Source organism: Medicago truncatula, chromosome 4 (assembly GCF_003473485.1).
Source record: "Medicago truncatula cultivar Jemalong A17 chromosome 4, MtrunA17r5.0-ANR, whole genome shotgun sequence".
Lineage (NCBI taxonomy): Eukaryota > Viridiplantae > Streptophyta > Magnoliopsida > Fabales > Fabaceae > Medicago > Medicago truncatula.
This window is the reverse complement of record NC_053045.1, coordinates 428,663-499,234: the sequence shown is the minus strand read 5'-3', so window position 1 is coordinate 499,234 and position 70,572 is coordinate 428,663. Positions and strand designations below refer to the sequence as shown.

Genomic DNA, 70,572 nt, shown 5'->3' with positions numbered 1-70,572 from the left:
TGCAATCTGCAATAATATGAAAACCAAAAAATGCTTAGATTGTTTTTTATTTTTTTTCCGTGGAAATTGTGCAATGGGAAACAATGAAACAAAAATACTTTACCTTAGAGGTTATGATCGCTGGAAGGCACAAACGAAAGAGTTGCATCGGACCGGAATGCCATCGATGTTGTTGTTTCTTATAAGCTTCATATGATTCAGGAAGCTCACAAAGCACCTGAAAATAATGTTCTTAATGTTTAGACCAAAACTGCAACTCAAATTTAATATTTTCACAGTTTTTTCATTCCAAAAATTAGTGAAACATAGCTTTTAATCACTTCGGATAATTACTTCACTCAGATTAAGTTCATTCTAAAGTGATTCTGAAGACTCGTTTGATATTGTTATTGGGTGGTTCTCAATAAGAATTGATTTTGTCCACAAATGTGATTTTCTACACTTAACAGTCAAATTTATTGCTCAAGTCACCTTCAAGTGAATGTAACCAAACATAAATCGTTTTACTTGAAACTTGCTTTAACTAAAATCGTTTTTCGTCACCGTAGATCCAAACATACAGAATCGGAATATACTAAAACTGACATTGTTTGCTGAAGATAAATTAAAGATCAATATATTGAGACCAGAAAAGGTTACCTTTACATCATTGAGATAGATAAACTTCCAACCATTGAGATGGGCTCGGACGGCTATATCCATGTCTTCGACAGTTGTTCGCTCAAGCCAGCCACCAGATTCTTCAAGTGCCTTTATTCTCCAAACACCAGCAGTTCCATTAAAACCAAAAAAGTTAAGGAAGATTCCATTAACTTGTTGTTCAACTTCAAAGTGGAAGCACAAATTAATATTTTGAAGTCTTGTGAGTAAGTTCTCTTCCTTGTTCACAAAAGTCCACCTAGCTTGAACCAATGCCAACTCAGGATTTCCCTGCAAACCAAAACTTGAAAATGAAAATCTAAAACTGATGGATAGATATATTATGATGAAATACCAAGAAACAAAAAGCAAATTTAGTTACCTTAAAATGAGGAACAGTTTGCTTGAGGAAATCAGGACACGGTTGGAAATCGGCATCGAAAATTGCAACAAACTCATAATCCTTCACATAATCACAGTTCATCGCAGACTTGAGGTTTCCTGCTTTATAACCAGTTCTATACTTCCTATGACGGTAGATGATATTGACACCTTTCTGACTCCACTTCGTGACTTCTGCTTTGATCAACCACTGTATGCTCTCATCATCAGAGTCGTCAAGAACTTGAACGAGCAACCGATCTTTTGGCCAATCAAGTTGACAGACTGCAGATATAGATTGTTCATATACCTACATTGAATACCAAACTCATCATCATCATCCTTAATTACTGCCAGCAAAGATTACTTATCCATAAAATCAAATGTTTAAGTAGCAAAAAGTACTAATCAATAAATTCAAAACAGTAGCATCATGTAGTCAACTATACTCCACTAGTTACTTCCTTTGAAATCACTAACGGATAGCATATACCAAGGGGAAAAAAAAAACAGTTTAGTTCCACTTCTGGAGTAGGTAAATTTGATTCTAGAAGTGTAGAATTGATTTTTGACATGTTTGAATGTTGTCGAGTAGAATTGATTTTACCTCTGCAACTGATTCTAACTTGACGCCAAAAATTGAAGCTTTTTTGACTCGACAATTAATTTTTACCCTCAAATTTACCGTTCAACCAACTTTTACGAAACATAAATCATTTTACATTAAACTCGTGTTTACCCTGAATCAATTAATTCAAAAACAACTTTTGAAGCAGCACAACAAAACAAACATTAAGTGGCCTTACTTGATGATTGACTAGTTTTGAAATAAGGTCGCCACCGACAATTTTGTTTTCCCTTTTTCTTTTTAAAATAAAAATACAAATAAAAATCAGAAGGTAAGTACTAACCAAGTACAGAAAAACCATGAATAAGAGAAAAGTGTCACCTCTTTCTCATTGCACATAGGAATCTGAACAAGTACCAGAGGAAAGCCATGGTTGGAACCTTCCAAATCATCTTCAACATTTCCATCAGCAATCAAAGGTTTAATCTTTTTGTACTTGATCCAAAAGCAACCAAGACACAAAACCATTCTATCCACAGACTGAATCAAGAACAAAACTATGCAGAAATTTGAAAGATATTGAATTGTTGATGCAATATAATCAACTCTAAACCTCAACCAACTAACATAAACCTCATGAAACAACCCTTTAATCTCCCAATTTTGTGGAATGTGCAAATTATGATTATGAAAATAGTACAACCCTTTGAAATGAGCAACAAGTTCAAACAAAAGAAATGCTAAAGCCATAACCAAAAATGTAGCAATCACTCTAAAAAGCAACTTTGCTTTCATAGATTTATCACTCTCATTTTCACTTTCCACAGCATCAAAAAATACTCTTTTTTTAACAGAACTTAACAATGAACAAACACAATTTCCAAACCAAGCAATGAAACCAATAGCTTTATGAGCTTTGAGAAGTAAAACCCATGTGAATTGTTTAGCATTTCTGGTTCTATCTTTCTCAACTGGTTGAAATGCTGAATCAGGACCATTTATTTGAAGCACTGAGTAATTTGGATTTCCCATAGTAACAACAACAGGGTTACCACCTTTCTTTGAAGTTGAAGTTGAATTTGAAGAATTTTTAACCCAACCCCAGTTGGAAAAATCAAAACTTGGAGACATTTTGTGAAAGAAAAGAGTTGAAAAAGATTAATACTGAAAAGGGGTGGAAGAATTGATGAACATTGAAGAGTGTCAGATCCTTAGGGTTGTTTTGAGTGAAGAAGTAAAAGCCATTTTTTTTTCTTTCTCCCTAGAATGTAGCAAGGTAGGGAATACTATAGAGAGAAGCACTAATGTGTGTATGTGTGAGTGTGAGAGTGTGTGTGAGGTTCTTTTATTGGTTTCTTTGTATATAGCTTTGAGTAGAGAGAGAGAGAGAGAGAGAGAGAGAGAGAGAGAGAGAGAGAAGCAAATATTATTGAGATTACCAACATGGGTTAGTCTACTTTCCATATGTTTGCAAGACGTAATCCATGTGCCCATGATTACTCAACAAGCTTTTCTTTTTTTAAATCAACTACCCCATTTTTAGAGGATCAAAATTAATTTAGAAAACTCAAAATTGATTCAGACATGTTTGTTTATCAATAGAAGAAAAGTGATGTCAATGTGAGCTTAGCTCAGTTGATAAAGATAATGTATAATATATGTAAAGTATGAGGTTCGAATTCTAGACACCACAAAAAAAAAGTGATGTGGAAGTTCTCTTTTTAACATTATCTTTAACATTTAATCCTTCCCTAAAAAAAAAAAAAAAAACTTTCTTTTAGGATGTGTTTGGTTTGAAAGAGAAGTTGTGAAGAGAGAAATACGTGAGAGAGAAAGAAGTGAGAAATAGAATAGATTTGATGTATTGTTTGGTATAAGAGAATGAGAAGAGAAATAGGTGAGAGAGAAGCATATTAATGTTTTGAAAGTACAAGAATACCCTTAAATTAAAAAATTACCATCAATTTTGTTTTTATCTTAATTCAATTAATTAATCAATTTCATAAATAATAGCAAACGCCATGTGTCCTCCTCAACAAAATCTTATTTTTATCTGCAACCAGCATGTAAAAAAAAATAGCCAACCCATTTGTTTTCTTAAGCAAAATACATTGTAATATTAATATGAAAAACACGTTAAAAAAATAGGAGAAAAAAGAGGGTAAAACTGGAATTTTGAGAAAAAGTGTGTTGTGCTTCCACTTTCTTCGCAGGCAAAGGAGAAACAAAAAGTAAGTGGGCCCCATCTGTTTTTATCTCTCTCCCCTGTTTCTATGCTACACCAAACAGGGTAACATGGCTATTTCTCCTCTCTTTCTCTCTCTCCTATTTCTCTCTTTGCAATTTCTCTTCTACCAAACAGACTTAACATTCACTCTTAACAAGTGAAATCTATGCGGGTACCATTCATTACAAATCAATCTTACATAAAATGGTGTGAATCACATGTGTTTCACATAATAGGAGAGTGAGTGCTAGAAAGATAGAGTTTTCCCATCATTTCTCTTGATAAAATTGATTTTACCTTTAAAATTAATTCAATTTGAAATTAAAATTTGTAGCTTTTAACGGCATAGGTAATTTTTACACATAAATTAATTTTTATCATCTTATTTTTTGTGTTAACCTCCCGTTTCTAGAGAAATGGGTCCTATCGGCTGGATGGATGTAAGTAAATTTTGACCAAGAATTATATAAAGAACTCGAGTGTTACAAATAAATAAGATAAAATACTCATGAAGTAATTTTGCCTACTTAAATATCATATTTAATATTTTAAATAGTGAGAGATATCTAGCAACACATCATTAATATCTAAGTACCGAGAATATCACATGATCTGACAAACCTTTCCATGAAAATGATTAGTTCATAATATAGCATTTTGCCTCCATGTCTATATTGAACACAATACATAATGTGTCACCTTTCTTCAATTCAATATTGAACCCTTATACATTTCTCATGTTACATAGGAGGAGAAATTTTTATCTAGGTCATTAATGTCACTCATCATGATTATGGAGTACCCATCAATGAACTTTATGGTTGTTCAGTTAGGGACGACGTTTGAACGACAACAAAATACTTGACTCCTACTTACACATAGTGGTTTCATGTCGAAGGATGATATTCTCCTCATATTTATATCTATATGAAGAAGACTTGATTGTTCTTCATCCATTATTCTTTATATGTGATCATCAATCTACCCACATGATATTCTCTATACTTTAATTTTATCTCAATTCACGAGCAATTCTTACCTAGTCACAATCCCAAATCAAAAATATTTGGGCATACATACATAAATAGAGAGAATTAAAAGAAAAATAAATTAGTCACATCATTATTTACTTTTATCTTTAAATTTTTCTTATCTATGTGTGCGTGTCTAAATGATTTTTATTTGTGTTTGTGACCAACTTAGACTTTCTCCTCAATTCACAATAAAACTTATTACCTCCGTTCCTAATTATAAGACCCTTTTGAGAAATTTTTTTGTCCCTTTTTAAAAGACCCCTTTTCTATTTCCAACTACATTAATTATTTCTTTACATACATGCCCCTATTTATTATACATCTTTACATACACGCCGCATAATCAAAATTGCACAGTCAGCATGCCACATCAACTCGCCACGTCAGCAATTATGCACAGTCACATAAGTCAGGGGCTAAAATCAAAGAATCTTATTTTTCAGGGTTGGAATCTAAACTTTTTTTTTACAGGGGGGTAAACCGGAACTCGCCTAAATTACAGGGGGGTAAATACCTATTAACCTTACAAATATTCACTATCTTAATTCCCGTTATTTTAAAAAGGCATTATAATTAGGGACGGAGATACTACTATTTATGTTTTAAAAATAACGTCAGCAATGCTCTAATTATAAATACCAAGACTTTACCAAAACCTGAAAGGCGTAAGCAATTTTTTGTCATCACAGTCACAGTCGGTCAATTTGTGACCACAGTCGGTCAATTTGTAACATCCGAAATTTTCCTCCGTATAAAATATGTGTCATTTTGTAAAGTTAGAGTGTGTTTGGATGGAGAATGTTTTGATGGAATGTAATGTTTTGAGGAATTCAACCACTTTGAAGTGAATTCAAACAATACCTCAAGACTTTTTTTAAATTGCAAATAATCTTAATTGAATACGACAAAACTTTTTCATAATTAAAAAATCTTTTAAAATTCCTAAGAATCATAATCCAATACATCGCTAAGATGATTCAGTTTGGTTTTATTAAAAAAAACCTAAACATGCCAATGTTATATAAATAGTATTGCCATTTGAATTTGAATGATACATACACTGATCTAGGGTTTTGGAGTTGAGCTTCATTCAAACTGATCATATCATGTCAAACAACAGCCGCGAAGCACCAGAGCTGACGGCAGCTTCTGGAGATGGTGGTGGTCTGTCGGAGAAGCTTCTAAACCTTAGAAGACTCCAATCGAAAATGGAGCGGAGCCCGTATGACTACATGTCGGAGCTTTTTGATATTCAGTCTGAGTTCAATTCTTCCCTCCAACTCTTTTATCAACATGCTGCCATCAAAATCCTTCCCATCGATCGTGACCTAGTAAACGTCGCGTCAGATCCAATCTCCCTAGCTGAAAACCTAGCAGAGACTGCATCGTTCCTCGGACGAGTTGCCATTTACTACCCTGAACGTTTTGCCCTCAATGATTTCCCTTCAAGACTCTTCCATTTACTCTGTAACTCCTGTCGCCAGATTCCTTCCAATCCCCGCTTCAAACTCGCACATGCTCTCACTCTAGTCTTTAGGGTTTTGCTCCGTCTCTCAGCTTTTTTGTTGCTTTTTTAGTCCAAATTATATACATACATACTGACTATGTAAATTGTGCAGAGTGTCTGTATTGATCAATCGCTGTCGTTGTTCATGGAATTACAAACTTTAGGCGATGAAAAGCTTACAAAATTGGCATCAAATCACATTTTTCAGAGCATATGGGATATACGTCCTAATCAACATAGGACCCGAAAACTTCAGACTCTCATGTTTAACATGCTACTGGTTTGTGAATTCCTACTTTGTTTTCCTCAACTCATGGACTAATTTTACACGTCTTTACACATTTAGGCTCTGTTTGCCAAAGAATAGCTGATAAACTAGTCTATAGAGGCGAGCTTACATCGAATAGCTTATATGTTAGATAAGCTAGTTGATTGAATTTGAAGTGTTTTTGTAAATTTAGTGGTTGAACTTGCTTATAAATATGAAATAAAAAAGATATGTTGAATTAATATTTCATTTTTTTCAATTAAGATGACTAGGGTATAATCGAGAGAAAAAATGATAAGCTATAAGCTAATTGGATTAGCTTATCAAGTTCAGCTATAAAGCTAGTAAAAATAAGCTATAGGCTTGTGAAAAAAAAAATGTTCCCATATGATAGGTTTTTTCTGATAGGCGCTGCCGTTGCGGGTTGAGCATCTTCAAACCTTAGCCCATCTATACTATAGTAAGAGGCCTTTTCTTGCTCATTAGTGCAGCACCCATTCGCTTTGTGTGTGGGAAAGCTATGAAGTACGGTTCATGAGACCGTGGCAGAGTGGAGTAGCCGCGACACAAAGTTCCTTACCTTAGCTGGATCTCGCTGGGGCCACCTAAGCGGTAAATAGGTGACGAATGTGTGACAGTTGGAGTTGTTGTTCATGCAACTGTCCCCAATGAAAGAATAAGTGATCTGTTCCCCTGAGGATCATGGCCTTACCACTCGGTCCCTGATGGCCTGCGGGGGATTCGGTATAGCAGCTTACGTTTTTTGCGCTGCGCGTTCCTGCTGGACTGGACACGTGTTAGCTGTAGGAAGGATGCTTCTGAAAGTGACTTCGGTTCACAAATTCAGGCTCAACTCCTTGCTTTAAGTTAGCAGACCTACACTACAGCTCGGGCTAGGGCTCTACGCTCTTTCACATAAACACTCTTGGGTGGGCTGGGCCATTCCATCAAATCTTTGAGAAGGGGCTCAATCTCGTATTTTATGGTCGGTGTGGCGATAGGCTTCACTTCTACGACTGCCTACCCAGCCGTTGCAAAGACTGAGCGAGAACGATAAGGGGTGCACAAAGAAAACCAGCGCTTCTTTTAATATCCCAACCATAAAGAAAGTAGGGGGCTTCAAAGCTTGACTAATAAGCGAGAAAGTTTACTTTGAGACAGTTGGTCCCTCTCCAAGAGGATACTTGAACTTCCAAGCCTAGTGCGCTTTACCAAGGCTTTATCTGATTGGGGCTGCCGTTGCGAGTCAAGCATCTTCAAACCTTAGCCTATCTATACTATAGTGAGAAGCCTTTTTTTGTCCAATGAGCTTTTAAGCTATAAACTCAAAATTTGGCATTTCCAAACAGAGCCTTAAGGACCGAAACAATGGTTTTTTTTTATTTTTTATTATAAGTTGATCCAAACACACATGTTCTTCCTTACATGGTTGGATTTCTTCTAACTGGTTAATTCAATTCATGTGTTTTTGAATAGGAAGCGAAAGATGCAGTTGCCATGAGAGTGCTTGTGATTCTGTGGAAGCTTTACAAGAGGGAAGTGTGGTTTGATGAAAAAACAGCAAATGCAATTTGCACCGCCTCTTTCCATGAAACATTGGGGTATAATTTCTTTCATTTGTTTCTTTTGCTGGATAAATGTTTTAAAGTCTTGCCCTAAATATTATGATTATGTATTTGTATCTCTAAGGATCATGACAGTGGCATTATCATCTCTGCTCAAGAATAAGGAGCCGATGATTGAGAATGACAAAGATCATTATGATTCAGACAGCGGTGTTGATTCACCACTAAACCATCTGACAGATAAACAGGTTTGTGATCGTTACCGTAGTTTCATTTTGGTTTTGGATTTTGGTTTTGGATCATCAACATTCAATCCCATATGGTCTGCAGAGTTTTGCAGAGAGGCTGTTCTCTCGTCTTCAGCACTTTAAAGAAGGATCTGAGGTGAATTATTACTCAATATCAAATAAGCATTTCTGTATAATGTTATAAAAGAAGACTTGCAATTCTTTTCATATCTGCTCATGGTTATTCAATATTACATATTTACTAGTTTATGCAATTACCATGTGTATATTTTAGGTTAAGATGATGATGTTGAAATTGATTGCTCGAGTAATTGGACTTCACCAGTTAACGCTGTTGGACTTTTACCCTTTTGTTCGGAAATATATCCAGGTATTTTAATTGATAAAATAGGTGAAATTCGGTATTCTGCATAATAACTTAAGTCTGACCATTTGTGATGTATGCATTATACTATGCTATCAGCCGCATCAACCAGACATTATAAATTTGCTTCCAGCAGTGGTTCAAGCTTGCCATGATAAGGTATAGTGTGTTTGTGGTTCATCTTCATTAAAGCCTGTTTTTATGATTCCTAGTTTTTTCCTTCAAATATTGATTTTTCAATAGATTTATAGAAGTCTGTTCTCTTTCCTTTTTGTATCCTAGCTCATTCAAGCTTTTATTTGGATGCAGGTTCCTTGTGATGTTGTCAAGCCCTTGCTCATACAAATAGTAAATCAGTTTGTAAATGACCGCTCACGTCCAGAGGTAAACAAAATTCTCCTGTCATATTAACATTCTATATTGCTATAATTTTTTTCCCATGATAGTAGCATTCAACTTTGATACGTTGATGAGTTTGGTTGATATTTTTAGGCCATCACTATTGGACTAAACGCTGTCCGGGAGATATGCATCCGCATGCCAATGGTAACTACTGCAATCTACTATTCATTTTGAAATATCTGCATTTAATGATTCATGTTTTGATAAAATATATCCGGGCATCAAACAACATTAAGTATCTGTGTTTATTTCCTACTAGTGGTTCTTAATTGGTAGGTAGGTTGGTCATCTTTATGTACCTTGTCCTTGTTTAGGTGGCTTCTGGTATGCCCCAATTTTGGAATGGGACTACTTCCCTTCCTCATTAACTCATATTCCCTTTCCTTGGAACTATTTGATTATTTGATTTTGGTATGTAGTTAATGAATGATGACTTGCTACAAGACCTTGACCTATACGAGAAATCACATGAGAAGGCAAATTCAGTAGCCGTTCGATCTCTGATTACCTTATTCCAAGAGGTGATTACCCTGGCACTTTGAGTCGGTGTGCGCGCACGCGTGTACTAAGCACAGTTGCAAACTCATGAGTCATACCCATTCTCCACAACATCTAATTATTGTTGTTCATTTTGCAGTTTTGTCCTTTTGACAGTAAGGCAAAGGCAACACCAAAGGCCTATGAAGGAGTCGATTTTGCAACTGATGTTCTTGGGGATGAGTTGTTAACCGACCATGACGAGGAAGATGATAATGACCAGGAAGATGATCAGATGACTATCGATGATGAAAGTTTGGGTACAGAAAGCTAAACAGAAGACTCAATAAAAAAGAGGAAGTTTAGTCATTTTAGTGGTAAACCTACGTACGGCTGATAATAAAGCACGTTTTTTTGCAATGGTTTTTTGTAATCTAACTCTGAAATGCTATGGAGTTTTACTCATATTCAAGATCTCTGCATTCTTTGGCATCTTATAGCTGTTTGATTCTTCAAATTGATTTTTAATTCCATAACAAACATGGAGATCTTCCAAAAAAGGTTAAGGTCCACGTTGATCCACTAATTGTAAAAGACTGTCATAACATTTTTTAATGTAAATATCATATCATACCATTTTGGTACTCGTCTTCCAGCTGATATTTTCACCACAAATGCTAACCTTGTCAGAAACTTTTCATCATACTAAGAACAAAAGCAAGAGATAAAAAACATATATAGTGAGGAATGAGGTTATCAAAAACTCTAATTTCATCTAAGAAATTCAATTATTTTTATCACCCTTCACTATATTGAAACAGTAGTATAGTATAGACATGAAGGAGTTACTATCATGCCAAGTAGGAACAACATATAAATTTAAGTTTTTTCAAAAAAATAAAGTATAAAAACACTTTGAAGTCATTCAACTTCTTATTTGTTTATTTATTTTGAAGGTGGAGGAACAATATGAAGAGATCACCTTCCGATGCAAAACTTCCTACGACGATTGATGATATTGACAGCTTTATAACCTAAAGTTCATCGCAGGTTTAGATTTCCCGCTTAATAACTCATGATTTCTCCCTTGATTAACCATTGTATGCTCTCATCATCAGAGTCGAGTCGTCAAACATCTAGCAACTGATCTTTTGGCCAATCAACTTGGCAGACTGCATCTGCATACATAGATTGTTCGTATACATATATAGAGAATACCAAATTCACCATTATGACTTTACGGAAACAAAGAATATTAATCCAAAAAATCAAATGGTAAGTAATAGAGTATGATCCATAAATTCAAAACAATTTTATCATTTTTCAACTATACCTACAAGTTACTTCATTTGAGATCGCTAATGGATGCAATGCAGCATAGCATATTTCATTACGAAGCCAATGGAAAAAAAATACTGTTTGGTTTCACTTCTGGAGTAGGTAAATTTGATTCTAGAAGTGCATAATTGAGTTTCTGACATGTTTAAATGTCCTCGAGTAGAATTAATTATACATCTAGCACCGATTCAAACTTGAAGCTAAAATTTAAAGCTTCCAACTCTACAACTGTTTTTTTTAGCATCAAAGTCACTATTCAACCAACTTTTAAATGATTTTACAAAATATATAATTAAATTGCATGTGTTTTTTGCGTGTGCGTCCAAATAATTTTTATTTAAAGTTACGACCAACCAAGTATTTCTCATTTTTACTAAAAAAAAAAAAACTTTCTTTTTGATATACGACCGATGTAAATACTTAGGTGGTCACAAAACCAACACATAATCCCTCCGTCTCGAAATAATAGTAATTTAAGATTTGTGCATAATTTTTAAGAAAATGATTAATTGTATTGATTTCAATGGTAAAAGTAATATTATTTACTAAAATATCCTTATTAATTGTAATTAGCGGAGTAGTTAAGTTGAATAAAATTCAACAAATAAGGGTATAATAATGGAACAAAGCCTACTAAAGCTAATTTGGTTCAAAGACGGGTGCTTGACTTAGAAGCTTCTTTGTGTGTTTCAGATTGTGGCATGAGTGAAACATGTTGGAACAAAATGTGTTTCACAATGAACCTTATTAAGTTTTGATGATAACAAGGTATTAAAAATTGTCACTTGGTTATTACTAATAATTGTTCAAGTGTACAGGACCAAAGGCTACTCAAGTTATTTCAATAGGTCTTGGAAGAACAATGGAATGTAAAAGAAATTCTGAGCATCTGAAGAAAACTGCTCCTGAAGCTGAAGTGCTTCTGAAGTAATGACGTCATCAGAAGCAGAAGGTCTTCAGAAGCAAAAGTTTTCATCAGAAGCAATATCTTCACCAGAAGCTACGTTTGATCCTTTAATCAAACTGAAGATTCAAAGTAGCTGATTCTCAATTCAGTCTTATCCAAGAAGAACGAAGAATTGAAAGGGAGGTATCAACGGATATATGGATAGCACTGAGCACTTGTCTCTCGTTAATAGAGTTGACAAAGTACAAGTGTACAACCACTACCTCCACTACTCTGTTTTCTGTCTACGCTACAAGACAAAACAACAGCCATGCCTGCAGAATTTGTACACTCAAGATGGGAATGAATTTGAAGCTTATTCTTCAAAGGACTACACCCAAATCAGGCAAAGGATCACTGGTGGATAATCAAAGGATTTCAAACGACTCTTTAGACGTGCTGATTATCTCAACGTCTCTTTCACGCCTCTATATAAAGGAGTGAAGACTTGAAGATTAAATAGAGAGATACATAAGTTCAAAAGCGCCAAAACTCTGTCAATTTGATTATACAAAGCACACTGAATTTCTGCACTGATTTGATACATCTTAGAAATTCAAAGTCTAGAGTCTTTTCTGTATTGTATTGTGAACACCACTGATTGTATATCAAGTGTTCAATTCAAACTCAATTCTCTGTATTTTTGTTTGATTAGAATTCTCTTGCCTGCGTGCTTGAGCATTAGAAGTCTCTTGCTTAGTGCTTGAGCATTGGAAGACTCTTGCGTGTGTGCTTGAGCATTTTTGTGAAGTCTCATACTTAGAAAGTATTGAGCAGTAGTAATCTTTGTGATTATAGTGAAATCTCCTTGGAAGTGCAAGGGGGACTGGACTACTTCCGTGTTGTGGAAGGAACCAGGATAACTGCTTGTGTCTTTGTCTTTCTTTTCTCTGCTCTGTTCTTTTCCGCTGCAATCTGACTCTGATTATTTCATCAGAAGCAATCAAACTGCTTCTGAAGTTTTATCAGAAGAAGTATTTTTTAAGAGAAAAAGAAAACACAATTCAACCCCCCTTCTTGTGTTTTTCACCTTCAATTGGTATCAGAGCTTGCTCTGTTATCACAGCACTTAACCGTGTTACAGTTCAAGATCTATTAGAAAAACATGTATGGAGATGAGGAATCAGTTACTACAAAATACACAAGTGTCAAGCATGACTATGATACTGCTGACAAGAAAACAGACTCTGGAAAAGCTCCAAAGTTTAATGGAGATCCAGAAGAGTTTTCATGGTGGAAAACTAATATGTACAGCTTTATCATGGGATTGGATGAAGAGTTATGGGACATACTGGAAGATGGAGTTGATGATCTGGATTTGGATGAAGAAGGAGCTGCTATAGACAGAAGAATACATACTCCTGCTCAGAAGAAGCTTTATAAGAAACACCACAAGGTAAGAGGAATCATTGTGGCTTCTATACCTCGCACCGAATACATGAAGATGAGTGACAAATCTACTGCGAAGGCTATGTTTGCTTCTCTATGTGCAAACTTTGAAGGCAGCAAGAAAGTAAAAGAGGCTAAAGCTTTGATGCTAGTTCATCAGTATGAACTTTTCAGAATGAAGGATGATGAGAGTATAGAAGAAATGTACTCAAGATTTCAAACTTTAGTTTCTGGATTGCAAATACTGAAGAAAAGCTATGTTGCTTCTAATCATGTTAGTAAGATTTTGAGAAGCTTACCTTCAAGATGGAGACCCAAAGTAACTGCTATTGAGGAAGCTAAGGATCTAAATACTTTAAGTGTTGAAGATCTTGTTAGCTCACTCAAAGTGCATGAAATGAGTTTAAATGAGCATGAAACCTCTAAGAAGAGTAAATCCATTGCTTTACCATCTAAAGGAAAGACCTCAAAATCTTCCAAAGCCTACAAAGCCAGTGAATCTGAAGAAGAATCACCTGATGGAGATTCTGATGAAGATCAATCTGTAAAGATGGCTATGCTGTCCAACAAGCTTGAGTATCTGGCAAGGAAGCAGAAGAAATTTTTGAGCAAGAGAGGTAGTTACAAGAACTCCAAGAAAGAAGATCAGAAGGGATGCTTCAATTGTAAGAAGCCTGGTCATTTCATTGCTGATTGCCCTGATCTTCAGAAGGAGAAGTTTAAAGGCAAATCTAAGAAATCAAGCTTCAACTCCAGTAAATTCAGAAAGCAAATCAAAAAGAGCTTGATGGCGACCTGGGAAGATTTGGATAGTGAATCTGGTTCTGATAAAGAAGAAGCTGATGATGATGCTAAGGCAGCCACGGGGTTAGTGGCAACAGTATCATCAGAAGCAGTATCAGAAGCTGAATCAGATTCAGAAGATGAAAATGAGGTATATTCCAAAATCCCTAGACAAGAACTTGTTGATTCTCTAAAAGAACTTTTATCACTGTTTGAACACAGAACCAATGAGTTGACAGATTTAAAAGAAAAATATGTTGATTTGATGAAACAACAAAAGTCAACTCTATTGGAACTGAAAGCTTCTGAAGAAGAACTCAAAGGGTTTAACCTCATATCAACAACATATGAAGATAGACTCAAGAGTCTTTGTCAGAAGCTACAAGAAAAATGTGATAAATGTTCAGGCAATAAACATGAGATTGCCTTGGATGATTTTATTATGGCTGGAATAGACAGAAGCAAAGTTGCTTCTATGATCTACAGCACATACAAGAACAAAGGCAAAGGGATTGGATATTCTGAGGAGAAATCCAAAGAATACAGTCTCAAGAGCTACTGTGATTGTATCAAGGATGGATTGAAATCCACCTTTGTGCCTGAAGGTACAAATGCTGTAACTGCTGTTCAGTCAAAACCTGAAGCTTCTAGTTCACAGGCTAAGATCACATCAAAGCCAGAAAACCTTAAGATCAAGGTGATGACAAAATCTGATCCTAAAAGTCAAAAGATTAAAATTCTGAAAAGATCAGAACCTGTTCATCAGAATCTGATTAAACCAGAATCTAAAATCCCAAAACAAAAGGATCAGAAGAACAAAGCAGCTACTGCTTCTGAGAAAATAATACCAAAAGGTGTCAAACCTAAAGTATTGAATGATCAGAAGCCACTCAGCATTCACCCTAAGGTACAAGCGAGGAAAAGTAAAACCTCCAAAACTAACCCAAAAGGATCCATGAAGATATGGGTACCTAAATCTGAATTGGCCAAAAATGCAGGTGTGCTTAAGGGCAAGAGAGAAACAAAGGTCATGGTACCTAGACAGCGGATGTTCAAGGCACATGACTGGAGAGAAAGCTTTGTTCCTTACCCTTACAATGAAAGATGGAGGAGAAGTGAAGTTTGGTGGCAACCAAACTGGAAAGATCATTGGTACATGTACTATTGGTAATTCCTCCATCTCAATTAATAATGTGTGGCTAGTAGATGGTCTGAAGCATAACCTATTGAGCATTAGTCAATTTTGTGACAATGGGTATGATGTAACGTTCAGTAAGACCAACTGCACACTAGTCAACAAGGATGACAAATCCATTACATTCAAGGGAAAGAGAGTTGAGAATGTCTATAAAATAAATTTCTCTGATCTAGCTGATCAGAAGGTAGTTTGCCTACTGTCAATGAATGATAAAAAATGGGTATGGCATAAAAGGTTGGGACATGCTAATTGGAGATTAATTTCTAAAATCAGCAAGTTACAACTGGTCAAAGGATTGCCTAACATTGATTATCATTCAGATGCACTTTGTGGTGCATGTCAGAAAGGGAAAATTGTGAAAAGTTCTTTCAAATCTAAAGACATTGTATCAACCTCCAGACCCTTAGAATTACTCCATATTGATCTTTTTGGTCCAATTAACACTGCATCTTTATATGGAAGTAAATATGGATTAGTCATTGTTGATGATTACAGCAGATGGACTTGGGTAAAATTCATTAAAAGTAAAGACTATGCATGTGAAGTGTTTAGCAGGTTCTGCACTCAAATACAATCTGAAAAAGAATTGAAAATTTTGAAAGTCAGAAGTGATCATGGTGGAGAATTTGAAAATGAGCCATTTGAACTTTTTTGTGAAAAACATGGGATTCTCCATGAGTTTTCTTCTCCTAGAACTCCACAACAAAATGGGGTTGTAGAGAGAAAGAACAGAACCTTACAAGAAATGGCCAGAACCATGATCCATGAAAACAACTTAGCTAAACATTTTTGGGCAGAAGCAGTCAATACTTCATGTTATATTCAAAATAGGATCTATATCAGACCTATGTTGGAGAAAACAGCATATGAACTCTTTAAAGGAAGAAGACCCAATATCTCTTACTTTCATCAGTTTGGATGTACTTGTTACATCTTAAACACTAAAGACTATCTGAAGAAATTTGATGTCAAGGCTCAAAGAGGAATCTTTTTAGGTTACTCTGAAAGGTCAAAGGCATACAGAGTGTATAATCCAGAAACACAATGTGTTGAAGAATCTATGCATGTAAAATTTGATGATAGAGAGCCTGGAAGTAAAACTTCAGAGCAAAGTGAAAGTAATGCAGGTACAACTGATTCTGAAGATGCATCAGAATCTGATCAACCTTCTGATTCTGAAAAGTATACAAAATTTGAATCTAGTCCAGAAGCTGAAATCACTCCAGAAGCCGAGTCTAATTCAGAAGCAGAATCTAGCCCAATAGTACAGAATGAAAGTGCTTCTGAGGACTTTCAAGATAACACTCAGCAGGTTATTCAACCTAAATTCAAGCACAAATCTTCACATCCTGAGGAGCTAATCATTCGAAGCAAAGATAGTCCTAGAAGAACAAGATCACATTTTAGACAAGAAGAGTCATTAATAGGACTGCTTTCAATAATTGAGCCTAAAACTGTTGAAGAAGCTCTCTCAGATGATGGATGGATATTAGCTATGCAAGAAGAGCTAAATCAATTCCAAAGGAATGATGTGTGGGATCTGGTACCCAAACCCTTTCAGAAGAACATTATTGGAACAAAATGGGTATTCAGAAACAAGCTGAATGAACAAGGAGAAGTAACCGGAAACAAAGCCAGACTTGTTGCTCAAGGCTACAGTCAACAAGAAGGCATTGATTACACTGAAACATTTGCTCCAGTTGCAAGATTGGAAGCAATCAGGTTACTTCTATCCTACGCAATTAATCATGGCATAATATTATATCAAATGGATGTCAAAAGTGCCTTTCTTAATGGTGTCATTGAAGAAGAAGTGTACGTTAAACAACCTCCTGGGTTTGAGGATCTTAAGCATCCTGACCATGTTTATAAACTTAAGAAATCACTATATGGCTTGAAACAAGCTCCCAGAGCTTGGTATGATAGACTAAGTAATTTCTTAATTAAAAATGATTTTGAAAGAGGACAAGTTGACACAACACTCTTCAGAAGGACTCTTAAGAAAGATATTTTGATTGTGCAAATATATGTTGATGATATAATATTTGGTTCTACTAATGCATCTCTTTGCAAAGAATTTTCTAAGTTAATGCAGGATGAATTTGAAATGAGTATGATGGGAGAATTGAAATTCTTTCTTGGAATTCAAATCAACAAAAGTAAAGAAGGAGTATATGTTCATCAAACAAAATATACAAAGGAGCTTCTGAAGAAGTTCAAGCTAGAAGATTGTAAAGTGATGAACACTCCAATGCATCCAACCTGCACCTTAAGCAAAGAAGATACTGGAACAGTAGTAGACCAGAAGCTATACAGAGGTATGATTGGTTCTCTGTTATACCTCACTGCATCTAGACCTGATATTTTATTCAGTGTATGCTTGTGTGCAAGATTTCAATCAGATCCTAGAGAATCTCATTTAACTGCAGTTAAGAGAATCTTCAGGTATCTGAAAGGAACAACTAATCTTGGACTCCTGTATAGGAAATCCCTAGATTATAAGTTGATTGGATTCTGTGATGCTGATTATGCTGGTGATAGGATTGAAAGAAAATCAACCAGTGGAAATTGTCAATTCCTGGGAGAAAATCTGATATCCTGGGCAAGCAAAAGACAAGCAACTATTGCTATGTCTACAGCAGAAGCAGAATACATTTCAGCTGCAAGTTGTTGGACACAACTACTTTGGATGAAACATCAGTTGGAAGACTATCAGATTAATGCTAACAGTATTCCCATTTATTGTGATAATACTGCTGCTATTTGTTTGTCAAAGAATCCAATTCTACATTCAAGAGCCAAACATATTGAAATCAAACACCATTTTATCAGAGACTATGTTCAAAAAGAGATTTTAGATATACAATTCATTGATACTGAACATCAATGGGCTGATATATTTACAAAACCTTTATCTGTTGAAAGATTTGATTTTATTAAGAAAAATTTGAACATGCATTTTGTGTCTGATTGAAAAATTGCTTGCCTCTGAATAAGAAGTTTGGTTCTGAAGTTTATTCAGAAGCATTTGGTTCATCAGAAGCTCTTAACTGAGGTTCTGAGGAAAATGTGCTTCTGAAGATGACGTCAGCACTAAAACTTCAGAAGTGGTATTCTTTGCTTCTGAATAGCATGGTTAGTGGGAATGTTGGTAGTTACTTTATGTAACAGCTGTCCCATTACCCAAAAGGTAGTTTTCTGAAGAGTCTCTGATGTGGTCTATTTGTATTGGAGTATAACAAAAAGGGCAATGATGTTTTATTTGCTTTTTAACATACTTACACGCGCCCCCAATTTGTCATTAATGCTGTGTTTGTGTGTCCCTTCTGAATTGCAAACGTTTTAATAAAAACACTAAGTCAATTCACACACTTCTCACTTCACAACAAACACTTTCTATTTTCTTCTCAACCCTCTGCGAAAGTAAGCGCATTCACTCAACCTCTCAAAACACCTTAGAACCCTAAAACTACTTCAAATCAATGGCATCTTCAAGTTCTGCTGGTGGTTCGTCATCAAATATGGATATAGATACTCCAGCATATGAGATCAAAGGAAGAACTATGTCTATTGAGGAATGGGAGTTAATCATTCAAGCGGAAAATCCAGTGGATTTCGCTTCTCTAACTCACCATGGGTGCGACTTGGTAAAGTTCTACAAGAAGCAGAAGCTGATGAGTTACTTCAGTCTTCTCAATGGTCCTACTTACGAAGTGCTGGTCAGACAATTCTGGGTAAGAGCTTCAATTTTTGACAAAGTTGCTGCTAAACAAGAAGAAGCTCAGTTGATTCTGGTTGATCCTACTTTGGAAGGAAAAACAAGAGAAGAAATGGGTCTACTCGCCTTCACTGGGACTGAGATTAGATCAAACGTCATGGGGATTCCTGTAACAATCAATGAGCAAGTGATTGCTCAAGCCATGAGAAGGGATGCTGCTGGGACATACGATGGAGAAGAGATTCCTAACCCCAGAACAAACCCTTGGAAGGAAATTGTAAACGACACTATTTACGGATCAAAGGATGCTAAGCCTTACAGCACCTTAAGCATGGAAAAGAAAATGCTGCTGAAGATCCAGAATGAGAACATCTTTCCCAAAGGTGGAGGAAATGATCAACCTTCACTTGGTCACAAAGTCTTTCTGCATTACACCATCTCTCAGGAAACAACAATGAACGTTCCCAAGTATATGTTTAAATATATGATCAAGGAACTTAAGAAGAGTCAGATGGAGAACAGGAAGTACGTTCCCTATGGAAGGCTGCTCTCCATAATCTTTCAAGAAGGAGGACTCCTAAGTGCCCTGAAAGATGTGGGCATTTATGATAATCAGAAGCTGGGAGCAGTCACAGGAAAAATAATCAATGGGGCAACTCTGGTCAAGATGAGGCTGACTTCAACTTGCAAGAAACTAGATACAGATATGCATGAATCTGATGTCATATCTGATCTAGTCACTCATCACATCCCCATCTGCAAGAAAGATCCCCTGGATGTGCAAAGGGCCTACATCTTGGACTTCTACAAAAGCTACAACAAGAAGATCAGCTTGAAAGATATCCCTGAAGAGATGTATGGTGGTGATCTGCCTGTGGCCAAAGGCAGAAAATCTAAGAAGAAGCAGATCACCAAGGAAGAATACCTTGCTGAAGATGCTGCTGAGAAGGGTGCTCAGAAGCATCAGAAAGCTAAGAAAGAAAAATCTGCAATGTCCACCATTCAGGAAGAAGTGGAGGATTTGGATGATGTCCCTCTTATCACAAAAAGGACAAGGAATGCTCAAGAAACAGCAGAACAGCCTGCTTCTGAACAAACAGGTTCTGAGCAAGCTGCTTCTGAAGAGCCTCTAAGTCCCAAGAAGAAAAGAGAAGCTGCTCTTCAGACCATCAAAAGGAAGAGGTCTAATTTAACAAGAAATCTGAAGACAGCTGAAGGACGAAGGGCAGAAATGTTGGAAGAATTGGAAGAAAACTGGGATGAAGACTCAAGCCCCAAGAAGGCAAAAAGGACTATAACTTCTGAGACTATAGTCATGCCCAGTTTTGAAATGTCTGAAGAATTAAAGCAGTATGTTAGGGAGTATTATGAATCCAAGATAGCAGAAAGGAAAAGGATGAAGGAATTGTATGAGAAAGAAAGGGATGAGCGTCTCAAAGCTGCAGGGTATGTGCCTACTCCTGTCGTTGCTGCTTTAGCTTCTGAGTTAGAGCAAGAAACTATTCAGCATGGAGTAACTCTGCTTTCTCAAGCCCTGAAGAATAAGCAAGCTTCAGGAGCCACATCATCAGATCCTTCTACAAAAGCTCCAGAAGCACCTCAGTCAGAACCTCTTTCTTCAGGTAATCCATCCAAAGCTCCAACTTATACTCAGTTTCCTACTCTACCCTCTTCACCCTCTTCATCATCCACAGAATCAGATGACCAACCCCTTAGCCAACACATAGACAAACTTCTAAAAACCAAACCTACCAAACTAACAGAATTTGGAACACTTGACTATGAGAGAACTCAAATAGAATTTTCCAAAAATAGGATTAAATTGTGTGAGAAATTCAATTTGCCTACTACTCATCCACTATATCCAGATATTCCAGAACCTGTTAGTATACAACAACCTGAACCTAACCAAAAACCTACCCAAACAAACTCACCAAATAACCAAACTCCACAAAAAGCCTCTGAAGTAGTTTCAGAAGCAACTACTTCAGAAACCCCCCAACAACAAGAAAACTCAACCTTTCACAACTTAGAAAAACATCTAGGTGGTGAAATGCAACCAACACCCACAAAGGCCTCTAAGACAGTCCCTGGAAAGACTGTGTTAGAAAACCAACAAACAGAAACCATCCCTGAGCAAACTGTTCCTGAACAAGATGCTTCTGAACAAGTTACTTCTGAACAAGTTGCTCCTGACCAGCAAACAACTTCTGACCAACATATAGCCTCTGACCAAACAACAGAACCAGAACAACAACCAGAGCCACCAATAATAGACTTAACCTCTGACCAACCTTCCACATCAAATACAACTCAATCTGAACCTTCAACCATCCCTGACAGTATCCTTGAGACTGAGTATATAGAGGAACAACTGATTAGACTTAGTGATGAGATTCAGGCACTGATTCTTCGCAGAACAGTTCCTGTACCTCTTATTCACTATTATGATCAGTGGATGGATCTGGAGAAGAGCTTTGTTGATCTGATGAGTCAGCTCAGAACAAAATGTGTGTCATCTCACTCTGCTATGCTGAAGAAGCTATTGGATGATATGCATGAAGCAGCTAAGGAGAAAGAGCTGAATTTTGTGCCTCTGCTGGACATCTCTCCTTACTATCCAGAAGAAGAGTACATCACAAGGGCTGCAAGAATTCATGCTGGGCATAAAAGGAAATTAAGGGAAAAGGATGAGCTACTTCAGAAGAAAGATGATCAGATCAAGTATCTCTTAGAACAGTTGTATAAGCAAGCCCAACCTTAGTTGCACACCCAACACTAGCTTGTTTTTTACTTTTGTTCTTAGTAGCTTTGTCTTTGTATCTTAACCTTTCTTTATATATATTATCATTGTTTCTGGATCTTGTGCTTTTTCACCTTCAATATGTTTTGCTCTGAAATACTATTTTTTTTAAGGTTTATATGTTTATATGCTCTGCTACTCTTTCTTTTGTTTTTATTCTTTTTGTTGATGACAAAAGGGGGAGTAAATGTATAGTATTTTTAAGGCACTGAGCCCCACTATAACCACTTCTAATTTTTTTTTTAAATACTTCTGATCTGATTTTTATGAGTATTTTATTGAAATTTAATTAATAAGAATAGAACTCAGGGGGAGCTTACAAACCTCACCTTAAAGATCTATTAGACTCAGGGGGAGCTTACAAACCTCTATCCCAGTGGTCAACTTATTAATTAGATCAACAACAATTGAACATTTTAAATACTATTGTTTGTCATCATCAAAAAGGGGGAGATTGTTGGAACAAAATGTGTTTCACAATGAACCTTATTAAGTTTTGATGATAACAAGGTATTAAAAATTGTCAATTGGTTATTACTAATAATTGTTCAAGTGTACAGGACTAAAGGCTACTCAAGTTATTTCAATAGGTCTTGGAAGAACAATGGAATGTAAAAGAAATTCTGAGCATCTGAAGAAAATTGCTCCTGAAGCTGAAGTGCTTCTGAAGTAATGACGTCATCAGAAGCAGAAGGTCTTCAGAAGCAAAAGTTTTCATCAGAAGCAATATCTTCACCAGAAGCTACGTTTGATCCTTTAATCAAACTGAAGATTCAAAGTAGCTGATTCTCAATTCAGTCTTATCCAAGAAGAACGAAGAATTGAAAGGGAGGTATCAACGGATATATGGATAGCACTGAGCACTTATCTCTCGTTAATAGAGTTGACAAAGTACAAGTGTACAACCACTACCTCCACTACTCTGTTTTCTGTCTACGCTACAAGACAAAACAACAGCCATGCCTGCAGAATTTGTACACTCAAGATGGGAATGAATTTGAAGCTTATTCTTCAAAGGACTACACCCAAATCAGGCAAAGGATCACTGGTGGATAATCAAAGGATTTCAAACGACTCTTTAGACGTGCTGATTATCTCAACGTCTCTTTCACGCCTCTATATAAAGGAGTGAAGACTTGAAGATTAAATAGAGAGATACATAAGTTCAAAAGCGCCAAAACTCTGTCAATTTGATTCTACAAAGCACACTGAATTTCTGCACTGATTTGATACATCTTAGAAATTCAAAGTCTAGAGTCTTTTCTGTATTGTATTGTGAACACCACTGATTGTATATCAAGTGTTCAATTCAAACTCAATTCTCTGTATTTTTGTTTGATTAGAAGTCTCTTGCCTGCGTGCTTGAGCATTAGAAGTCTCTTGCTTAGTGCTTGAGCATTGGAAGACTCTTGCGTGTGTGCTTGAGCATTTTTGTGAAGTCTCATACTTAGAAAGTATTGAGCAGTTGTAATCTTTGTGATTATAGTGAAATCTCCTTGGAAGTGCAAGGGGGACTGGACTACTTCCGTGTTGTGGAAGGAACCAGGATAACTGCTTGTGTCTTTGTCTTTCTTTTCTCTGCTCTGTTCTTTTCCGCTGCAATCTGACTCTGATCATTTCATCAGAAGCAATCAAACTGCTTCTGAAGTTTTATCAGAAGAAGTATTTTTTAAGAGAAAAAGAAAACACAATTCAACCCCCCCTTCTTGTGTTTTTCACCTTCAAAACAGCGCAACATTTGTTTCTATCTTGTGACGCTTTTTCTTCTTTATGGCCTATGGTGCGCAATTGGCTGGGTATTCTTGGTGTTGATACCAATGTTCTTCTTGATCATTTTCTTCAGTTTGTGAACTTGACAGGTGGAGGTAAAGCTATTAGAGATTTTCTTCAACTTATTTGGCTCTTGTGCGTTTAGGTATTATGGAACGAACATAATAACAGGCTTTTCAATAATGTTGTAACTTCTATTCCCAGTTTGTTAGATAAAGTTAAATATATATCTTTAGCCTGGTTGAAAGCCAATAAGGTTATTTTTAGGTTTGGTTCAGATATGTGGTGTTCAAGTCCCTTACAATGCTTGGGCATCACGTAATGGTTTGTTTTGGTTGTTTGTATGACTCTAAGTTTGTAGAGTAGCTCTTTTGGCACATCTTATGCTGGAAGAGTTGCTTTTCGTGATTAATATAATTCCATTTTTTATTGTTCAAAAAAAAATAATGGAACAAAAATAATAAATATTGCATTGGTATTATTAAGACAAAGAAAAAATATTAAAGAGACAATTATTTTGAGAGGGAGGAAATAATATTTAAACACAATCAATTACAAATTCACGTGTTATAAAACGAAAAGGACACAATTTGATGGTGAGTTTTTTGTCACACCATTTGACCTCAAATGTTTACTACGATAATGAGTTGGATCACTTTGTTTATCTTTTCTCAATTTACATTGTTTTTGGTGCTTTATTTATTCTTGTATCTCTGTCGTGGTTACTATGTTGTTGCATTAGAATTAAGAATGTAGTCTTGACCAAAAAAAAAAAAGAAAGAATTAAGAATGTAGAGACTTGTTTTGGGGATTGAATTGCTAGATGATGAATTTCTTTTTTATTTGATGTCTTAGGGGAGGGGGTGGTGATATAATGTTGACTCTAGGCTAGATCATTAAAATCTTATAGAACCAAAAAATATGTAATGATATATATACTTGAAAGAATTAAAATGTAATAATATATCTGAAAGAATTAAAAAAAATATAAGGCATATGAAAATTTCATAGAATATCAAGACATTCAACCACGTAAAAATAAATATTAGAGTTAACAATAAATAAACAAGAAATAAGTTACAAAGAATTGAATCGTAATCGTGCGTTAGAATGAGATTGGTTTATGTTAAGGTGGTGAAGTTGCAGACACAACCATGAATAACATTTGTGGATTCATGAGTTGTAACGACATAGTTTCACACACCTATTTTAATGTTTTCTTCTTTCATTTTCACTAAATGTTATCACAAACACACGCAAAAAGCTCACTCAACAAACTTGAAATAAGGATAAACACACCTCAATAGAATCGTGAAAGAAATAAAGAATCGGAGTTTTGTTTAAAAGTAGCATGGTTCATAGAAAGAGAGAAAGGTTGACAATTAACAAAACTGATAGTTAAAATGATTGGAGTTAACATTTAATTAACTCATGTTGAGTTAACATATAAATAAGAGTTGGAATGTTGTAAAAGGATAAAATGTTCAACAATCTTATTGTAATCAATAAAGAAAATTTAATTTAACTATATTATTATCTTAATAAGAAAATTCATTATAAATAACTAGGAAAAAAATTACTTATGGGATCAAGATTCAACTATTTTATGGTTAAAATCATATCTTGGACAAAAAAAATATCGATTAGGATCAAACATGAACAAATTTGAAAGATTAAGATACCAAAAAGTTTAATTTTAAAAAAAGAGATTTATTTTGGAAAAACTAAAAAAAAAAAAAAAAAAAAAGTGCAATCAACTCTTATTTTCAAATTACAACTTTTCGTAGAAAAACAACCTCTTGTTGAAATTTATATTGGTAAAACAAATTTTAACTTGACATTCTTTGTAGTGGCCTAATATGTCACTATATACTTATCTAGGGAAAGTTTATTTCACTTTTTCATATGAAAATTTTCATATTTATTGAGGGTATGAAATTCTAATTATTCTTACATGATGCAAGACCAAATATTAAATTTTTAGGCACACTCACAAACTGTTAATTATATCTTTTAATCTTTTGGTTATTTTAAAAATAGTTAAAAAAATTAATTAAATATTTTACATTTATATAAGTGTGTCTAAAACTAGTGTCCATAATTTGTGACTATGGAAGACTTCTCATGATCATAACCATTGCACCAAATGCTTAGAAAAGTCAATTTCTCATTTCAATTTTATGTACAACATTTTACCTATTGGATTATATTATTATTTACGGCCAAAGGTAGATTAATAACTTTATGAATTGAGAGTTAGGAAGTATATTATCATATTTTATATAATAATAATAATAGTAATAATAATAATAATAATAATAATAATAATAATAATAATAATAATAATAAGATTTTGATATGAAACGGTCATGAAACAAAAATATCAAACACACATAAAAGAGACTAAATAGCAAGAATTTCTACTTAAAATGAGTAGAGATTTCACGTATATTTGAAGTGTTTGATTACTGGAGAGTTTGATGTCTCCTTTAAATTAAGAATCAACTATCATTTCAAAAGAATGTCATATGTATTTTTGAGGATTTACGATGATTTTACTTCTCTTTTTGTTTTTTTAGGATTATGATGCTTTTCCTCCGTAAATGTTACTAATATTTCACTCCATACGAATTTAATGTGGCTGCTGATTGGGTGCTAAAGAGAGGTAGATCAAATATTATATGAAGCTGATCATTCACCTCATTCTCTTTTGATTAAGTTATTTACAAATCAACAAAATCTCAAAGGTTAATATTTTTTACATCTAAACTTCCACACATAAATGTCTAGTTAGTGACACCAAGGATCGAAAACCCACTAATATTTATCACGTCTAGTAGGCTATATTGCTTAAAGGAGTAAGCAATTATTTTTGTCCTTAAATATTGGGTTAGGCTCTATCACTATAATTCATAAATGCATAAGAAGTATAAAAACATTCTAATCGTAAGTTATGTACATTTTTGAAGATCAAACGAGATACATTTGATACTCAGGTTGATCAATGAAGTCGATGCAACACTATTCCATTTGCATCCTAACTCGCCACTTGAAATCTCAAGTAGCTCAAATCCAAAATCTTCAAACATTGGCACACATTCATACCTGAAACTTCAACATTCATCAATCAACACTTGTCTAGTCTGTCAATAACATTCAATCTCTCGGCAATGACCTGAAGTTTCCTTGTTAAACAACTTCGAAATTTCAAACCTTGATTCACGACATTGTTTTGTAGATCAATGTGCAATGAAACCAAAGGAATAACGTAGAATTTACAAGGAGATGTTTGATGAAAGTTATGTCTAGTTTGTCAAGGGAAATACTGAGAATTCCTCCATCGGAGGTGTGAACTGTCCTCTATGCAAGTCTTCATTCATTAACTACATTCCGAAATCAAACGATCAAATAGCATCAAGGAAAGGAAATAAAATTTAAGGAGGAAGGGAGGTGGTGTCATTCCAAAATTGGGCCATTCCACAAGCCTCCTAGACGTAGATGGATCGCCTATTGTAACTGTGTGAGCAGTTGCACAGTTGCAGCTCTCAACTGTTCGAACCAAATCAATGGTTAAGGTTTTATTAAATTAATATACTGATTGGGTATTTGAACTTTCCGGTCTAAAATCAATGATCGAGATCCATTACTGCATATAACTGCTCCTAGATAAGGTACTAAAAATGACCCACATACCTACTAATGAAGAACCACTAATAGGAATTGAACACAAACACATGATGTTGTTTGATCCTACTAGTTAAGCTTATCTTCATAGGAGACACATGATATATTTTGTCTAAACATAAATCATTAAATGGAGATATTTTCGAAGGAATAGGAGATTGCAGTAGTTACCAATGGCATGCGAATGCATATCTCCCTGACTGCATTTAGTCCAGCAGTGAAGACCTAAAAATATCACTCAAACTCATCAACCTATTAAAGTCGAATGCTCCTATCATGGAATTAAATTATGAAATCTCATTATGATATCGAATGTTAATGCGACAGGTGACAAACAAAATTTACCTCTGGTTGTGAGCATGCAAGTACAAACTGATTTACAATTTGTTTGAACAAGGACTTAACAGCATAAGGGGGAACGTACATTCAAATAAAAGCTTGATTGAGCTGGAATGCACTATTTGTTATAATATATTGAAGAATCAAAATTTGAAGGAAAATGCTATGAGTTATAAAAATTGATCTGGCAAAAATTCACAAACATACTCTACCTCATCATGACATGCTTCAACTACTGCCGCAAGCAAATTTACAACGTCTTGTTGATGTGGCTGATAGCATATATCACAATGGTCATACTTCAGTTATATATAGAATACCAAATTCCACGTAATATATCAAATAAGATACATGGATATATTTCTGAACAAAAGGGTAAAATTCCAACAACGCTAACTTGTGACGACCAACTATTCGAGCAATAAATTTCAGCATCATCATCTTAACCTAAAATTTACACATGGTAATTGCATAAACCAGTGAATATGTAATCTTGAATACCCATGAGCCGATATGAAAAGGAATTGCACGTATTTTTTTATAACATTGCATAGAAATGCTTATTTGATAATGAGTAATGCACCTCAGATTCTTCATTATATGTCTGAAGGCAGGAGAACAGCTTCTCAGCAAAACCCTGCAGACCATATGGTATTGAATGTTGTTGATCCAAGAGCAAAATCCAAGTCCAAAATGAAACTACAATGGTGATCACAAACCTGTCTATCTATCATATGGTTTAGTGGTGAATAGTAATCGTTGTTGATTCTTTCAGCTAATGGTTTTTGCAGACTTTTCCTGTTGTAAGGCAGTCTGTTTCCTAATTTCCTTAGCTGATACATTGTTAAATCTCGGTGGTTTTCCTGGGATTTGTTAAGGGACACCATCAATTACAGACAACTTAATATGAAAGCCACTAATCTTAACAAAAAAACAACATCGATTCAAATACTATGATTTAATCACACCTTCAAATGAGGCAACTCATCATCGCTGTCTGAATCATCACAATCCTTTTCAACCACCTGCAACGAATGATAAAGCCGCAGTCTTGATGCTGAGAGATGCCGATACAAAATCATAATATTTAGGCTGAACACGACCTAAGGAATTTTTATAAAACATTTATCGAACAAAAAAAGAAAGGATACCTCAATGCTGGATGAAAAGAAGCTGTGCAAATAGCATTTGCTGTTTTTTCATCAAACCACACTTTCCTCTGGTAAAGCCGCCACAGAATCACAAGCACTCTTTTGGCAACTGCTTCATTCTCTTCCTATTGAAACATACATTCATTGAATTAAAAACTCGGGAAAACTAATATTATAATTTCCTTGATCTAAAGGCCAAATGATATGGGAAAATATAGTAATAATTCACAAACCTGTAGCATCTTAAACATGACACTCTGAAGTTTTTGGGTCTTGATTACAGCCGGTCTTTTTAGGCGCCTTATGTTGACAACAAGGTGCTGAGATACAAATCTGGTAAGCTTTTTATCGCCTAAGGTTTGTAGTTCCATTAACAACGGCAATGTTTCATCAATAGCCACAGTCTGCACAATTCACATAAAATCACTAATTATTATTCTGCAATATAATGGAATGATAATGTGTATATTGTTCAGAAACAAAACCTGTCTATTAACGAGTAGAATAAGAGCGTGTGCGAGTTTGAAACGAGACATGGAAGGAATAAACTGTGCGAAACTATGGAGCAAATAAACAAGTCTTATAGGGAAATCGGCGAGGAAGAAAAGTGTAGGGTAGGAAGGGGCAACAAGTGTGAGGAACATGGCCCTCTCAGCCAGGTCTTCAGCGACAGTTGGATCAGAAGCAACAGTTGTTAGGTCAGAATCGATGATTCCGTTGACGGAAATGAAGTTCATGGCCGCTTGTTGAAATAGTTGGAGGGAGGAATTGAATTGAGAGTGAATAAGGAGAACCTCCAATATGTAGCCTATTGGGTCGCGTTCAACTTTGGATTGGAGTGTTTGAAGGTTTAGCTTCTCCGACCTCCCACCCAAAGCCTCCGCCACCATTAGTTTGCCGTCGCATGACATGAAATTGGTTGAGCTTAGTTTCTCCGACTGCATGCCAAGAATGAAGCTATCACTGTCTAAATAAAAAAAAAGACTTTCATGCAAAGCTTTATTATTCAATCTCACCTTATCAAGGATGATAGCCTGAGGTGACTCTGTTGGTTCATCATCACTGTCTGAATCATCAATTTCTATAATCTGCTTCTTGTTCTCAAGTAGAAAAGATAAAGCTTCTGTCTTGATCCTAAGAAATAAAAATACATAATCATAATTAGGCTTAAACTACCTAAGGTAAGATTTTAAAACATGCATGTAACCAAACAAAGAAAACGAATGATACCCCATAGCGGTGCAAATTGCATTTGCTGTTTTTTCATCAAACCACACTTTCCTCTGGTAAAGCTCCCACAGAGTCACAAGCACTCTCTTGGCAAATTGTATTGACTTAACCATAAGTTTGGTCCCTAAATATGTAAGGACCCATAACATTAGTCCCTGAATCTGCAAGCATCAATCATATTAGTGTCTGAATCTAGAGACCAATTGACTAATCACTAATGAATGATAAATTTAGGGATTGTTATATATGATATGAGTATATGACTAGTGCTTAAAAACTCAGAAACCAAAATTATAGTTTCCTTAAATTGGGTACTTAGCACGACATACACACAAGTTACTCTCTAATGCAATTGAGAAAACTCAAACACAATCTGAACAACAACATCAACAAGAATGTTCCCCTAGACCACAAAGTTGAACCTGAGAGAGTGACAAAAACAAGGAACTACCGAAGGCAGAAGCTTCATTTGAGAATAATAATAATGAATGAATTCTACACAGATGGCAGAAACATCCTGCTATGAATTCTACACAGAAGAAGTTCCAATAATAAAAGCAAATGAAGTTCTATAGTTTCATGTGTTCCTTCATCTTCATCAACCACAACATAAAATTCTCCCTGATTTTGATTGGTCTCATAATTATAGTACTAATAATAATAACAAATAATATTGGTGACAGAAAGCTAGTGTTTGATGTTCCTCATAATCAGTATCCTTCTCTAAAATTTTATTCAAGATTTAAGCTAAACCAATGATGCACCTTAGGATGTACCAAATGATGGAAAAGTTCAGTAATTGACAAACCTGTAGCATCTTAAACATAACACTCTGAAGCTACAATAATAAATATATATTATTGAGAAGAAAAACCTGTGTATTAACGAGTAGAATGAGAGGTCGTGCAAGTTTTAAGCAAAGAATGGAAGGAAAGCAACAAAGAAGATAGACAAGAGGGTGCAACGTGTGCGAGGAGCATGGCATTATTGCCTAGGTCTTTTGCGACGGTTGGATCAAAAGTGAAGTGGGTGATGGAATCAGAGTTCATCATGGCTGCTTGTTGTTGAATTGAGAGTAAATAAGGAGAACTTCTGATATGGTGGCTTTTGGATATGAGTGTTTCGAGGTATTTTAGCTTCTCCGATAGTCCATTGGAAGCTGACGTCGTCGTTGGTAGTTCCCCGCAGTGCGACATAAGATTGGGTGTTGAGTTTCGTTTCTCCAGCTGCATGCCGAGAGACTGAAGAGAAGACTTACGTTATTCTTAAATCTTAAACCCTTAACTATTTTCCAAATCTTAAATCCTAGAACCAAACTATCTTGTGATCCAAGGATAATTTTTGAGTATAGTAGTTATTTACTTAAATATTTTATCCCGAACACTCCATTTCTCCACAGTTTAATTATGTGAGCTTTAGCCACTAGACTACTTGACAAAAAAAAAATAAAAATTAATCAAAGAATATTTTATTATTCTTTTTTTTTTTCTTCAATTTATTTAGTGCGATTAAATGCTTTAAATTTAGACCTGTGGCCACACAAATAATGCTTATGATGCAATTAAGTTTCATTGGTTTGAGTTTCGTGTGAACTCGTATTTTTGACGTCAAATTAAAACCAACCTAATTCGATGATCGGATTGGTTTTGATCGGTTGATCAAGTTTGTGGGAAATATTTTTTTGAACATATTAAATAATGTTTTAAGAAATTAAATAATATTATTATTCATAGAAAATTCAACGCTTATACTAAATTCTACGATTTGAACTTGAACATTTATTACCCAAAAACGAAAACATTTCAGATTTGAACAAGTTGAGTTCAGTTGGACCCGATCTCGAATAAATTGAAATAAAATAGAAGTTAGCTTCATTTGGATTATCGAATCAGATTGAATGGGTCACCTGTACCCTAAAACATCTTTAATTGAGAAGTCTTTTTCAAAATTTAGATTTTGGTATAAAGGTAACACACAACTCATGTTTAGTTGTGTTCATGGGTGTGGATCGGCATACAAACCTAGTGAGTCAACCCGACTCAACCCACATTGCCTAAGCCTAATTATTTATGGATCTATCTCGAGTTAATTTGTAGATACTAGTTTGATAGTAAGTGATAACTTTGTCATTTAGTTAACTTGTAGAGACTAATATTTTTTTTTTTAAAATAGACATCGAGTAAAAGGCAATTTTGTAATTTTAGGGGGCCTAAAGAGATATGAGGGGCTCTAAAAAGAAATCTTCTTGTTACTATTTATATTGAGGCCCAAGACTAATAGTCCTTTCTCCCTTTTTAATTTGTTTTTGCAGTAACGAAAACAAAAGTATAATCGATCAATGGCGATTTGGAGAGCAGCAGGGATGACATACACAACATATTCGAACTTAACAGCGAATATTATTAGGAATTGCCTTAAGGAACCTCACAAAACTCAAGTTCTCTCTCTTTCTAGCGAGAACGTTCAGTACTTGCTTCCCAGATGGATCGACAGTACTTCTGGAAAACTCAGTAAGAACCCCCTCTTTCTATTCTTATTATTGGTGGGCTAGTACATATTTTTTAGATTGAAGGTGTATAATATGTGTTGTTATCACGGGTTTCCAAGTGTTATTTATCATCTTGTCTATATCGGTACTGCTTCATAGATAGGAATGGATTTTCTCATTTAATTACCTAACTTGTGGCACCAGAAATTTTAGTACTTATCGCTACAATCTTTAGGTCTGTCTATATCCCTTTTCTCCATAAAGCTCAAAACATCCTTTTCTGTATTATTTCTGATCAATGCGTTCAATTGTTCTTTTATCAGCCATTCATACAGACATCCCAGAGGCTTCAACACGTTTCAGGAAACCCCCCCGTGCTCATGGGCATGCTTGATGGAAGCTAATTGTTGTTATTTGGAACCTTTCCGGAGTTTTAGATTTATTCTGTTTTCTTTCTTTTTTGGCCTTCATGTGTGTGGCAGATGCACTGAATTACGGTTTAACTCTGAATTACCAAAGGCCTCCTTCATATAGGTTAACACAAAAGAAAGTATGTAAAATGGGAAGCTGTGGAGTTATGATGTAGTTGAAAATCAAGTTATACTTTCATGAAATCACAGCTTTCCCTACCCTAAAAAATTTACCCTTTCACCTCATTAGAATATCATACTACTGCTGTCAATAAGATTACAAAATGATATAGCATGTGTTTGGAATACCGGTGGAAAGCTCAAAAAAGCACTTTTAGGCAAAAGCTGGAATTTCCAGCTTCATAAAATCACAGTAAAAGTGATATTGGGTAGCGTGCACCGTGAAAAAAACGTACACTGCTATAAAGCAGGTCATTATCATTATTAGTTTCTGAATGGAAAAATGTTTTTCCCTTTAAATTGAATGAATTGGAGAATCTTTAGGTTCATAATCTGTGTGAGGGGGGGGTAGAAGATAAGGAAATTTGTATAAAATAAAAGAGAGTAGGAGCTAGAACCAGCTAGATTTTCTTAAATAATGAAATGTCTATGATGTTTTCAGGAGTCTTATGCATGTGCTTTATCCTTCTATTATTTTTGTAAGACTTAAAAATATACGTAGATTTTTTTTAGGTAAAATATATATGTATGTATAGTTGTCAACTAATCATATAGCCATAATTTCACTATTTAATTCCTGTCTCATACATGCGGCGTTTGATGGAGATTTTATTCTATCAATCAAAATATCTAATTGGCATTCCATCAAATGAACAACAACAACCATCTTCTACTCTTCTCAATAAGTTTTTTTCTTTTTTTCTTTTTTTCTAATGAAACTTGAAACTAGCACAGCTTACCATGCTTTTATAAAAATAAAATTGATATTTTTTCAATCATAAAATTTGAAGGAGTCATCTCTGTGTCTGTTTCAAAATGATATTGAGTAGTAGTACTAGTAATTACTGTAATAATTATATGAAATTTTCAACCCTGTTTATTACTTCAGCTAAGAATTGTTTCTATAGATTGTAATAATACCTAAAATAGAAAAGAATGAAAAGATTTTGTCACAAAAAGAAAAGAATAAAAAGTTTCTTTTTATATGTGATAGAAAAACATACGAAATCTCAGCCATCCAGATCACTTTAATGGGGTAAATCAAATTTCACATAAAAATCTTACTAAATGTTTTTTCCCTTCCTTCAGACATCCTGCAATCACATGTCTACGTTTATCAATCGATTTCATTTACAAATGAGAAATAATATTTGAACATCCATTTAATGACAATTTTCGCAACAATTTTCTCTCTCATACTCACATTAGTTTTTACTTTATTTCCCTATTGCTATGATTTCCATACAAATACCACTTTTTTCTTTGTAAAATATGGTTGTCAAATAAATTATCACCAAATTAGTTGTTCAAATAACACTTCTCTTTTCAAATACGTAAAAAAAGTAAAAAGAGTGTATGATTACCAAATTTCTAATTAACATATCTAGGAAAACACAATAATCACAGTCTATAAATCCTAATTCATCCGACAAAGATGTTAAAATTAAAATGCCAAATATTAAATAAGTAAATGAGTTTAAATGATTAATTTGTTACATCAAATGGTGAATTGTTCAAAATATTTGAAATCGATTTTGAATAGAGCAATTTTTTTGTCAAAACTTTTTTACCTACCAATTGAACTTCAATTTACTATAGTCCTATGATTCGGAAGGTTAGCACATAAAAATTGAACTTCTAATAACTATTGTTACTTCGTTTATGTTCAAGTTAAGATTAAAAGTTGAACCTGCAATTATACAAATGAATTCTTATCGATTAAATCGAAGTGATGACAAACAAAAGCTAACTTATTATTTATTTTATTTTTTGAAGATTATTAAATCCCTAGCCATTTTTACCAAACAAAAAGCCAAGATAGATTTGATTATTATGCTATCAACAACTACTTTTGGTGTAGTGGTTATGTCATTTGTAGGTAAACAAGTAAGAAAATTCGAGTCTACTACAAGCAAAAGTTCTTTACTATTAGTTGAGAAGTTATACCCAAAATAAATATATATTTTTTTTATTAAAAATTATTATAAAACGTCCCGTGAGCATAGCTCAGTTGGTAGAACAAATGCATTATTATATGCAGGGGCCGGAATTCAAATCCTCAACATTACACTTATTTACTTTATAAAGTGAATTCTAGCCACTAGGCGGACTATCTAACAAAAAAAATTATTGAAAAACAAATAAGAATTAAAAACTAAAAAAAAAAAAAAAAAAAACGGTTGAAGAAAAAGTGTGCGCTGGCGTATAACTAAGCAAAGTTTTCATATTACCGTCACCGCTTGGTTAGGGATCATAGAAAGAGAAATCAAAATAAATAACCAAACACACAGTGCGCGTGACGTGACCGTGTCTTCTCTCTTTCTTCAATTCAATTCAATGTTCTTCATTTTCTAGCTAGATTGGCGCGTGTGTGCGTGGATCTTTCTCTTTTGAATTTTCATTTTCATTTTCAACCCTAAAGTTAGTTAGTTACTCTCCTCCGTGATCTTGTTATGGCGGCGACGATGATGAAGTCATCGTCACGGTCAAGGGCAACGGCGGCGAGTGTTAAAGAAAATGGAGTTAAGCTTGAAGAAGGTCTTAATCCTTTCAAGTCTGATAGATTTGATGCTGAGTTCTATGTTCAGTCCACCTCTTCTCTCAATGATAAGGTTCCTTTCCCGTTTCATTTTGCTATATCGATTTTCTTTGATCCATTGTTTATTGTTTCGTTTACGTGCTTTCATTTTCCATTCATGAGGTTTTTAATTTTTATTTTGTTGCTCCGTGATTACTTCATAATTTAATTTAATCTGTTATGTAGTAAAATTTAGTTGATTAGTTTTAGGATATACAATTTGTTAGTAAAATACTGTTTATCGACTAATCCAGAAGCTTAATTATATATTTAGGTCTGTTTGGATAAAAAACTTATTTTAAGGTTATAGTACAAGCGTTTAATATGCTTATGTATAAGCTATTTTTTATAGCAAAAGATAAAATAAAGTTAAATTGTGTTCATATAAGTTTTAAGTTGTTTTCATAAGCTATTTTAGAGGCCTTATGAAAATAAGCTGAGAATAGGCTATAAACAATGGGGCTGTTTGGATAAACGACTTATTTGCAGCTTATAATACAAGCTTTTATCATGATAAGTGTTTTTGCGTAAGCTATTTTTATAGAAAAATATTAAAGTTAAATTATTTTTGCATGTGTTATGAGCTGTTTTTATAAACTATATTGGAGAATTTATGAAAATAAGCTGAGAAAAGCTTGGGAAAATTGTTATAAGATATTTTTGTAAGTTCAAAAAACTTATGTTAGTAGATAAACTCAAATCCCAATCCAAACAAACAGACCCAGTGTCATAAGTTGTTTTCATAAGTTTTCCCAAATAGTCTCACAAAAGTTATGCTACTAGATATGCTCAAATAAACCAATCCAAACATGTGTCACATGTATAATACGTACATTTTTTATCATCGAAGGCGTGTCTGGTGTCCGACACGTATCAGTGTCCTACACCAACACACATGATTACCTTCAATTATGTTATTTTTCTCAAATTATTATCGGTGGCAACATATTAGTGTCAGGTGCTTCATATCATAGATAACTTAATTTCATTCAAACTGCATTCTTAATCTAGAGTAGAGAGTCCACTCCAATAAGTTATGTATTAGGAATTTAAGAGCTCTACTTAAGATTATTGTTTCTTGTTGCTAGCAAGATTCTAAATTGTTGTTGCTATGGTCCTTTATATTGCAATCATGATGCTGTTGCAAGCCCTCAAACCTGCCTGTATCTTGTTGTCGCAATTGCAGTTGTTGACTGGAATTTAAAACTATGCATGACACCAGCTGATACCAGCTAATATCCTCTGTCAATCTTATTCATAAAAACAAGAGTATGTGATTGTTTCTAGTTCGTATACTTGGATGAACAGGGAAAATTTTGTATTAATTTCTTTTCTGCCTCTATTATGATCTACATGGTTAGAGACAATCCTTTATGCTACAACAACAACAACCAAGCCTTATCCCACTAAGTGGGGTCGGCTACATGGATCAAATGATGCCATAGTGTTCTATCATACACCAAATTTGGATTCAACTCATTGACCTCTAAATCCTTTCTAGTGGTTTCTCTAATAGTTTTCCTAGGTCTTCCTCTACCTCTTTTAACTTGACTCTCCTCCATTTGATCTACTCTTCTTACCACGGCATCTACAGGTCTTCTCTCTACATGCCCAAATCATCTAAGCCTATTTTCTACCAACTTTTCTACTATAGGTGCTACCCCCACTCTCTCTCTAATGGTGTCATTCTTAATCCTATCATGTCTAGTCTTACGACTCATCCAACGCAACATCCTCATCTCTGCTACACTTACTTGATTCTCATGTTGACTCTTAACCGCCCAACACTCCGTACCATACAACAACGCCGGTCGGACTGCTGTCCGATAGAACTTTCCTTTCAACTTAAGTGGTACTTTCTTATCGCACAAAACACCTGAGGCTCTTCTCCATTTCAACCACTCAGCTTGAATACGATGACTTACATCTGCTTCTATTTCTCCGTCATTTTATACGAAGGACCCAAGATATTTAAACCGTGTAACTTGGGGTATGATATGATCTCCAACTTTCACCTCCAAGGTAGACCTACTTCTCCTTCCGCTGAAGTTACATTCCATATACTCCGTCGTGCTTCTACTCAAGCGGAATCCATACGCTTCTAAGGCTTGCCTCCAGGTCTCTAGCCTCCCGTTCACTTCCTCCCTCGACTCACCCACCAAGACTACATCTGCAAAAAGCATACATCTCGGTGCTAACTCTTGGATGTGTTCCGTCAATACATCCAAAACTAAAGTAAAAAGATAAGGACTTAGGGTTGACCCTTGGTGCACTCCTATTGTTATGGGAAAATCTTCGGTAGTCCCATCTTGCGTCCTCACACTAGTCGAAGCTCCCTCATACATATCCTTGATAGCCCTAATATAGGCAATCCTAACCCCTTTCTTCTCCAGGGCTTTCCACAAAATCTCTCTCGGTACTCTATCATACGTCTTTTCCAAATCAATGAAAACTAAGTGCAAGTCTTTTTTATCCGTCCGATATCGCTCTATCACGCGTCGAAGTAAGTAGATTGCTTCCATAGTCAACCTCCCAGGCATAAAACCAAATTGGTTATCCGTAACTCGAGCCTCCTTTCTTAGTCTTCTTTCGATCACCCTTTCCCATAACTTCATGGTATGACTCACACCTTTATGCTAGATAGCGGATAATCTAAGACTTGTGTTGAGGAAAAATGACTTTGATATTCTTATAATATATGAACATAGTGAAAGAGTATAAGGTTATGCCAATTGTGATAACCATGTAGTCGCAATTTTCCATTCCTTTTAGTCACAATTTTGTTTCCATTTAGTCATCTAAGTATCTAATGGTGAAACCTATTTGTTGGGTATGTTTTATTTACACCATGCAGGGAGAAGATTTCTTGTTCTTCATACTGTCTAATGTAAAGTTTCGAAATCAAATTTTGACTATTGTTTACTCTCCTTTTCTCTTTTTCTCCAGGAAATTAAGCAATTATGCACATATTTAGTAGACTTGAAAAGAGCTTCTGCCGAGGAGATGCGCAGGAGTGTCTATGCTAACTATGCAGCCTTCATACGGTTAGTTTGTGTTCATTTTTTGAAATTTAAACTTGTCCTTAAACTATAAACTAGTATAGAAAGTGGTTCAAGGTTCTCAACTCAAACTAAATTTTTGTAATTACAAAATCTAAACAATTTGATCTTTTTTTTTTTGAGGGAAAAACAATTTGATCTTGTGAAGCAAAGAGGTTGTTTTCAAGGTTTGAACTTGTGATGTCTAGTCACAAAACATCACCTTGCTGTTCCCAACTAGTGGGAGCCTAGTGCACTATGCCGATGATAATATATACACAATATAGCATACATGTTAAGTACATGCATGACAGAGACACAGTAAGATATGATATATTCCCTAATTTAATAAAATGAATTGATGATAATACAATAAATTAACACAGATGGGTGAGATAGAAAAGGCAGTGGGGTTTCAGGTACTGTTTGTCCGACGGATCTATGAAGCCTAGATAGTTGATACAACAACACGGATATTTTAAAACATATGCTAAGATACTGAAATTTCTTCAAAACTGAAGATCTGATACTGCCAAGATAGATATATTAACAAAAATTTATAATAGAAATAATTATACATATGAATGTATAATATTTCTAAAGAGATTTGAAATTTTTATTAAATATGTAGATGATCACAGATTCACAGTTTACAAAAAATATTTGTATCATAAGGAAAAGGTACAAACACATCTTTCTCTGGTCCATTTCAAAAATGATTTTTTTTTTCCTTGAGAACTTTTTACAAATGTACTTTTCCCCTAATAAATGACAATATGTCACATAAAGCATCATCAATAAACGAAGTTTTGACTCCACTAAATTGCTTACAATTTAACGTCTAACAGTAACTGGATCATTTTCACCCCCTCATTCTCACCATCCAAAAATGCGTAACTTCCATCTATAAAGAGGGGGAACAGTTTTCCCCCTCTTTGCTTAAGTATTTTGAGGGGGAAAACTGTTCAACCAATCCAAATACTCTTCACATAGAATTTATATCTTGTGATGCTTCATAAATTCTAAAAGGTCCTAATATTTTAGCTTCATCCTCATGTATCATCAAATAAATAAATATTTTATCATTATATGATGTGACAAAGGGTGTTGAGCATCTGACATTTCTTATTGTTATTTTATTTATGAGAATTATCTCCCTGTATGTGGTGTAAATCTGGGTATGGCAGTTGGGGGGGAAGAGTACTTCTACCTTGTTCTTTTTATTTACCCTTCTATACAGAAGAAGCTGATGTATGATCAATTTCTTTTTTGCACATTAGTAGTATATTACAGCAAAACCATTTTAATTTTATTTAGCTTAATTGTCATTTATCATTGGTCATGTTTTAAATTGAGTAATATTTAAATGTCATAGAACTTCCAAGGAGATATCCGATTTAGAAGGTGAGCTTTCGTCCATCAGAAACCTACTATCTACTCAAGCAACCTTGATACATGGTTTGGCTGATGGAGTTCACATTGATTCATTATCGATATCCGATTCTGATGGTTTTTCTGTAAATGGTGCACTGGATTCTGAACATAAAGAAATATCAGACCTGGACAAATGGTTAGTTGAGTTTCCTGATCTTTTGGATGTTCTCTTGGCTGAAAGGCGAGTAGAAGAAGCTTTGGCCGCTCTTGATGAAGGAGAACGTGTAGTCTCTGAAGCAAAAGAGATGAAATCTCTCAACCCATCTTTACTTCTGTCTCTGCAGAGTTCTATTACCGAACGTAGGCAAAAATTAGCTGATCAGCTTGCTGAAGCTGCTTGTCAGCCTTCTACCCGTGGTGCTGAACTTCGTGCATCAGTTTCAGCCCTTAAAAAACTTGGGGATGGTCCGCATGCTCACAGCTTGCTACTCAATGCTCATCTGCAACGATATCAGTATAACATGCAAAGTCTCCGGCCGTCAAACACCTCATATGGAGGAGCATATACTGCAGCTCTTGCACAACTGGTATTTTCTGCAGTTGCACAAGCTGCAAGTGACTCATTGGCTATTTTTGGTGAGGAGCCAGCGTATTCTTCTGAACTTGTAATGTGGGCTACAAAGCAAACAGAAGCATTTGCTCTTCTTGTGAAAAGGCATGCATTAGCTTCATCAGCAGCTGCAGGAGGTTTAAGAGCTGCTGCGGAGTGTGTTCAAATAGCATTGGGTCATTGCTCATTATTGGAAGCTCGTGGTCTAGCTCTCTGTCCTGTACTTTTGAAGCTTTTTAGACCTAGTGTTGAACAAGCATTAGATGCGAATTTGAAGCGAATACAAGAGAGTACTGCTGCTATGGCTGCTGCTGATGATTGGGTACTCACATATCCTCCTAATGTTAATCGGCAGACCGGTAGTACAACAGCATTTCAACTTAAACTAACAAGTAGTGCCCATCGCTTCAATTTGATGGTTCAGGTGAGACTTTTAGTTTTGGCATAATATTGACTTATGACATAGAATGATGTTTGGTTTGAGAAACGCTGATATAGCAGCCGTTGGGACAGTGTGAGTAGTTGTTCTAAAACTAGATGTATTATTATTAGCCATTAAAAAAAAACAGTTACCTTGATTTGCAATGTGAATTTTTTCTCCTTTAAGTGAAGAAATTTGTAATTGTGTGTGAAAAAACAGATGGTTTATTTCAGTTCATTTATAAATAATATCCACCTTTAGTCTACGATTTTTCCTGTTTTTTTTCTTTTCATTTTTTTATTTGTTCTGTTAATAACATTTTAAACTTTAACTTAACGAGATTGAATAAAAAAATTGTCTTCGCACTTCAATACACACAGCTACTCAGCTGCATTATTTTAATATTGGTTTACTTAATATCAAGTTATTTTCCACGTTTCTTTTATGTAGTTTGTGGTTCTTTATTTTCAATTTACTTTAAGCTGGATGTTTTTTATGCTTATACAGGACTTCTTTGAGGATGTAGGACCTCTGCTTAGTATGCAGTTGGGAGGACAAGCTCTGGAAGGGTTGTTTCAAGTATTTAACTCTTATGTAAACATGCTTATAAAAGCACTACCAGAATCAATGGAGGAAGAAGAAAGCTTTGAGGATTCTGGAAACAAAATTGTACGAATGGCCGAGACTGAAGCCCAGCAGATTGCACTGCTAGCTAATGCCTCATTACTAGCTGATGAACTACTTCCACGCGCAGCCATGAAGCTCTCCTCCCTAAACCAAGATCCCTATAAGGATGATAACCGTAGAAGAACCACCGAAAGGCAAAATCGTCATCCTGAACAACGGGAATGGAGGAGACGACTCGTGGGTTCAGTTGACAGGTTGAAAGATTCATTCTGTCGTCAACATGCTTTGAGCCTGATTTTTACAGAGGATGGTGATAGTCATCTTACAGCTGACATGTATATAAGTATGGAAAGAAATGCGGATGAAGTTGAATGGATTCCGTCTTTGATTTTTCAGGTATAATGGAACCTTGGTTTTAAATTTAACACTTCCATTCTTGTGAATCAGTTTTGAAGATTTTCAAATTTTTCTTCCTTCTTGTTCATTCTTCATCGAGTTACTTCTCTTTTCTTTTTTCCAGTGTTATGCATAAGAAGTGTTTGTATTGTTTCCTCTCTACTTTTCTTTCTTCCTGCTCTTTTCTTCTTGTTGGGAACTTCTCTGTTGGGGATATGTGTAACGAGGAAAAAGGTCCAGAATCTGATTCTGTAGTCTCATGGTTGTTGATTTTTAAAAATTACAGGATTAGACAGCAAATTGATGATCTCTCCATACATATATTTCTAATTGTAGAATGCCTTGTCCACAGTTTCGAATGTCGGCTAATTTTTTTGGAAATTTGTGAAATTGGTAATTAAGGGAAGTACCCAACAATATTCTGAGAATATATTTTCTTGGTAACCAATTTTGGTGGTTTATTATTGTATATGATTGCAGAAAATTGAAACTCTTACGGCATTGACTGGCTTGCTGAGTACTGAAGTAGTTTATATATAAGTTTGTTTTCACTATAATATAACTTACCATTCATCTACCAAAAGAAATATTACTCATTGGGATTAAATGTTCCTCTTTGTCCACAGAAGGAAATAATAAATTGCGTCTCATTTCCTAGTTACACGTCAACTTTTTTTAATCATCAGAGAAGTCATAGTATGTATGCTTTTCGTTGAGTTTTACATGCCGGGTGCATATCTATCTCCTGGTTTTTATGGAGTGGAATACTGATTAAATGCAGAGTTTAAACATTGAACCTCCTCCCATGTCCCTAGGTAGACAACTTTTTTACAAGAAGAGATTGATACTGTCTTTCTATTTACTGCCATAAATGCTAGCTATGTTTTAGTTTGATTTCAAGAAGAGTTCATGCTGATTTCTGCTTTTGAATATCTTAATAACTTATGGAACATGTTGGTCTGCTTAATTTTTTTTTCTTCTTTCTATTCTCAGTGTCGACAATTTTTCTTTCTTGCTAAAATCAATTCCGTTTCTGTTTATGCTTCAACTATTATTCAAGATCTGACAAGACTGTTATGTTATTATCCAGGAGCTTTTCATAAAACTGAACAGAATGGCCAATATAGCAGCAGATATGTTTGTAGGGAGGGAACGATTTGCTACGTTGCTCTTGATGAGACTTACAGAAACTGTTATTTTGTGGATTTCAGAAGATCAGAGCTTTTGGGATGATATTGAGGAAGGGCCAAGACCTTTAGGTCCTCTTGGTCTACAACAGGTATGCCGTATGCCATTGAAATTTGATCATGGTTTCATAAACGATTTTCAGTTAGTTTTGGTTGCTGAAACACTGATACCTAATAGGACATGAATTGATTCCTTTATAAGCAAATTTGAAGAAGATAATTTTATTTGGGACGCATCTTTGTAAGGCTAGTCTTGGATCACTTAGAAATTCAAGCACTGACCTATCCAAGTTCCTAACAACCAGTGTTTTAAACAGAATAATATTTTTAAAATGATAAATCTTTTTCTAAGTTAAATGTTTTAAAAATAGTTAACCGAAGAATGCAAAGTATCCAAACTAAACCGAAGTTTAAGGCATGGAAATATGTTACAAATAGCATGTGTAACTATAATCTATTCCCAATAATAAACTTGAGTTCTCGTTCTTACGGGTGAACTAGTCTTAATACATTACACCACATACACAGCTAAGTTTCTTCATAATATATTTTGAACTTTCATTTTAAATCAAATAATTGTTATTTACCTCTTCAATTACATGTTTTAATCAAAGGGAAGTTAACCATCCTTGATTTCTTAAATTGATACTTCAAATTTTCCTATTAACATTAGCTATAATGGGATATTTACCATGTATTAAAAATAATTTTCTCTGTATTATAATTAAACCAACCTTTGAAATTTTTCAAAACTAAAGGTTCGAAACATCTTGTTTATATTTCGATTAATTTATTACCATTTAAAATTATTTTTATTAATTAAATTTATCTTTTTATTTATACCAGATAAATACATGTGAAATGCACAGGACGTTTTTATTGCAGAATGAATCTATATTGTAGCTAAATTGTTCTTACATAGAAGCTTGTTCATTGTATCAAGCACATGGACAAAGAAGTCAATCAATACTAACCTTTTGGATTCTGGCCGTCCTTTCAAAAACACTTTAGGGCACATTTATTTACTTATTGGAATTAAAATTCTTCCAACACCCATTTCAGAAAAATCTCCACAACTTATAAGAAAATTTGTCCTTATATTTGTTATAATATTTACAAATGACAAATGTTCCAAAATCGCTGCATGTATTGCTCTTTAGAATCTTGAACATGTGCTTCTTTAGAATTTACTGATGCGGAAGATCAATTGACGCAAACTTCACTTGAAAGAACATTTTGAACTGCAAATTCATCATAGCCATATAATATATTTTTTTAACGTTGTGCAGTTTTATTTGGATATGAAGTTTGTTGTGTGTTTTGCCTCCAACGGTCGGTATTTGTCAAGGAATTTGCAAAGAATTGTGAATGAAATTATCAGGAAGGCAATGTCAGCATTTTCTGCAACAGGGATGGATCCATATAGGTAGGCTTTGCAATTTTGTTTTAGCCATGTTTCACCATCAACATTCTATCTGCGTTTGCAGTTGTTTCCATTGGAAGTTGTGGCTTTGAATGCATTTTTTTTTTAAATTTGAAGTGTCTGATACATCTTTTGTTTGCAGTGATCTGCCTGAAGATGAATGGTTTAATGAAATATGTCAAGATGCTATGGAAAGATTAAGTGGAAAACCAAAGGAAATAAACGGGGAGAGAGAACTTAGTAGCCCTACTGCATCTGTCTCTGCACAATCAATTTCATCTGTCAGATCTCATAATAGTTCGTAATGAATAGTTAAATCCCTGTAAATTAGTACAGTCCAATCTATCATGAAATTACTGGCCGATTATTGCGTTAATTAACATTGGTCTCTTAATTGCTTCTCATGTTGTTTTTCTCACCCCTTGGCACCCCCTTCATTTTTGTCTTTATTCATTTTAACAGGGGATAATCTTGCATTTGTGTAGATTTAATAATTTTTTGTCCCGTCAAATTTGGCCTTGCGTTTGTAAATGCTTGCTGATTCTCGATTATTTGATTCGTATTCTGAAATAATACTTTTTGAAAGTGTTCTGTATTTTTAAGTTGTCATTCACATGTTTTTTTGCCATATTTTCCTTGATCTACGACAGGGGAACATCACCCTGGCGCCTCCAATCAACCTTCGTTAGGAGATCGGACACAGTCCTCCTAGTCAATATAAATTTCCCCTCAGCTTCTTTGCAGTCTACTTCGAGACACAATACTATGTGAGAATTCTGATAGTTGACAGAGGACAATCTAGTTGAAGTGAAAAATAGCGCCCTTAAGAAAGATGAGTTTGAGAAGTGAAAAATAGCGGCTTTAAGAAAGATGAGTTTGAATTGTAATTTACAAAAATATGTTTTTTAAAACAAAATTCAAAATGAGAATGATGTAGATGTGATTATGAAGTGTTACTATTGACATAATATTTAATCACAATGATTTGATGTACTATGTAATTGAAAGTTATGGATAGAAGAAGATTACACAGGAAATATCATGGTTCATCCAATCCAATGTAGGCTAGTTTTAGTCATCACAGATTGTGGGATTTTTCAAGATGGTGCTTGAGAATGCTTCTGAACTTTTGATGCTTTACATTGTGTTAACTATGCCCCAGTAGGCTTACACAAGTTTAACACATCCTCTTCACACAACTAACAATTTTTAATTCTTTTATACAATCAAAAGCAGATTAAAGGAGTTCTTGCAACAAAACTAATAAATGTTTGTAAGTGATTCTGATATCACTTGGGTGAATGTGTGTTTGATGCTAAAATACGCTTAGAATGGATTTTGATGCAAAGATATAGTGTGAGATCTTGAGTATATTTTCTTTGCTTTTGGAGAAACAGGACTCCGATCTAAGTAAGAAAATAGTTTATGTTTTAGTGTAATCTCTTGGTTAATGGTTGGTAAGTGCTGAATAATTGATTATTTATATAGAAAGTATGCCTTGTGATCTTGGAGGACAGGCCAAAATATAGTCGTCTGCTCATTCTCAAGTGGACTCAAGACTCTTGGACAACAAGCTATTTGATGTGTACTTGAGTCCAAAGTGAGATAGATAATTCATTATGATGTCTTAATGAGAACTTGATTCTCAAGTCTTTTGATAAAATTTAGTTCCTGATGTGATGAATTTAAATCCTTATTCTGAACTCTGCATGATTTTGAACTTGAATCTGATGTGTGATTCTGAAGTATGAATCTAAACTAGATGATGCCTTTCTTAGGTTATGTTTAATGATCAAGAAGCCTTGTTTCTTTGGATAATTTCAATGTTTTCTTGAATAAGTAAAATTGATTGAATAAAAATGAAATTCCTCATTATGCAAACATTTCCTTATCTATTGATTGAATCAAAGATTTGACAAAGGTACCTCTCAATTGTTGTATTTGTGTCTGTGTCCTCCCCTTTAATAGAATTGCATCCAAGACCTGAGTGTTTATGAGACCACCAATCTTGTGGTGAGGGAAATTTGATGGTAGAGAGGGCTTATCTAATCCAATTTTCCAATCATCAAAAAGTACAAGAGACATTGGAAACATTGGTGTTGTGATCTTACAAAATGAAATTGTCACCAAATTAGGTTCAATTTCAACAACAATAAACATAATTAAGAGAGGTGAATAATAGAAACCTCCCAAAATTGAGGGCGATTAGGTTGTGATGTAAATCAATCATATCGAAGAATGTACAAAAGAAGAGATTTGAAATAAATTGGGTTAGTTTGAATGAAGATGGTAGGTAGGCGAGGTGCCTTACTTTTTACTTATGCTTTCACTGCGACGATTTTTTTGGGTTCCCTCGCAAAGATGGGAAAGAAAGGAAAAGATTGACGTGAACGAAATGAAATAATTTAAAATCACACGTTATTGATAGAATCCACCATATATGAAAACAACCATGTTTTGATTTTAATTTAGTTTTTATTTTATTTTATGATATTATAATATTTATAATATCAAGATTTATTACAGTCATTTTGAATTATTATATTATAAAAATAAAAATAAAAACAAATTAAAACAAAACATAGCGGTTTTAATTTGGTAGATTCGGTAAATACCATTATGTAATCATGGCTCATTTCCTTATCTTCAAATCAACCTTTTCCCGGTAAATGAAAATTGCTTTTGTTTTATGTTGAATCATATTTTACATTGATACATTGATAAACATTAAAACTCCTCAAGAGAACCTTTTAAAGGTGGCATTTAACATGGGAAAGTTTAAAAACTTTCCACCATGGGAAAGTTTATATTTGCCATTAGATTAATACGGAACCTACAATACCGTGTCGGTGGAAACAAAAGTAAGCACTTATGCATGACAACAAAACTCATACTCGTGGTTATCCGTCCGAACCTAACCTAATTTGGGGGTTTTTCCCGTTTTGACTGGGTTTGGATATGGATTTTCCTCGATTTCATACCCAAACTCTCCCGATAAAGAAAATTACTTTATGTTGATATGCCATGTTATTTTGTTTGATAATTGTCATGTTATAAAAACTACCATTGATATTTAAAAGAACAACTAAATCAATCGGTCTAACAAATCTTAAAGTGAACATATTGCTGGATAATGTATTACAACATTTCTCTAGGGATTAGAAAAAAAACTTCTATTTTTTAATATAAAAAATTATTCAATACAGGGACGGGGATGAGACGGGGATACCCAAATCCGTCGTGGACGGAATGAGGTTCGATTTCTCATCTCCATTGGATATGAATAGGGTAACATATATGTAAAACATGTACTCACCCCGCCTCATTGCGATGCCTATAAGCACCTCACCTCACATCTTCATTTCCCAACATTCAAACTAACCTTTTTTTTTTTTTTTTGTTCTCTTTCGGTTGTTTTCTTTGTACATATTCTTGGATATGATTTGCATCACAATCGCCTCAACCAACATAACAGCCCTAAGCTTTTGGTGGTTTTTTTTACCATTCATATCTCTTTATTATGGTAATAAATATTTAAATATATGTCGACTTTATTGCAATTGAAATCCGTAAGATCACAACACCAATGATTCTCTTACTTTTATCAAGATTGGAAAATCGGAGTCCTTAGACCCTCTACCCTCCGCTGTGATGAATGGTGTCCCTTGCTTCATCTAGAAGCAATCCATCATCAATTTTCTCTCGCCACAAAATTGGTGATCTTATACACACCCAAAGATGGTGAAATTCAGTTTTATTCGATGAATTTAACTTATTCAAGAATCTTGTCCCCTTCATTGTTGCAGACTAAGTTGAATTTTACTTCTAGCAACTATCTTTAAACGGGGAATTTTAGTTTTTTTCTAATCAATTTTACTTATCCTTGTTAGATTATATGAAGAAATGTGTGTGCACCATGTTGCGGCCTAAAATTTGAGAGTTGGTAAATAATAATGAAGTCACCACCATTATAAAAAATAGGGAAAATGTTAGAAAAAAAATCCTTTGAAACGAAAAAATGGTATTTGAAATCAAATTTCAGGTTCTGGAGTGGAGAAGGTATTAGCACCATACGACATCCATTCAAAAATGATTACCTCTAATTAAGTGCACAAATATTTATATTCCCCTTATTATTATGGGAATTAAAATTGATTTATTTTAGGTGAAAATGTTTTGTTTTTAAGTAGAAGGAATAATTATTATTATTGTATTCGTCAAGAGTGATCTCTTGCTCCTACGTATCTCCCTTGCGATCAAGAATTCAAAACTACATAATTCAAGAAATATTTATGTGTTTGTTGATTTTTAAGAAACAGTTTTTGTGATGAATTTTGATAATAAAAAAATTAAAAAAAAAGATATTGATGATTTAACGAATGAAAGTGATATTGCATGCAAAAAGTCGATTGAGATAAATTTGTTTTCTTTTAATTTGTGATGATCAAAACAAAAGAAGATTCGAATAATCATAGACATTGATATTTTTGTGATGACCAAACTAAAAGAGGATTTGGCGTAACTACAACTTTAAAATTTGCAAAGACCAAATCAAAATAGAAAGAGGATTTGGCGTATAGTTATCGACTTTGAGAATTATAATGACCAAACTAAAAGAGGATTGACATAATATCAACCTCTTTTGAGATGACCAAAACAAAAAAGAATTTGGAATTGTCATGAACTTTTTTTTGAAGAAAGTCATGAACTTTTAGACATAAGTTGCATAAGAATTAGGATTGACATAAAGTTGCATTGTTGGTGAAGACTATAGTCTTATCAGGAAAATAAACAAACATCTGAAAAGTGGGGAAGGAGTAGGACGCTCTATTGTTACGCTGATGCAAAACCGTAACACTTGCGCAGAAGTGGCAATGAGAAAGTGGTTTGTGTCACATACTTCATAAGGAAAAACACTTGTTGTGTAATGTCCTCTATGTTACTTATCGGAATATTTACTTAGTTATGCGTCTCGAAGAAGATTACAAAGAAGCCAGATACATTTAAATTAACCATGAGGACATGTCCAATCCCCCGACCAAGGTTGATCGGAGGCAACATGGTGTGGTTACCTTGATTGGCATTCAGCGACTTTAAGACGCAAAAGGTATGACGATTTTAATATGGGAGGAGTTGAATTTGGAGGAAATTACGTAAATCATCGTTCTATATATGGATCGAACTTGGGTACTTTTGCAATATTTCCAATTCAATTACTTCTTCAGTTGTGTGCTTTAACAAAAAACAAATTATGAAATTAGTTTGGTAAGTATCAGTATAAATAATGGGAACTTCTACGGTACACTCACAATAATTTTATAATTAACGATCATTTTTTATGTAATAAGTAGCTATTTGTCAAAATTTATATTTTATAGAACATCATCTCATAAGAAAAAACATCATTTCATTGTTTATAAGAATTATAGTAATTTTTTTTTACATATTATCATAAAAAAATAATGAATGTTCTCGATTATGAGTGATAAAAATTCAAAAAATAATAATTTTATTTTGTTGACATTTTTGATGAATAAGATTTAGTTATTATAATTATAAATGATAAAAAATAATATTTTTCTTCAAAAAACAACTTATTTAACTACTAATTTAAAGAATGGGTGTACCGATACACTCAAATATATTGGATGTACGATAGAATTTACCATAGTACAATCATGCCATTCATTATCTTTTAATCATATATGCTAATGTATTTATGAGCATTGTTTCTCTAACTAACTTTCAATCATTAAAAGTTTCGTTACTTGGTCACCCACTCACTGCATTGCCATCATTCTGCTACAAAATAAAATTGCAATTGGAATGTTTGTGGTAATTGAAAATGATATAGTCTCTCCGTCTCTAATTATAAGACCCTTTTGAGAATTTTTTTTATCCCTTTTTATAAGACCCCTTTGTTATTTTCAACTACATTAATTATTTCTTTACATATATGCCCCTATTTATTATACATCTTTTTCTTCGATCAACAATAAATAACATGTTGAAAACATAAACTAACATTTTTCTTAAAGGATAAAATTGTAAAAACAATAGTGATTACAAACAACTTTAATACAAATATCTACTATCTTAATTCCCGTGATTTTGACAAAAGGGTCTTATATATAGGGACGGAGGGAGTAACTTACAAAAATGAATAATTTTTCTTATGGAATAGGATGTATGAATATTTTCCCAATGAATGACTCTATAAGTCTTTGGGGGTAAGAAAATGCTTCCACATTAGGAGCTCATAGGATCTAACATTTATTTTACATTAACACTCTCCATATAAGGTTGTAACTTCTCTCTCCAACACAACCCTTAGTTCAAAATCAAAAGGAACAGCTAGTGGCGTTTGAGGTGGCTGTATTGTTACAACTTCGCTCCTTTCTTTAATAGCCTCTAATGTCGTTTCACACTGACCTGTTCTGGTAATCAACATTGTCTAATGAGTGTTCAACCATCTTATATATTTAGGCGATCTTCAGATAAACAACAACTTAATTAAGTGTTTACCTGTATCATACGTGCTTGAGAATAAAATATAAGTGCTTACAAATAAGTTATTTTTATCAAAGCAAGACTTTACTCTAAACCTAAAAGGACAAACGTTTGGTGAAAATGGAGTTGACAGTGAACAAAATGGGAGGCTAGTGCTTGCTTACAAAATTTAGAGTTTTGTGTTTTTTAAGTAAATCTTACCGAAAGAGAGTGTAATTTGCCCTACTATATCAAAGTCAAGTTCAGTTCAATTGGGACTTGGGAGATAAAATATACATAACTAGTTTGCATTTTTCGTAGTCACGACTCTACAAACTTATATTATATTGCATTGGTCCTCGTCAAATGTATATACTGTGATTGTTTTAAAAGAATAGTTTTGATTATTTTATGTTGTCAAAACGTTAATTATTTTTCAGACAATTTGAGTAATTAACCATTCACTAATGTAAGATAAAATGTTGGGAAGAAAAAAAAAACATTTGCAAGAATACGACCACTTTCAAGACATAGTTTAGACGTATTGCATGCCTATACTTTAAATTGAATTGACTTGGAAATTATTTTAAAAAACTTGTCATAAAACCTTTCGATTAAAGGGAAATGATTCCAAAGAATAAATAATTGAAACCTACCTTCTTTCACAATTAGGCAAACACATGACTATTACCCAGTCGTCATTGGAATAAAATTTTGCATTGACACAGTAAAGGCTGGAATAGAATTGACAGACACTAGGTGCATATTGTTGCTCAGGAAAGCACTGGAAACAAACGACTAAATATAAGAACAACTCTCAATTGTTTTGTAAAACAAATGAAAGAATTCAACACTGGCTGATACAATGTAAGAATTTTATTACTAAAAAACAAGTTAGAACAGTTTATGGCCCTCATTTAATGCCCAAAAACTAGATATTAAAATGTCATTTCCACTATAAAACTCAATAAGTGTGTGAGATTAAGAGTTCAAAGCAAAAAGTTTTTATAAGTTTAAAATTAGGAGTGGCAATTAGATCCATGAAATCCATATCCATCCAATCCATTCACTATAAAATCCATCAAATCCATCCATAAAACATTTTTTATTTTTAATGGATTGTATCCAATCCATCCATTAAACAATATGGATGGATCTAGTCCATCCAATTGATTTTAAAGATCCAATGGATCACTTTTTATTGTTTATTTTTTATCCAATGGATCATTTGATTAAAAAAATAACAAATTAAAACAAAAAAACAAACAATTAAAAAAATTAAAAGCTAAATAGTGAATAGCTTATTTCTTCTCCCAAGTAAAACTGAACCCTAATTTCTTCCCCAAATTTCTCTTCAAATCTGAAATCGATTCAAAACTGAAATCTGAAAAACTGAACCCAAATTCCTACTTCCTAATCGATTCAAAACTGAAATCGATTCAAAACTGAAATCAGTATCTGTTTCTCAAATCTGAAATCGATTCCGACGATTCGATTCTTCCTCTTCAAATCTGAAATCGATTCTTCTGTGCCTTTGTGAGTCTCTATTATATTGTAATGTGATTTTGTTGCGTTTTATGAATTGGGTTATCTGAGATTGTTGTTGTTTGTGTTTTCTTAGTTGATTTTGTTGTGTTTTCATAGTTGTTTGTTTGACAACGTTTGAAGATTTTCTGATGATTGTTTATTTTTCACTTAACCATGTAAAAGTGATTAACTTCGATAAATCATCCATGTAAAAGTGATTAACTTCATGTATCATGTAGTGTGAATTTACATATTCTTCTGGTATCATGTAGTGTATCATGTATGTCAACTTTGAGTATATTTTGTAGTAACATGAGGGACTATTCCTGGTTTTGTGTTAATAATTCTGGATTCTCCGATATTGATGAAAGTCTCACATTTTAAGTTCAGTAAATCAGATGTAAACAAATGTGAAAGATAAATTTGAAATATGAGCTGTAAGATCAGATGGTCCAGATTTGTTGACTACATGGTCTAATGTTGCTAAATAAGGTCAAGTTGATTTGAGTATTGAAATTTCTATATGATCTATCCCTCAGTTAATTTGGTATCTAGTGCAGTGTTGTTTCTTACTAAATCTTGTATGAGTTAGTACAAGAATTGTGCCAAGACACATTCAATTGGCTGTGAGGAATGATGAAGAATTGAGCAAGCTTCTTGGTGATGTTACTATTGCTAATGGTGGTGTTATGCCCAATATTCACAACTTGTTGCTTCCAAAGAAAGCTGGTGGTAACACCAAGGGTGCTGATGATGAATGAATGAATCTTAGCTGAAAAACTTGAGTTAATTGTGTTAAATTTAGTTTGAAGAATCAATGTCTTTGTAGTTCTAGTTAGGGGTTTAGTTAAATGACGTTTATGTGGATATATTTATCTAAGCTTGTTCCTTTGGAAGAGATTAATGAAAATTCATGAATTTGGCCTTTTTACCATTTGAATCTTTCTCAGTTTATCAGTTAATGTTTGTGATTCTGATATTGTTTTAATTTATATGTTAACTGTTATCATCATCATGGCCATTTTTGAAGTGCAAGATTGTTTAAACAAGTGATAAGGAATCATAAATTTGGATTTTGGGTTTGAATTTTGCTGTTGGTATACAGTTGAAAGGTTTATATTTGGAATTTGAATGCAATTGCAGTGGTTTGATTTGGTGTGGAATACAGTTGCAGTTATATGGTTTGTACATTTTAGAAATTGATTAAAAAATATACCATTTGATTCAAAAATGTACCATATTCATATATAAATGAAGCAGTGCAGTACTTATCTAGAAGTGGTTTTTTCACGAGTAAATTATAAATCTAATCCTAACCGACCAACAATAATAACTTTCATAACAACTGTTCTGCATGATGTCAGCTCCTTCCAAGTCCATGTACATTTGAAAATTTTAGTTTGAGGAGCATTAATGCTATGCATACCAAATCTATCTACATTTGAATATTTTAGTTAGAGGAGCAGTAATGCTATGCAACTTAAACCATTAAAGAAGATGCACAATTTAACCATCTTTCTACAAAAGGAAAGCCAACAATGAGTTAGAACAAACAGCATATTCGAAACAACTTATAATAAGCTGTTTTGCATAAATAAGCTGTTTTGCATAAATAAGTTGTTTTTCATGAATAAGCTATTTTTGAAAATGAGATCATAATAAGCTGTTTTGCATAATTAAGCTGTTTTGAAGAAGCAGTTTTTGAAAATGAGATCATAATAAGCTATTTTGCATAAATAAGCTGTTTTGAATAAGTTGTTTCTGAAAATGAGATCGAAATAAGTTGTTTTGCATAAATAAGCTGTTTTGCATGAATAAGCTGTTTTTGAAAATGAGATCATAATAAGCAATTTTTAATAAATAAGCTGTTTTGAATAAGCTGTTTCTGAAAATGAGATCGAAATAATCTGTTTTGCATAAATAAGCTGTTTTGAATAAGTTGTTTTTGAAAATGAGATCAGAATAAGTTGTTTTGCTTAAATAAGCTGTTTTTGAAAATGAGATCATAATAATTTATTTTGTATAAATAAGCTGTTTTTCAAAAGAGATCCTAATAAGTTGTTTTGCATAAATAAACTGTTTTTTTTTAAAAGAGATCGTAATAAGTTTTTTTGATAATACACCTATCAAAAAATAATACACTTTAAAAAAAATAATTCACCTATAAAAAAAAATAATACACTTTAAAAAAAATTATACACTTTGATTTATGGATCGGATGGATTATCCATCCATTAAAATCTAATAATGGATGGATTGGATGGACTTTATTCTAATTGGATGGACTGGATGGTTTTTTTTAAGAAAAAAAAATAGTGGATTGTAATAAACTAATGGACCTTTTTTGATCCATCCATTAGGATCCAAATCCATATCCATCCAATCAATCCATTTGCCACCCCTATTTAAAATCATGATGATCAAATGACTCTACTATCAGAATGACATTTGCCTATCCAAAAAAATTGATGGCAGGATGAGGATCCCAGAATGACTCTATTATCCTCTAGTTGTATTAAAATTAGCCTACCAATATCTTCTACACAAATAAAACTTGACAGTATAAACATCCAATTCTTGCACAAAACTAACATTTTTCGGTTTATAAGAAATTCGTAGTCATAGGGCACCTATAATTCAATGGCTGCTTCACTTGATATCCAACAGACGTTCCAACCAAATTTGATGGTAGTTTGCCTTACCCGTGCAAACAAAAATTACCTGCAACAATATGGCAGTAGCAGAAATGGACCTTCCATTATGAAAGGAAGCTTTGTCATGTTGCAACCCTGTATAAATTAGACAACATATAACTCCGGAGAATCCTTTAAATAGTTTTAACTTCAACGCATTTAACATTAATGTTGTGATCAAATGGAGTCATGAATGCCAGGGTGGATGTAGTTTAAAAAGCTTGGGAGTGTACTTTAGAAGACAAATTACAAGTTATATTCGGTGATTCAAAAATCAAACAAATGAATTTTACGAACTTCATAGTTAATTACATAGTTATGCCAATTTCAACCATTAATTTTCTAATCACCGATTATAACACCATATTTTATCGCCTAAAGTACGCCCCCAGTTTACAGAAACTAAATTTGAAAAACAGAAGGCTAAAAATGTGGTGTAATGACAATAGTAATGAGTGGAAAGGGTAGATGGATCATTGATGTCATGTCAAGCCGTGCCATGAAAAGAAAGAAAGCATCACAATAATATGTCATGTCAAATAAACAACACATGAACCTAAAGTTGGAAGCAGATACCAATGCCTGTTTGGATAAGCATCCCTAAATACCAATGTATACAGAAAAGTCTAATGACCATAAAGCACATTTCAAACAAAATTTAGACACATGCACGGTTCCTACAAATGATAACGCCATCTAAACACCTATGAAACTAATCTGGGAACCAACACATGCTGCCGATAAATGCATGTCTGATTAGTATAACATAGCCAAGTGTATGTATATGATGCCACGGTGCATTCATTAACATGAGCAGTGATGATAATGGCGATGACTTGATAATCAATGGATGCATGAAACAGCTGCAAGATGCATCCTATAATGTAGTAATATTGGTTGAAGCATAAAGAACAGAGTACATCCCCTTCAAGCTACTGATAAGTCATTGCTACTGGAGCTCCATTGGCACCAGGAACAGCCATAGGGTAGGTTCCATCTTTTCTTTTTCCAAATGGATTTTTGGAATATCTGCTAAGAAGTCAAGAAAAGTACAAAAGAATTCCTTGCCTACAACAGAATTGAGAAATCACAACTAGGTTTATACCAAATTGAATGCAAAGTATGAGTGTATGTTGAATGCACATTGAGAGATAAGAAATGTAAGCAAGAATCATCATTCAACAAATATGAAGCTTTGGGCCTGAATTTACCGATACTTAGTTTTGGCATTGAAAAAACAAATGAAAGAAACTCATGGTTCCAGTATCAGTGAAGAAAAGTGCATGGTAAATTGGAATAAGTGCGAGCATTTAAGCAAAAACTTCTAATGTATTCTACTATTTCCCAGTCATAAACCCCGGATGCTGGGTTAATTAGAGAATGAACATGAATGAAAGAAAAAAATCAAGAAAACAAAGCTTAAGATGCTCAACAATAAAAAAGGATATTGTATCCGCATGCCAATTGAACCAGAACTTGGGATAACAGCACCCTGCAGATTGTGGTGCACATTTGTAGCACTATTCACATCCTGCAATAGGTTATTGAATACCAAGTATTAGCGTAAACATAAATCAGAAAAGATCCAGACAATAAAAGGCACAAATATGAACAAAGTTTACAGACTTCAAACTCAATGAAGCAAACTGTATGCCTCTCCTGCCTTATAATCTTCATTTGCTTAAAACCAGGTTGTCTGCATTACAAAGCCAAGTTCAACAGATTAATCCAATATATGACACGGCATAGAAAATGCTACATAAACTGAACAAAAGAGCCTGTGTCAAAGGATAAGTTTTACATACACACTGAAAAGGCCCCTCACTTCTTCCTCATTAATGTTCTCTCCTAAGTTCCCAATAAACAGGGTGTTGCAAGGAGGGTTATCTTTAGTGTTCTGTACAGAAAATTTAAAGTAAACACATTGCATTCACTATCTATCATTGATAAACAATATTAACGGTAGTATAAAAAGCATTTATTAAATAAATGAGCAACATCACTGCATGATAATAACGAAGGTAAAACCAACTGTGAATATACTTCGAACAAACAATACTTCTGTTTGACCTTTTAAACATCATATTTTTTCCAGTAGGATGTACATAACACATTTAAACATTCATTCAGCAATTTAGAGGTATTAGTTGCTGTAATCTTGCCTTCTTTGGTAGTTAAAATAGAGATGTAAAATCTCTAAAATATGATTCTAAATCCGAGCAGAATATGGCAATTAAGTCAACAATACATCCAACAAAACAAAGACAAATGCTTCCCCTCCCATATTCACTTTGAGATACAATTTTAGAACTCTGCTGTGCCCGTGCCCGTGCCCGTGCCCGTTCAGGACTTCAAGGACAGTTCATGAGCACATTAGTGAGTAGATAAGTTACTTGATCAATTTCTAACAGTTAAATGGTAATAATTATACCAACAAAAGAAAATATCAAGCCCTTTTCAACTAAAATAAAAAATATACAAGCAAACATTACAGAACTTATAACTAACAGAATATTCAAAAACTCCACCTTCTCTTTTATAAATGACGAGCTCAAAATTGCACACGAAGGTATAATGATATAACAATTGACAAAAAGATGAGTGAAACCAAAGTAGCATTAACAGTTTAAAGTCATTCTCACCTGAATTGGAACATAACTGCTAGGTGCGATAGACACAGGAGCAGGCATTGGTACTTGTGCAACAGGATAGCCTGCATATGGATCATACGGAGGAGGAGGTGGTGGAGCCATATATCTAGACCATAAAAACAAACAAACTTTCAGTTAATAATATGGAGAAACAAACAATTTTTTTTTATCAATGTTGTCAATTGCTGATCGCGGAAAATATTGGTTTTTCTAATTCCACTGCACAATAGTGGTATAATCCCCTATAGCAACTATTTCACAACATTTTGTACTAAATAGCAAATCACGAAACAATAGCGACTTGTTCAAATTCTGCTATGCTATAGCCACTATTTGACGACATTGTTTTTACATATCATATCACACACACACACACACACGCATATAGATGAGGTTTGTGTTAGTTTACCCATGTGGTCCCCAAACAGGTGGTGGAGGAGGATGAAAAGGAGACGGAGTTACGTAACCAGTATGATTATAATCCCCAGCTGTTCGTAACCGTTTACTTTGATCAAAAGCAACTGCATCAGCTCCTATTCCTACAAAAATATCAAAATAAGTAACACTTATATAATTTACAATGAAATATGTGAGTGCATGTTTGAATTAACAGTGCATGTTTGGCAGAATTACAGCATGTGAAGGTGAATTGAACAAAACCTCCACCTTGGAGTTTCAACAGATCACCAATACCATAATTTAGTCTAATAACATGTGTTGGTACAATGACACATGGCAGACACTAGACAATTGAATCAGAAGTGAAGGTGGCATAGAAATAGAATTGAATGACCTCGTTTAACAAATAGATTTTTCTTGGCCATCTCAGTATGAAGAACAGATTTAGCCTCGGGATCAAAAAGCATATCCTGAAGAATATCTTTAGCAGCAATAGCTTGATGAGGAGAATTGAAAAGAGCAAAACCCATAGGCTTTTCAGCTTTGAAATTCAACTGAGAAGCTTCAAAACCAGGTAACCATCGACAAAGGTTTTGAAGTTCTCTCTCTTTAACATCTTCTGGAAGACCCGTTATAAATATGGTTCGAACCTGAAAAAGCATAATTGAATTGAATTGAATAATAGATTGGATTTGAAATTTGAAATAAATAGAATAGAAGAGTGAAGTACCTCTTCGGAGGAAGGGGAAGGAATAGCGGTGGGTTGAGGAGGAGGAGGAGCGGCGGCGGGAGGCCATTGTTGGTGGTAAGGGTGGATGCCGTTGGCTGCCATCAGTATCAATCAAAATTCACAAATCAAAGAAACCCTAACCCTAACTACTCACCAGTTAGTAAATCCGGTGTCGTTCGTTTACTCTAAACACTTCTCAACTTCAACTTCAAGATGCACACTCTCTTCTTTCTCTTCTTTCTTGTGATCCAGCTTTTTTTTTTTTTTTTTTTTTTTGTGGTGGCAACATTTAATGACTATAATAATTTATCCTATTATTTGCTTCAAAAACTATTATCTTTTTTTTTTTATATAAAATAAAAATTTAGACTGTGAGAAATAATTTATCTTTACTTTTTTTTTTTAAGGAATTTTTATCTTATCCTATATACTTTTTTTTTTAAGAACTTGAATACCACTTTTACTTGAAAATTGTGTAAACTTGATTAAAAGAGTTTAATCAATACACACCTAATGATATGTTATTATATCAATTAATAAATATGAAAATAATTATATATTGTATGATAACAGAATATACTTATTATTATCATAATTGTTTGTTTCAAAAAAAAATAAATTAATAATTGGTCTTTTCCTTTAAAAAAAATGATTGGTCTTAACCAAAAAAATATTTAATACACATATCACCGTATTAACAATTAACCAATATGTCCCTTTCAAAAAAATAATTAAATGCGAAACTTTAAAGTATGCATGAGTTTTAGTGATGTTTACCATTTTGTTTACGAGCCCAAAATAAATAAAAATTAAAAAAGCAATTTGTTGGAACAAAATGTGTTTAACATTAACTCTTGAGAGTTTTGATGATAACAATGTATTAAAAATTGTCAATTGGATATGCTAATAGTTGTTCAAGTGTACAAGGCTATAGACAAAATTTGACATTTAAAAAGGTCTTGGAAGAACAATAAAGAGCAAAGGAATCAACAAAAAAAAAAAAAAAACTTAAAGCGTCTGAAGAAAACTGCTCCTGAAGACAAAGCGCTCCTGAAGACAAAGTGTTCATGAAGTAGTGACGTCATCAGAAGCAAGTTCATCAGAAGCTGAAAATCACCAGAAGCTGCAGTTCATCAGGAGATTCAACTTAAAGCTTCAAAAGTTGTTCAATGGATTCAATCTCGTCTAAGCATTGCAGAAGACTCGAAAAGTGAAGCAACGGCTAATTTGAAAGGATTTGAAGGCATTGAATGTTTGTTCTTCAAAGAGCGTTGACAAAGTACGATTGTACGAAGTGTACAACCACTGCCTCCACTACTCTGTTCTTTGTCTTTGCTACAAAACAAGAAAAACAGTTCTGCCTGCAACGATGTTCCTTCACAATGGGAATGCATTTGAAATTGATCCTTCATAGAACAGTAACCATATCAGGCAAAAGATCATTGGTGATTGATCAAAGCTTCAAACGACTCTATTTTGATGTGCTGGCAATTCACAATGTCTCTTTCACACCTCTATATAAAGAAATGAAGACTTAGAGTTTTAAAGAGAACAATACCAAATATTACAAGTGTCAAAACTCTGCTGAAATTGTTCTGTAAAGATGGAAAAGTTACTATTACTTTATGTTTATCTCTCTTTATATTGTTCTATCTCATTTTATATGTTATTTCTCTTTAATTTTTCTCTCATAAAATATGCTTAAAGTCATCATGATTTTTCCAGCCACGAAGTCACTAATATCCAAATCTCATTAGTGCACGCCAAGAACTACGTAATGCATTTAGAACAAAGTAAACTTTAAGGTTTGATTAGCCAAAGAACAACTGAAAAAGTATCGGATTCTGTTTGTTTTACATTTTTACATGTTCCAAACTAGCATTGAATTTTTCCGTGACAGATAATAAATTGGAACACTGAATTTATCTGTTTATGATGAGCAATTCATTTACACGTAAATTTATCAACATAATAGATAACACAAGCTTAACTAAAAAAACAGAAAGTCACAACAAAAGTTTGACAAATTCATTAACCATAATAGATTATAGGTAAATAAACCATCAAAGGATGAATACAAATGGATTGCTTCTAGCTTGTGAAATTATAAGAGCTAGTTCCACTTGGTTGGTACATCACATTATGATTCTTACCTACCTTTTCCCTTTCAAATAATTGCATTAGTTTTGCAACTTTGAACAAAAGTCACAAACAAAAACATCAATTACAAAAGACAAACATCAAATAGTTTGTACATATTTAAAGCTAGAAAAACCATGATACAAAACTTAGTACAGGTCACACACTACTAGCTGCTTTTGTTTTCAGCTAGTTTTATTTATACTCTATCATCCATTACTTCATAACAAATTTCTCAAGCTTTCTACTAAAATCAGAGACTCATTAACTTCATTTCTCCAATCAATACCTATATATATATATAGTATTACTTTCTAACAATCACAAGATGAAATTCATATATTTATGAATCATCTATTTAAAGCTTGAGAAACACAAACTCCTCAATAGCAGGCACAGCTCCAATATTCTCAAGAGCTTCCTTATTTGGCTCTTCATCGACGCCAATAGCCATAAGCGCTTTCTTCCTACGCGATGTTCTTCCAACACTCATAAAGCTCACATTCACATTTTTCTCGCCTAATATGTTTCCGACAGTACCAATCATCCCAGGTTGATCAATCTGTCTGCACAAAATCAGATTCCCTTCTAAGCTCACATCCACAGCAAAAGATCCCACACATGTAAGGTGTGGTGTACCGTACTTCACTTTTCCATCAATGCTTATCTGACCAGTCTCTGATACAGCACTCGCGAATTTGGACTCCACATTGGATATCTGTATCTGGATTGACTCAACAGGTAGTTCAGGAGACGAATCGACCACTACTCTTTCCTCGCTTATGCGAAGGCCTTTTTGCTTCGCAATGTAATCAGCATTTACAAGGTTGACAATTGTGTTTGATATTGGTTCAATGATGCCTTTTGTGATCATGGCTCGAAGAAGTCTAGTGTCAAGGTCATCGGGACCCCTGGCTGATCGGTAAACCACTTTTACAGACTGGATTCCACTTCCTCCGGATACCAACTGCACAGCTAACCTTCCTAGCTTCTCAGCTAGCACAACATATGGAGCCAGTTCTGATAATACCTGATGAAATTGCCAACAGTTATGACAGAAATAAAATAGAAGAAAAAGAAGAACAATGCACATCAATCATAGATGTCACAAATTTGACCAATGTCTAAACTACTTGTAATTCAATTCTGATTTTCGTGGAGGCTGGCTATGGTCTTTATTCGAGAAAAGCATAATAATGTCACAATGAGGTTGTTTTGTTTACCTCAGGAGCAACCATAGGAGCATTGACAGCAGTTGCTGAAAGTTCACCATTCAATGCACCAACAACAGCCTCTGCTATTTCAATAGCCACACCCTCCTATTGAGTCAAAATTGGTAAGAAAAACAACTTGGTAAGGAAATAATGTGAGCTAAAACAAATGGAAGTAGGATATTAAAGAAAAACAAACCTGTGCTTCTTTGGTGCTGGCTCCAAGATGAGGAGTAGCAATCACATTCTCATGTTGCACTAACTTACTGTCTTTGGCTGGAGGCTCCTCAGTGAACACATCAAGAGCTGCCTGCTCCAAGTTCAAACAAAATAGAAATGTCATTTGAATGGTTAACAGATAACTAATTAATTTCAAATTTGAACATTGTTTGTTAATCACGACTTCATGTGCTTCAACTACATGTAGATTTGAAGTAAAAAAAAGGGTTGACCTGAGCAACAATTCCACTATCAAGAGCTTTGACTAAAGCATCTTCATCAATAACACCACCTCTAGCAACATTGATGATTCTCACACCATTCTTCATCTTAGCAAAAGTGTTGTCATTGAAGACTTTGTTAGTAGTTGGAGTGAGAGGCATGTGAAGTGAGATGAAATCAGCGGTTGTGATTGCTTGATCAAATGAAACTAATTCCACACCAACAGCACGTGCTCTATCAGCTGGAGCATAAGGGTCATGAGCAATCACATTCATTCCTAATCCTTTTGCACGCCTTGCAACTTCAGATCCAACTTTTCCAAACCCCATTATTGCTAATGTTTTCCCAACCATAGATACTCCAACATACTTGCTTCTCAGCCATTTTCCTGCAAAAATTATCAACAAATACTCATACTATACTAGGGTAAATTCTTCACCTAAAAATTATACTTTTTTGTGTACATAACATAACTACTTCATAAATAATATCTCATGTATATTTCAACCGATGGATCTAGCAAGAATCATCCATCTTTCTGCTTTTACAATGCAAGAGATCACCTCACAATCTCAACCTTAAAACCTTTGGATATGTCATATGTCTCAAGCAATTAATCTTCCAACATCGAATATATGTCAATGTATAAAAGATGTTATACGTATAAAACTATTTACTAACATAGATCTATAAATTAGTATACAAGATAAATCATGTAAATGTACCATACCAGCTTTAAGGGAAGCATCAGCTTGAGAAACGTTACGAGCCATAGCAGCAAGAAGAGCAATCCCATGTTCAGCAGCAGCAATAGTATTAGCAGTAGGAGCATTCACAACAAGACAACCAAATTCAGTAGCAGCTTGTAGATCCACATTATCAATCCCAACACCAGCTCTACCAACAACTTTCAACTTTCCTTTCCCTGCTTCAAACACTTTCCTTGTAACTTTCGTACCGCTTCTCACAATCAAAGCATCACAGCTTGAGATCTTCTTGCATAGGTCTTCTGGTGAAAGATCATATGCACATTCCACATTTCCTAATTGTCTTAACACTTGTAGCCCTGCTTCTCCTAGTTTCTCGGAGACCAAGATCGTTGGTTTTTCATTTTCATCGTTAACAGAAACAACGTTGTTGGTTTGTTTTGTTTGGTCAACAGTTTTTAAAACACTGTTGACCATAAAACAACGTTGTTGAGAGTTAGCATGAGAGAGTTTAATGTTGTTGGGTATGATTCCAAAAGTGTTGGAGTTGAGGAATGAGAGGTTAGAGGATTTTGAAGATTTGGTTTCAGAAGATGTTGATGATGAAGAAGAGAAGATAGGTGAAGGAAGAATTGATTTGGTACAAGAAGAGGAAGACATAGTTGCTCTGTTTTTTGTTTTGTTGTTGAATGAATAAATTTGCTCTGTTTCAATATAAAAAGAAAAGGTTTAGAGGGAAGGGTGTTGTTTACATATAAATTTTGAATAGTGATTTGAGGCATTCATTGATTTAGCATTTCCTATATATAACAGAAACCAATAATAATTAAGGACTTGATGTGTGGCAAATGGGAGATTTTCTTCAACTTGAGGTTTTGGTGGTTGGTGGAGGATTTTACTCATGCTATTTGTGTTCAATCTAACTATAACATAACAATTAAATTAGTATTTGTTTTTGTGGAAATTTGAATAAGCATTGATTTTCTTACTCCAATAAAAATATTGAAACAACAAAATATTATTTAGACCAATCTTAAATATATTTGACTTTTGTTGTATAGTTGATGTAAGAGAATAGATCATCTTTTATAAGAGAAAAAAAAAATACATTAAATTCATTTAATAACTGATGTATTATTTATTCAATGAATCTAAAAAAATATTTTTTTTATAGACCAGGTGCATTATTTATTCAATGAATGCAAAAAAATATTTTTTTTTATAGACCATATATATTATTTATTCAATGAATCTAAAAAAAAAAATTATAATATTAACAAGAGGAGGATAAAAATATATAGAAATACCATCAAAAGTTTTATATGGGATGAGATATAGGGTGAAAATGTATTTATTTTTGGGAAACTTCTACGGTACACTCGTAAATTGAGGTGTACCGGTACTCTTGCTTCATAAATCTATAAACTAACGATCAATTTTATTAAATAAATAGTTATTTGTCGGAATTTATATTTTAGAAAATATGATTTCAGAAGAAAAATGCATCGTTCATTGTTTATAAGAATCATAGTAATTCTTTTACATATTATCGTATAAAATAATCAAAGCTCTCTATTATGAGCGATAAAAATTAAAAAAAAAATAATATTTTGTTTACACTTTTGATGAATAAGATTTAATCATTATAATTATAAATGAAAAAAAATATATATTTTTCTTCAAAAAATAACTCATTTACCTATAAAATTAAAGGGTTGGTGTACCAGTACACTCAAATATGTTGGTGTATCGTAGAATTTGTCTTTTTTTGAGAAAAGGTGAAAATGTATTTATATATAAATGAGCTAGATCGATCTCTCAACTTATAAGTGAGTCTTATAGAGTTGAATGAGACCTCTTCAAATTTTAAGATGATATAAAAGTCTATGAATAATGGTGACAACTAGGGTACCCATGAAAGAATGGTGGATAATTACCCCAACCAATACACATTAGCCACATAAGCACATTTTTAAGTGTATCCATGAACTATCTTGACCCCACCAACAAATTGCTCATTTTCATTGGTTGGTGGGTAAATTACTCACCATTCTTCAAAGGTAATCTAGAAAAAACCATGAATAATTGAAGAATATATAATTCTTATAATTATTTTCATAAGTGAAAGAAATCTCTCAAGTTAAATATCAATTTTGCATTATTTTTTTTGCACGAAATATCAATTTTTTATTGTTGAGTTTTATCAAATCCAAAGTTTAAGAAACTACTACTAGTGTGATCAAGATATAATGACTAACTGGGCTTTAAGCCCTCTTTGTTACCAAAAATAACAATATAATGACTAACCATAGTCAATAATTACCAACATATTTTTTTAATGAATGGCTAACATTTTTATTTACCATTCGAATTTTATTTGCCAAGTTTATGACAGTGTAGGAGATGTGGCAAAAGAAAATAAATATTGAAGCAAAGTTGATGATTTTTTAGATACTCTAAAAGCTTCTGAACTGGCTCTACAAACATGGTACTCCACTCGTTATTATTTTGTAGCAGTCACCTATTTAGGAGGATTTCCTATATTCAAGTTCATCTCATTAAAAAATTGTGGTAGATTAGATTCCATAACCAATGGAGTAAAAGCATCTCATTTATTGTCCTTTGAAAACGCATCTATATCTATCCACAGTCATTAGTCAACATTATTATCACATTGCATTATGATTGATTGTTGTTTTTTCAAGTTTAATATTTAGGCTGCTTAAGAATCATGTTGTATAATTTGCCCAAACATTTTTTAAGTGCGCAATAAAAAAGAAAGTAACTAAAGTCGATGGTAGGACCACCAATGTAACCTCACATATAAAAATATCTTCAAAGGTATCTTTATAAGCTTAGTGCACAAATGATACAAGTTTTACATCATGCATAAATTTATTTTTATTGTTAAATTAATAACTTTTACCATTAGATCAAATATGATGTGATAAGATTTATTAATATAAGAATAAAAACAAAATTATAGATTAATTTATTTATTTGTGGACATTAGACAAAATCAGTTTTATATAAGAAAAATAATTGTAATAGATTCTCACGTCCTTTACTGTTGGGAGAGGTGGGGTTGGTGATTGGTAAGATGATCATAATAATAGATAATTTATTTATACCTTTATGATAGTTTTGGCCATGTGAGCTATGGGTACGAAAGATTCACAAAGCAATTATTAGCATCTTTGTGCTATGTCTGTCCTATTCACTAAAATATAAATGCTTTGATTTGATCTTGGGATCAAGTGGAAACAACCGCGAATGTTATGTTAGCACTCACTATCACAAACACAAACACGAACTTTGTCCTTTAGTATAATTTTCTTTTTAAGAATAATAATAGCAAAGAAAAGAGCTAACTTTGTGATCAGGACTCCTTCACCTATCAGTCAGTTGGACTGCTCTGCTATACAAGTCGATTTGGATACGCCATCTACACTTATTACAATATCTTCTTATGGAGATGTCAGCCATTTGAAAACTTCAGACACATAAATGGAAGATATCGAATTTGTACCCTAGTTAGTAATAGTATTTTGTCTAACAATTTCAGTGTTTATTAGTTGAGTTATGACTTATAAACTAATTATCTTTTAATATTTAATAAATATCTTTAAAACACTTGATAACATGACTCTAATTATAATTATGGGAGTTTGGAGGGGAGAGAATAAGAAGACTTTCGTGGGAGATGGAGAGAAATCTTTTATCTTGATTGAGAGAATGAGATAGAAATGTTTATGATTGATAAATTTTTAATTTTGAGGAAGAAAAGGAGCGACATGGTTCGGCTAGACCCTCAGGTTACCACATACATGTACATTACTTTTCCTAACTTCCTTCTTTTGAGCGTAGGTTTCATAATCGACTACTGTTGACCAAATCACATTGAATAATGTATTTTTTCAGTTACTTACCCTACATATCATCTATATCTATTTAATTGATTTGTATTGTAACTGATAGATTTTAGTGTGAATGTCATCAAGTCAAGCAGAACAAAATATAGCTATTAAGTTCAGTTTTCAGTTTATTATTAAGTAGACTGATGGTTGCTTTAATTTGCTACTACATATGGAATGCTACTGCACATGGATGCAAACGTTTAGCTCATGCTTAAAAGGAAGAGTTGTTTCAACATTTTTTTAGATGAATGGATAATAATGAGTTTCTGCCTCAGAACCCATCACAGCTTGAATAAAAACAGTTAAACAAGACAAAAACTAAAACAAACATATCATTACAATACAAGAAGCTGGAATTAATCCACAAAAATAAAGAGCATGAAGGTAATAAACTTGGGAATGGATACTTTCATCATTGGCAACTTGGCATTATTATTCATCAAATTAAGAAACCAATCCAAAATCTATTTAGTCAATCAACAATCAGGGGATAGAAACTATCATTACAAATCCACCCCCCTAAGCATTTTTTTTTTTACAAATCCAATCTATACAGTATATAGTATATACCGTGTGTGTTCATTTTGCTTGAGTATACATCAAAAATCTAAATTGAGCATCAACAGTGATTACACCTTACACATTCTAATACATGTCGAACACCAAAACAGAACTCCAGGAATTACAGGGTCACAACTCATGTGTACCCTTCCCTTCCCTTTCTCTGATTATCTTCAGCCCAAAATACCTGCCAAAATAGAATCACAAAACATGATTAATAATCACTCATTCCACATTAATCAAACACCAATTCATATAGCTACCAAAACTGAATTGATCAATACACAAAAGAAACTAAAAGACTCACCTTCCAAGCATCATTAGTGTAGCCTGAGGATTAGTTCCAGGTGAAACACTAAAAACAGAACCATCCACAATTCTAAGAGAATCAATTCCAATGACCTTAAGATGACGATTAACAACCCTACCAACAACACATCCACCATGATAATGCCATATAGTACTAACAGTCCTTTTACAAAAATCAGCCATTTCAGCATAATCCGTTTGATCATTAGGCAAAGCAGGTCCAATAAACCTAAAATCCCTCACACCTAACCAATTCCTAAACTTAAAATCATTCATAGCTCTGCTCCGAAGTACATCCCCTAATTTTCTGGTCCCATTAACACATTTCTCAACATCAACACCATTGCTAAAGTAATTAAACCTAACAATAGGATTAAACCTAACATCAGTCGAAGCCAATCGTAGAAAACCAGCAGAAACCGGTCCTGAAATCTTTGAAATCAGTGTTCCAACTGTCAGATAAAGCGGAGAAGCACTCGAACGGATGAAAGCAGTTTGCGGTGGTGACAAAAACGGAACAACATTAGAAGCAGCTTCTATATAAGCACCTGAATTTGTTATCCCTACAACTTGTATAAGCGAATGTTCAAGCGGAACAGAAGGTAGAATCGTGATTCCATTACGTGGATTATCATATAGAAAATGACCTACATAAGGTAAATGATGTGCCACTGGAATTCCCCATGAAGAAAGATAAGGTCTAGGTCCAATTCCACTGAGAAGAAGAAGCTGTGGACTTCCAATTGCACCTGCTGAAAGTATCACTTCACCAAAATCTTTCAACATCGCATGATGATATCTACCGTTTTGATCACGATAAAGAACACCAATAACAGAAGAACCTGTTGCAGAATTTGGTGCAAAAGAAGATGAAGAAGATGCTAGAAGGAGTCTTTCCACGCTAGCATAAACGGCGATTCTGAGATTGGAATGTCGCGCATATCGTAAAAGATCCGCAGAACTATGTCGTTTACCTGAAAATTCAGAGATTAGTCCCAGTTGAACAACAGTTCATGTAATTAAAAAAAAAAAAAGTGCAGGCGGAATTAAATATTATTAGCAAGGCTACCATAAGTTCCACCCTAATCTCTTAATCAATACATTTGAACAGAGAATGACTTTCTGCCCCAGAACCCACCATAGTTTGAATAAAAACAGTTAAATAAGACATTCATATATCATTACAATACAAGCAGGTGGAATTAAATATTAAGGGACTAGAAGAAAGAGCATCAAATTAAGAAACTTGGGAATGAATACTTTGATCATTAACAACTTGGCATTATTATTCATCCACTTGGCATACTTGGAATGACTTACTTAAGCTTATCTACTATGCCATCTAGCTGTCTATCAAACTCTCGCACCGTGCGAGACCTAATAAGCTTGCGCACGCAAGCATCCGCCTATCTACTAACATAAGTTTTGTGAAACTGTTTGGTACAACTTTTGAAAATAGCTTATTGCAAATTTCATAAGCTTTTTTTTCAACTTATTTTCATAAGTTTTCCAATGTCGGCTATAAAAACAATTTAACGTTATTTTATCTTTTGCTATAAAAGTAACTTACGCAAGCTTATAGATAAGCGTTTATCATGAATAAGCACTTCTGATATAAGCTGTTTATCCAAACAGGCCCTAATCTAATCAATCAACAGCTAGAGGATAGAAAATATCATTACAAATCCACCCCCAAGCATTTTGTTAGTTTTTATAAATCCAATTCATACATAATATACATTGTGGGTGTACTTTAATTTTGAGAAAGTATACATTAAAAACCCAAATTGAACATCAACAATGAGTACACAATGTAATACCAAATCAAAAAGTAAAACTTCATCATATACACAAATTGAACATCAATGATTACACAATGTAATACCAGATCAAAAAGCAAAACTTAATCCTATACACGTGGAACACCAAAACAGAATCACATAATTATAATATACACCAAAACAGCTTATAACATATACAAAAACAGTTTATCGTTATTTTATCTTTAGCTAAAAAAATAACTTTCTCAAACTTATA

The 70,572-nt window shown here is 33.9% G+C and overlaps 7 protein-coding genes and 2 long non-coding RNA genes across 15 annotated transcripts in view; 3 read left to right on the top strand and 6 right to left on the bottom strand.

Moving 5' to 3' along the window:
• Positions 1-2,967, bottom strand: part of LOC11434384 (probable xyloglucan glycosyltransferase 5) — a 3,987-nt gene extending 1,020 nt beyond the window's left edge. Inside the window, exons 1-5 of the mRNA XM_003604103.4 lie at positions 1,970-2,967; positions 1,022-1,330; positions 640-930; positions 104-217; positions 1-6 (exon numbers count right to left, since the gene is read on the bottom strand). The exon at positions 1-6 is cut by the window's left edge and continues 1,020 nt beyond it. Of these exons, the coding sequence (XP_003604151.1) occupies positions 1-6; positions 104-217; positions 640-930; positions 1,022-1,330; positions 1,970-2,719 (1,470 nt within the window). The 5' untranslated portion in view covers positions 2,720-2,967. The remainder of the gene's footprint in view (positions 7-103; positions 218-639; positions 931-1,021; positions 1,331-1,969) is intronic.
• A 2,868-nt stretch (positions 2,968-5,835) lies between these two features.
• Positions 5,836-10,177, top strand: LOC11433920 (protein SDA1 homolog). Of its 2 annotated transcripts, XM_003604102.4 has the most exons (11): positions 5,837-6,387; positions 6,469-6,636; positions 8,101-8,225; positions 8,314-8,437; positions 8,520-8,573; positions 8,712-8,807; positions 8,901-8,960; positions 9,111-9,185; positions 9,294-9,347; positions 9,623-9,724; positions 9,841-10,177. In XM_003604102.4, exons 1-11 carry the CDS (start codon positions 5,956-5,958, stop codon positions 10,012-10,014), a joined length of 1,464 nt encoding a protein of 487 aa, XP_003604150.2. In that variant the 5' UTR covers positions 5,837-5,955; the 3' UTR covers positions 10,015-10,177. The 2 variants fall into 2 exon arrangements, with proteins under 2 accessions (XP_039689950.1, XP_003604150.2); XM_039834016.1 differs by lacking the exon at positions 9,623-9,724 and having other exon boundaries at positions 5,836-6,387.
• Positions 10,178-26,531: 16,354 nt separating this feature from the next.
• Positions 26,532-30,186, bottom strand: LOC11419462 (protein SDA1 homolog). Of its 4 annotated transcripts, XM_039833804.1 has the most exons (10): positions 30,030-30,186; positions 29,816-29,933; positions 29,285-29,737; positions 29,033-29,203; positions 28,800-28,924; positions 28,617-28,673; positions 28,368-28,511; positions 27,655-28,285; positions 27,481-27,534; positions 26,534-27,008 (listed from the first exon to the last, which is right to left on the bottom strand). In XM_039833804.1, the coding sequence occupies exons 1-6, from the start codon at positions 30,176-30,178 to the stop codon at positions 28,619-28,621; spliced, it is 1,071 nt and encodes a 356-aa protein (XP_039689738.1). In that variant the 5' UTR covers positions 30,179-30,186; the 3' UTR covers positions 26,534-27,008; positions 27,481-27,534; positions 27,655-28,285; positions 28,368-28,511; positions 28,617-28,618. The 4 variants fall into 4 exon arrangements, with proteins under 4 accessions (XP_039689737.1, XP_039689735.1, XP_039689736.1 ...); XM_039833803.1 differs by having other exon boundaries at positions 26,532-27,534; XM_039833802.1 differs by having other exon boundaries at positions 26,533-27,008; positions 27,481-28,285.
• Positions 30,187-32,335: 2,149 nt separating this feature from the next.
• On the top strand, positions 32,336-33,551 carry LOC11433919 (uncharacterized). The gene is made up of 2 exons (XR_003011636.2): positions 32,336-32,539; positions 32,841-33,551. It is a non-coding gene; the product is annotated as an uncharacterized lncRNA (long non-coding RNA).
• A 1,790-nt stretch (positions 33,552-35,341) lies between these two features.
• Positions 35,342-45,356, top strand: LOC11428396 (exocyst complex component EXO84B). Of its 2 annotated transcripts, XM_003604098.4 has the most exons (7): positions 35,347-35,719; positions 38,632-38,729; positions 40,099-41,131; positions 41,636-42,151; positions 43,242-43,430; positions 44,628-44,764; positions 44,904-45,356. In XM_003604098.4, the coding sequence occupies exons 1-7, from the start codon at positions 35,561-35,563 to the stop codon at positions 45,064-45,066; spliced, it is 2,295 nt and encodes a 764-aa protein (XP_003604146.2). In that variant the 5' UTR covers positions 35,347-35,560; the 3' UTR covers positions 45,067-45,356. The 2 variants fall into 2 exon arrangements, 1 of the variants encoding a protein (XP_003604146.2); XR_005645628.1 differs by lacking the exons at positions 44,628-44,764; positions 44,904-45,356 and adding an exon at positions 42,778-42,966 and having other exon boundaries at positions 35,342-35,719; positions 43,242-43,384.
• Positions 45,357-50,912: 5,556 nt separating this feature from the next.
• On the bottom strand, positions 50,913-52,263 carry LOC120580193 (uncharacterized). Its single transcript, XR_005645880.1, has 2 exons — positions 51,907-52,263; positions 50,913-51,198 (listed from the first exon to the last, which is right to left on the bottom strand). It is a non-coding gene; the product is annotated as an uncharacterized lncRNA (long non-coding RNA).
• Positions 52,264-55,922: 3,659 nt separating this feature from the next.
• Positions 55,923-59,531, bottom strand: LOC11419461 (RNA-binding protein, mRNA-processing factor 2a). 2 transcript variants are annotated; one of them, XM_024782571.2, is made up of 8 exons: positions 59,251-59,531; positions 58,915-59,170; positions 58,531-58,654; positions 58,113-58,227; positions 57,276-57,367; positions 57,097-57,166; positions 56,919-57,001; positions 55,923-56,499 (listed from the first exon to the last, which is right to left on the bottom strand). In XM_024782571.2, exons 1-8 carry the CDS (start codon positions 59,350-59,352, stop codon positions 56,403-56,405), a joined length of 939 nt encoding a protein of 312 aa, XP_024638339.1. In that variant the 5' UTR covers positions 59,353-59,531; the 3' UTR covers positions 55,923-56,402. The 2 variants fall into 2 exon arrangements, with proteins under 2 accessions (XP_024638339.1, XP_024638338.1); XM_024782570.2 differs by having other exon boundaries at positions 58,531-58,660; positions 59,251-59,530.
• A 1,737-nt stretch (positions 59,532-61,268) lies between these two features.
• Positions 61,269-64,628, bottom strand: LOC11434383 (D-3-phosphoglycerate dehydrogenase 2, chloroplastic). Its single transcript, XM_003604092.4, has 5 exons — positions 63,772-64,628; positions 63,053-63,429; positions 62,800-62,910; positions 62,613-62,708; positions 61,269-62,419 (listed from the first exon to the last, which is right to left on the bottom strand). Exons 1-5 carry the CDS (start codon positions 64,406-64,408, stop codon positions 61,748-61,750), a joined length of 1,893 nt encoding a protein of 630 aa, XP_003604140.1. The 5' UTR covers positions 64,409-64,628; the 3' UTR covers positions 61,269-61,747.
• Positions 64,629-68,088: 3,460 nt separating this feature from the next.
• Positions 68,089-70,572, bottom strand: part of LOC11434866 ((R)-mandelonitrile lyase-like) — a 3,478-nt gene continuing 994 nt past the window's right edge. Inside the window, exons 2-3 of the mRNA XM_003604090.4 lie at positions 68,534-69,509; positions 68,089-68,413 (exon numbers count right to left, since the gene is read on the bottom strand). Of these exons, the coding sequence (XP_003604138.1) occupies positions 68,356-68,413; positions 68,534-69,509 (1,034 nt within the window). The 3' untranslated portion in view covers positions 68,089-68,355. The remainder of the gene's footprint in view (positions 68,414-68,533; positions 69,510-70,572) is intronic.

Coding starts and splice junctions, on each gene's coding strand:
- LOC11433920 (XM_003604102.4), top strand. CDS start 5,956: ATGTCAAACAACAGCCGCGAAGCACCAGAGCTGACGGCAGCTTCTGGA. Junction 8,961..9,110: donor TTCAAGCTTGCCATGATAAG/GTATAGTGTGTT, acceptor ATTTGGATGCAG/GTTCCTTGTGATGTTGTCAA. Junction 9,725..9,840: donor TGATTACCTTATTCCAAGAG/GTGATTACCCTG, acceptor TTCATTTTGCAG/TTTTGTCCTTTTGACAGTAA.
- LOC11419462 (XM_039833801.1), bottom strand. CDS start 30,178: ATGTTATGGGTCCTTACATATTTAGGGACCAAACTTATGGTTAAGTCA. Junction 29,934..30,029: donor GCAATTTGCACCGCTATGGG/GTATCATTCGTT, acceptor TTTATTTCTTAG/GATCAAGACAGAAGCTTTAT. Junction 28,925..29,032: donor TCATGTTTAAGATGCTACAG/GTTTGTGAATTA, acceptor ATGTTTCAATAG/GAAGAGAATGAAGCAGTTGC.
- LOC11428396 (XM_003604098.4), top strand. CDS start 35,561: ATGGCGGCGACGATGATGAAGTCATCGTCACGGTCAAGGGCAACGGCG. Junction 41,132..41,635: donor GCTTCAATTTGATGGTTCAG/GTGAGACTTTTA, acceptor ATGCTTATACAG/GACTTCTTTGAGGATGTAGG. Junction 44,765..44,903: donor ACAGGGATGGATCCATATAG/GTAGGCTTTGCA, acceptor TTTTGTTTGCAG/TGATCTGCCTGAAGATGAAT.
- LOC11419461 (XM_024782570.2), bottom strand. CDS start 59,352: ATGGCAGCCAACGGCATCCACCCTTACCACCAACAATGGCCTCCCGCC. Junction 57,167..57,275: donor GTGAGGGGCCTTTTCAGTGT/GTATGTAAAACT, acceptor TTTGTAATGCAG/ACAACCTGGTTTTAAGCAAA. Junction 57,002..57,096: donor TTTGCTTCATTGAGTTTGAA/GTCTGTAAACTT, acceptor AACCTATTGCAG/GATGTGAATAGTGCTACAAA.
- LOC11434383 (XM_003604092.4), bottom strand. CDS start 64,408: ATGTCTTCCTCTTCTTGTACCAAATCAATTCTTCCTTCACCTATCTTC. Junction 62,709..62,799: donor CCAGCACCAAAGAAGCACAG/GTTTGTTTTTCT, acceptor TTGACTCAATAG/GAGGGTGTGGCTATTGAAAT. Junction 62,420..62,612: donor CTCCTATGGTTGCTCCTGAG/GTAAACAAAACA, acceptor CAATTTCATCAG/GTATTATCAGAACTGGCTCC.